The 72,089-nt window shown below is 34.9% G+C and overlaps 1 protein-coding gene across 1 annotated transcript; it reads left to right on the top strand.

Annotated features, from left to right (window-relative positions):
* Positions 1–11,804: 11,804 nt before the first annotated feature.
* Positions 11,805–57,890, top strand: dok2 (docking protein 2). Its single transcript, XM_001341478.9, has 6 exons — positions 11,805–11,882; positions 25,914–26,045; positions 27,253–27,420; positions 34,165–34,267; positions 53,637–53,812; positions 56,578–57,890. Exons 1-6 carry the CDS (start codon positions 11,823–11,825, stop codon positions 57,574–57,576), a joined length of 1,638 nt encoding a protein of 545 aa, XP_001341514.8. The 5' UTR covers positions 11,805–11,822; the 3' UTR covers positions 57,577–57,890.
* Positions 57,891–72,089: the final 14,199 nt, after the last annotated feature.

The raw sequence follows: 72,089 nt of genomic DNA, 5'->3' as shown, positions 1-72,089 counted from the left end.
ATGAGGTAAACTAAATAAAAATTGCAAGCTGAAAACTCCCAATTCTGAGAAAAGAGTAGTAATTGTTAGATTTATAAAATTTATGAGGAGAAACAACCAAATTGTGAGAAATAAACTCAATCAGTGTAAGAAAGATTTTGACTTAGCATCTGGATTTAACTGCCCTCTCTTGTCTCTATAGGCATTTTTAGTTTTAGACCAGCAGTGTCTTCTGTTACAGCTTAAGTGTTTTACCTCCTCATGCTGTGTGATTTTTTTCACAGTGGCAGTTCTCTGCAAGTCAGAAGAGTTGTTCAAGCAATGTAAGAGGCTTGATGGCTCTTGTTTCATTGGCGTCAGTTCTTTTACTTTCCCCGAATTCAGTGGAAAAACTGAAGAAATATTCAGGGGATCGTGTGAACCTCCAGAGCCAGAACTAAGGGCCTTCCCATCTCTGCCCAAGAATCCACTAATATCCTGTGTCATGAAAATACATTACTGGCACAGCAATGGAGGCCAAACACAGACTGAAGTTAAGGCCTGAAATTCAAGCACAAAACATTGAAAAATGCTGTAGAGTGTAGACAACCATAAAGATATTGAAGAATTTCTTTCCAGATTTACCGTGCTCAGCATTTATAAGTACACCCCTCACAAATCTATCTTTAAAATTCAGATTTTTTATAGGAAGCTAAACAATATTAAATTTGTGCATATACATTAGATTAGTCAGTACTGAAGCCAATTCTGGGACTAATCTGACAAAATATCTTACGACAATGGTCTAAAAACTAGCACACCCAAATTGATATATTATAGAAAAATATTAAATACAAAATTTAAAAAGTGAAAAATCAAGAGAAGCAAAACATTTAAAAGTTTTGTAGAATTTTTGTAGTTTGCAATCATTTTTTGTAAAATAGAATTTAATTGTATTATCTTTCAGTTTCTAAATATGTTTGGTGGCTAAAATATTATTTTAATAAATTTATCTGTTTAATAAACCTGTTTTGTTCAAATGCACTGAGAAATGGATAAAATATTCATTTTCAAAATGGGGAGTACTTAATTATGCTGAGCACTGGTATTACTGGTGGAAAAGCATGTTTTGTGAACAACAGACATATTAAAAGTATTACCGCTCATTTAAGCCTTTAACCAGTAAAATCTGACAATTGTGACTAAAAATAGATGGAACAAAAAAAATTTTGATTTAGAGATATTCAAAAAATACTTATTGCGTTGTTTGTAACCTGTCTGGCTGTAAATTCTGCAATAACAACCGCCTGGATGTACTTTATCACAACATTTCTAAAATTCAACGGCCGTTATTTCGAAGTTTTTTATTCTAGCACCCCAGCTGCCAGAAAAAAAAACAACAGATTTTTTTTTACAGTGTGTATCTCAGAATAATGAAAAATGGCTGTTTTTATACATATATAAACACACACACAAACACATTCTCAGTTTGCATCATAAAGGCTGCATCCAGATACTATTGTTAGGGTGGGGACAGGGCAATACAATATATGGTTTGAACAGTATAAAATGAATGGAAACCTATGTAATGTTGTCGCTTTTCACAAAAAATCAAACGTGTGTGTGTGTGTGTAAAATTCCCTTGCTCTGTTAAACATCATTTAAGAAATATTTAAAAAGAAGAAAAAAATAATTCTAATAATAATTTTGGCTTCAACTGTGTGAATATATATATATATATATATATATATATATATATATATATATATATATATATATATATATATATATATAATTTTTAACCATTTGAATTATAAATACAAACATACAGGTCTATGGACATATAATAGCTATAATTGTAAATATTTGTTTACATATGGCCATATTTCTATGAAAAAAGGGTTTAAATGGGTTAACTTTCTCAACCACAGGCACTCGAAGTTCCCTGCTGAATTCAGCACACGGCTGCACTAAACCATGATAGCCATTTGGAAATGCCTCTGTGCTCTCCAAAAGTGCGGCCTCTGATTTAAATAAAGGAAAGCAGTTCCAGACTCCTAAACAAGTCATTTCCATGCTTTTGTTTTCCTTCCAGTTTGGGGATAATGGGATCCATGTGCTGTGCAAAAGATCATCAATCTTCAGATAGGATTTATTGTAATCAATAAAGCATGAGTGGAAGACAACAGAAAGAGTTTATGTTCGTGACTGAGAAAGAATAACTGACAAGTGACAAACAGCAGAGATTTAATCTAAATATCAACAAGTCAGATAAACTGGAAACAAAACTTATTTTTTTAATGGAAAAATATTTTTTTAACAGAATTATTACCCCTCCTGTATATATTTTTTTTGTCTCCAATTTTAGTTAACCGGAAATATATTTTTCAGCACATTTCAACATACAGTGCATCCGAAATGTATTCATAGTGCTTCAGTTTTTTCACATTTTTTTTATGTTACAGCCTTATTCTAAAATAGATTAAATTAAATTATTCCTCAAAATTCTACACACAACTCATAGTGACAAAGTAAATTTTTTTTAATAGTTTCAGATTGATTAAAAAAAACTATTTACCTGAAAAATCACATGTACATAAGTATTCACAGCCTTTGCTCAATACTTTGTTGATGTACCTTTGGCAGTAATTACAGCCTGAAGTCTTTTTGAATATGATGGCACAAGCTTGGCACACCTGTCCTTGGGAATGTTTGCCCATTCCTTTTTGCAGTACCTCTCATGCTCTATCACGTTGGATGGAAAGCAACGGTTTACAACCTTTTTCAGATCTCTCCAGAGATGTTCAATAGGACTTAGGTCTGGGCTCTGGCTGGGCCACTCAAACACATTCACTGAGTTGTTGTGAAGCCATTCTATTGATATTTTGGTGGTGTGTTTTAGATCATTGTCCTGCTGGGGGATGAACTATCGCCCCAGTCTGAGGTCAAGAGCACTCTAAAACAGGTTTTCATTCAGGATGTCTCTGTACATTGCTGCATTCATCTTTCCCTCTATCCTGACTAGTCTTCCAGTTCCTGCTGCTAAAAGACATCGCCACAGCATGATGCTGCCACCACCATGCTTCACTGTAGGGATGGTATTAGCCTGGTGATGAGCGGTGCCTGGTTTTCTCCAAACGTAACACCTGACATTCACTCGAAGAGATCAATTTTAGTCTCATCAGACCAGAGAATTTTGTTTCTTATGCTCTGAGGCCGTACTCACACTAGGTACAGTTGCCTCGAACCGGGCCAAAGCACGCTTGTCCCCCCTCCCGTCTCACCCGACGGCCCGCGCTCACACCACAAACGGGCTTCGGCATGCTTACGTCATCGCTGCTGGGCTGTTCAGTGAGAATCGCTCTCTCACTCAGCAGCACAGTGGCGATTTCTCTAGTTATATCGATTCAGTCGTTTGATATGCCGTCAAATATTTCGGCTAACAGTCCTTAGGGATGCGGTAACACGCAGTCAGATATTTCGCCGAACAGATCCGCCACTTTTGGCGCTCATAAACAATCATAAAGCTCTTGTGCTGCAGGAATGAGGAGGTCTGCTCAAGGTGCGCAGCTGTCGTGAAGTGAGAAGTTTGCGTCTTTAACAAACAACGGCAGTTTGCGTTCACTGAACAGTAAGAATGATTAATAAATCCATATGAAACAGCCCCTTAAAAGTCACGTCTCGCTTTCAGTTTCGGGCTTTGGCGCGTTTTGCACTCACACACAAGTGTACCGCGCCAAAGCCCAAGTGAACCGCGCTCAGACACACCTCTTCCAACCGGGCCAGGGACGGCCAAGTGAACCGTGCTTGAGCCCGATTCAGCGCACTCACACTTCTCAAACGATCCAGGAAACGGGACTGGGCACGGTACGGATGGCATAGTGTGAGTAGGCCCTGAGAGTCCTTCAGATGCCTTTTGGCAAATTCCAGGTGGGGAGTGGCTTTCTTCTGGCTACTTTGGTGGATTGCTGCACAGAAGGTTGTTCTTCTGTAGACTTCTCCTCTCTCCACAGAAGAATGCTGGAGTTCAGACAGAGTGACCATCAGGTTATTGATCACCTCTCTGACTATGTCCCCTGATCACTCAGCTTAGATGGCCGGCCAGCTCTAAGAAGAGTCCTGGTGGTTCCAAACATCTTCCACTTACAGATAATGGAGGCCACTGTGCTCATTGGAACTTTCAGAGCAGCGGAAATTTTTCTGTAACCTTCCCTAGCCTTGTGCCTCGAGGTAATCATGTCTTGGAAGCCAACAGACAATTCCTTTGTCTTCATGCTCTGTTTGTGTTTTGACATGCACTGTCAACCCTGTGACCTTATATAGACATGTGTATGCCTTTTCTAATGTATCTGAGCTCAAATTGCTTTAGGGCAAAGTCTGAGTATGAATACTTTCCGGATGCACTGTATAATAGTTTAAATATTTCTAATAACTGATTTTTTCATCTTTGCATGTTGACAGTAATTATTTTACAAGATAAAATACACAAAATATATTTTTTTAAGATGCAAGTGCAATTAAAAGGCAAAACTAGGATTATAGGTCAGTTAGGCAAGTTAAGGTAATTAAGTAAAAATATTGAACTTAAATGTTTATTATTATTATTATTATTATTATTATTATTATTATTAGTAGTAGTAGTAGTAGTAGTAGTAGTATTTTATTCTAGCCAAAATAAAAATTTGTCTTTCTTTAGAAGGAAATAAATCATTGCTCTGTATAAAATCCTTTGGGAAATGTTAAAATAATTTACAGGAGGGCTAATAATTTTAATATTGATATTTAAAAGGTTAATATAGCGTAATATAATTATGTATATTTTTAAATATAAAATATTTTTTCTCACACATTTTTTCTCTGCTGAGAAAAATTATGGTAAAGGTCTAAATGGTTATTATAATAGGAATTATATTGGTTTCACAAATGAAGAAAAAAGTCTTATGTGCTTTAGAGCTTCAGTCACAAAATCACTTATGAAACACGCATGATGGGACATGATATTTACATGAAAAAATACATATGCTAAATAAATAAATATAAAGATCACTTTATTTTGATGATTCGTTTGTTGAATTTAAGTTACATTGCATCTGCATGTCAACTAATTCTCATTAGATTATAAGTAGACTGTTAGGTTTGGGGTTAGGGTTGCATGTAAGTTGAGATGTACTTGCAAAGTTTCTCATAGTCAGTTAAATGTCTGTTGAAGGAGCAGTACCAGCAGATATTAAGCAGACAGTCTGCTAATATTCAAATGGACCATCAAAATAAAGTGTTACCAAATAAAATAAATGATTTAATAATAATAATAATAATAATAATAATAATAATAATATATATATATATATATATATATATATATATATATATATATATATATATATATATATATATATATATTATAAATTATTTTTTATATCTGCTTTATAGTCAATTATTAATCTTTTTCTATATGTCCCTATCTAAGCATGTCAGCGGTTAGCTAGATTTTAACTTTTGATTAAAAAATGTGATGAGGTATACCTACTATCAATCAATCATATTCATCTGTATGCCAGAAAGCGATATTATCCAAAGTGTGTGAGGTCTTGTGACAGATCATGCGCAGTACCGCTTTGAGGCCCTAGAGGGCAGTGACAAAGTACTGCTTACAACCTTAAAGTCCGTTTATATATATATATATATATATATATATATATATATATATATATATATATATATATATATATATATATATATATATATTTTTTTTTTATTTTAGTATTAAGAAGTTTAAGCAAACCATTAATAGTCGTTATGATTAACTTTCAAGATAGTATAAATGCATGACTGACACTATTGACTGTATCTTATTTAGCAGAGCTGAGCCTTTTCCAAGCAATCTGACATTTATTTTTGCTTTTGAATGTCAAGTCAAGCATCTTAAGCTTACATTTGATAGAATAATTTTAAAAATAGATACTATTCAGTGAGCACATTTCATCTGTCTCTGTACAAAACACACACAGAAGAGCCTAGCTGCATATTGTATAAGTTTAGAAAATTAGTAATCACATATATATATCAAAGGGCTGAATAACACACAGCATTCTATGGCTGCACACTGTACAAATGCTGGGTTCCACACAAAGCCTTCATGTTGTCCCAACACAAATTGATTTAGTTAACTTAATTGTTTTTACAAATTTAAGTGGCTTTATATATTACTTTAAATAAGCAGCACAAATCTTTTTTGCGTGCACTAAAAAAATGATGTCTGCAAAATTATTGCAAACAGTTTATTTGTTGAATTTAAACAAACAAATGAAATTTAGTAATGTTCAACTTAACTTGTTTGTTTAAATTCAGCCCAAATAAATTGCTTACAACCACTTAACTTAAAAGAATGAGTAAATCTAAGGAATCATCTTTGATTTTTTTTTCAGTGTGTGGTAGCAAATGTAAATAAGAAAAGTACTTTTTTTTCAAGCTATTTTCTTCCCTAAATGTTTGGTACTAAATGTTTAATCTACATTTGGTAAACTAAACACAAACTGTTTGTTAGGTCTAGCGGTCAGATGCTTTTGTAGGTGTTTTTGGGGATTATGTGTTGCTAACTTATTTGTATGCTATCTGTTTAAGACCTGTTAACTATATTTAAACATAGGCTTCACTATTCCAGTGTTTTAAATCTTAAATCATTTTGAGAGTTAAAGTATTACTTTTTTTTAAATAAAGACACTTGTTGTTAAGTGGTTATTATTATTAAGAAGGCAGATTATTCATAGCATCAAAGCCATAAAACCAGTTGTGCTTAAAAAGTGAGGTTGATTATATACCGCTGTGAAATAAAAAATGAATGAATTCAGCTTTTTGGGCTACTTCCTAATATCTACATTGAGTACATATCTACATGGTTTCATTTTTCTGAAAAAGTAGACCTGTTTTGCAGTTATTCACCTTATGCAAGGTCTAAATAATGCATTTTAGTTACATTTTAAACTCTAAACTCTGCAGGATTAGCTTGTCGGATGGTGATCCTAACCGCACTTTTTGATGTACTAAAATATTTCCGACAATTTCTTCAAAGTGCTTACCATATCATTTTATTACAAAGTATTTATTGACTAATTTGCATTTAAACAGTAAATTATTACAGTTTTATACATGTTATAAGATTAGCATTTGAAAAAAAGACTTATTTTTAAATACAAATTTTTTATGATCCATTATTTTAAAAAATAGGAATAGGATATGGAAGTACTGACATTTTCCTTGAGACAACAAGCCTTATATTTATTTGGAGTCTGTTGATCTTTGATACGTAACCTAAATTTTATATAGCAACATTTTATCAACCATATATGAATGTAAATAAGATTGTATTCGGTGGCCTTTGACAGTTGAATTGTGTCTTTTTTGTTTCCATCCAGGTTCCTTTGAAATTTTTTAAATTTTTTTTCCTTTTTCTAATTATATTATACACACACACACACACAAACACACACACACACACACACACACACACACACACACACACACACACACACACACACACACACACACACACACACACACATATATATATATATATATATATATATATATATATATATATATATATATATATATATATATTAAGTCAGAATTATTACCCCCCTGAATTATTAGCCCCCCTGTTTATTATTTCCTCAATTTCTGTTTAACGGAGAGAATATTTTTGTAATACATTTCTAATCATTATAGTTTTAATAACTCATCTCTAATAACTGATAATTCCTTATAATTCCAAGGTATACAGTTGAATTATTAGCCCCGATTGGAATTTTTTTCCCAAATTATGTTTAACAGAGAAAGACATTTCCACAGTATGTCTGATAATATTTTTGTTCTGGAGAAAGTCTTATTTGTTTTATTTTAGCTAGAATAAAAGCAGTTTTAAATTTTTTAAAAGCCATTTTAAGGAAAAAAAATATTAGCCCCTTTAAGCTATATATTTTTTCGATAGTCTACAGAACAAATCAACATTATACAATAACTTGCCTAATTACCCAAACCTGCCTAGTTAATCTAATTAAATGTAAATCTAAATCTAAAGGCTAAGCCTTCAAATGTCAATTTAAGCTGTATAAGTGTCTTGAAAAATATCTAGTAAAATATTATTTACTGTCAGCATGGCAAAGATAAAATAAATCAGTTATTAAAAATGAGTTATTAAAACTATTTTTTTTAGAAATATTTTGAAAAAAATATCTGCTCTCCATTAATCAGAAATTGGAGAAAAATAGTAATAACTCTGACTTCAACTATATATATATATATATATATATATATATATATATATATATATATATATATATATATATATATATATATATGCATTAAATAATGAAATATAACTAATTTCCTTTATTTCTGATCAGACCATTCATTTTAGACTATTTTACAATTGTAATATGTGCATATGCTTTTTTTAAAATAACATTCGTCTAACAAATATTTTAGCACATCGAAAGTAATTAAATGACCTGTTTTTTGATTAAAAGCCTTTATGCAAAAGGATCAGAAATTGATCGTGCACGCGCAGGAAAATGCAGTTATGTGACACATGCAACACATGCATGGCTCCTATGCCGCGTTTTTAGGATAAATTGGCATATAGGTGCTGCTTTGAATAGAATAAAACTATTTAAAAACACATTAAAAACTTCACAAAGCGTATCTTATGGAAAAACACCAATTGCCGGGGTCTGCTTTCGGTTTTAAAAGAATCAAGCAGCTTTAAAAAAATATAATTTGTTGAAGAGAAATGACAGAAAAAAAGATTAAACATATCGGGACTGTTAAAAGAACATTTCTCTTTAATATATTCTTTCGACTCCGAAACATCAGCTAAGATTATGAATTACGGAGTGTCTCTATTGCCTGCTTCAGCAGTGCGTCGGGCTGGTTATGAACGAGGAGGCGGAGAGAATGCGCTGTTTAGTTTCGGCTTGATATATTTAAATAAAAACTAACACAGAACTGCTTTTTGCTCAAAAAGTTAAACTAAAACGCACAACTCTTGTTGGTTGCACCCACGGGATGCACAATAAACCTAACGCGCCATTATTTTAATTCTATATTCGTGAAGAATGAGCCATGAGATTGAGATTTTTGAAGGTGCTCTCCAGCGGCGAAGTTCCTGGCAGAGTAGCGAGTGAAAAAATGTGCATGCAGAAATTGGACAAGAGGAATAACATTTTAAATAATAAACGTTAAATGTTATTATAAATGTTAAATAAACATTTTAAACAAGCATCGTATTCTTTCTAATCCCCGCCCAGTTTTAATACAAGTTGTGTCCTTTAATATTTGTGGCAGGGAAGTTTATTAAGAATATATTTATAATTATATATTATTAAATAATTACATATATATATATATATATATATATATATATATATATATATATATATATATATATATATATATATATATATATATATATAGAGAGAGAGAGAGAGAGAGAGAGAGAGAGAGAGAGAGAGAGAGAGCCATTACAAGTAAAACAACAACAACAAAAAAACAACAATTTTACTTTAAAGAAAAACAGATGTTTTGATAAAAAAAAACTGAACAAAACTGAAACTAATTTATTAAAACTAAACTTGCGGGACTTTATTTATGTCCTGTGGCAAAATTATTTTTATTATACTTTATGTTATCTGCTTGAATGGGCTAGGTCACATTTATCAATGGTAAGTTTTAGTCTAAGTTTACATCAATAACAATGTGCATTGTCCTTTACCATAAAAAAAGGAAGAAAAAAAAACATTATTATACACCATAGTAGCCGCAAATCTTTTTAAATGCATTAAAAAGCAAGCACATATCTTAGCCTTACCTTGAGTTTGTTCACATTCTGCCTGTATTAACATACATGCTGTATTTTATTATAGTTCATTTTGATAAATTAGGTCTAACTGACAGCTGTTTCTTCTTTTTTCGCGGTTATGCAGCATTATATTTCATATTGAAATTAAAATACCAAACATACTGAGCCATTAATTAAAAAAACAAAACAACAGTTATAGCTTCTTTAAAGGAGAACATTGACGTTTTGAAAAAAAAAAAAAAAAACTGAACTGAAACTAAATTATTAAAAATAAACCTGCGAGACTTAACTTATGTTATGTCCTGCGGCAAAATTAGTTTTATTATACTTTCAGTGATCTCCTTAAGGTTGGTCAATTTATTTATTTATTTATTTATTTGCTTTTGATGAAGCAGCATTCAACTTAAGCTCTTTAGACCATGCCCCTGACCGTTTCTTAGTGTTTCGCCGCAATATCTTTTAAATAAATTATTTATTTAGGCCTATTTTCATTATTAATTAGTTTTCATTATTTGTTTATTATTATGTGCAATTGTTGAGACATAAAATAAGATATATATAAATAATAAAATAATAATATATAAATAATCTTATAAATATATAAATATAATCAACAACGAAAATTAAAACAAAAACAGAAATAAAAACATAAATGAAAATGTCTTGTCTTAGTCCTATCAAAATAGCAAACACTGAACATCTCTCTATATTTAGGCTAAAAGACTGCTTTATTTATTTATTTAAGACTCCTCATTTGTACTGAATGTTTGTGCTTTCATGTTAGTTGTCTTTTATTTCTTCAATTCTATTTTCCAAAACTAGTCCTCTTTGCACTTAAAAAGTTTACAATAAAGTGTGTTAACAAATTTTAAATGATTAATGAAGGAATTATAATGCTTTGACTTATTGTTTAATCTCATTTACAAGCACAGTAGCATATTTAAAGCTGCTGTAAAGGCTATTTCTGTCCGTTCGCATCCCGTCCCTTTGCGCCCCCTGGCTACTCATTCACAAGCTGCGGTCATATACTAAAAACAGAGCGGCAGTTATTTCAAACGGCGGCGGTATAAGGCGGGCGGTAATAGTCACTTTGAACTCTCACCTACTGTATATATATGTATATATATATATATATATATATATATATATATATATATATATATATATATATATATATATATATATATATATAAATGGGATAAACGAGCACATATAAAAGGTCAAATTGTGGACTTTGTCAGTTTGGGGTGGGTCTTTCGAACCACCTAAACCCCACCCTGGCTAGGGGCCTGACATTTTTGACCATTTATCATTTTCTAATCTTGCCCTTTTTTGGGCGCCATGTGAGAAAACAGAAACATGGTTAGAAAAAAAGTTTTTTTTTTTGTGTGTGTGTATGTGTGTGATTGAGTCTGTGATGGAAACTTGACACAGCGTAGAACAGGAAGTATGCAGATGACCACAGACCCTAAAAAAATAAGACCTCAGATCTTAAAATAGCTCCTGTGTGATAAATATAAATCAGTGATGATTACTTACATTACCTGTTTTTTGAACCTTTATAACCGATAAACAATTTAATGGTAAAATTCTCAAAAAACAACAAACAAAAATAAAAACAAGAAAATATCTGCAAAAGCAGTATTTTCAGAAATCCTCAGGCCTCATGCTATCAACAACAACAACAACAAAAAAATAATTAAATGTACTCATTTTCATATTTTAAGGCCTTCAAGATGTCTGTAAATGTAAAATGTGCTATTGTTTAGTATCATTTAGTTGCAAAATAACTTGAGGAAACTCATGATCTTGAGTAATCATTGTGGCTTTGGCGCGCACACACACACACACACACTTTTGCACAGCTCTGCAGAGAAGTGTAAACCCTTCTAGGCTCTACAGGAAGTAGATATGGCGGAACTTGGAGATGCTGTTTGCGTCACAAGCAAGTTTAGCACAAGATACAGTAGATGAAACCGTCTCTAGGATCAGAGACACGGTTGAAAAAATGGAGGAAGACATTCGAAAGAAGGGGATGCTGTATTTACAACAGCAGCGGTTCGGGAAGGTAAGGCGAACATGCTTTCTTTACTGGGGGCTTTGAGTTGAAGGATTGATATGAGACTATATGAAAGAACAACTGGTTTCTTTTGGAGAACAATATAAGTGTTTCTCTTTCTGTTCTCATAAATGCTGTAAACAAAAGCCTTAAATCAATTGGCATGAGTAGAGAAGCCACTAGGTTACATAAAGTACCACAAAACAATGAAAACCATGTTGGGTCTTTTTTTTTTATGTCAAAATTGCAAAACTTTCTGTTGCAGGATGCCACCGGACAGTTGGCCCTTATAATTTCCTGTGTAAAAATTGCAAGTTCTATGCGCGGTTGTTTGCAAAATTGCAGAATAGCTGTTCATAATTCAAACGGACAGAAACAAAAAACATAAATAACTGTTAATAAGTTAAATTTGTCAAATGTAAAGTTTCAAAGGCCATTTCAAGGATCACTAATGTACTCTTGATGTTCAAGCTTTTATATCAGCACTTAAAGTTGTTTTCAGTTGTTTTTCATTTTTAACCTCAGGGGAATGTATTGAATTGTTCTTATGTTCAGTATATTAAGACAATCGTACACCACTGATATATATATATATATATATATATATATATATATATATATATATATATATATATATATATATATATATATATATATATATACTAGATATTTTTCAAGACACTTATTTACAGCGGAAAGTTACATTTAAATGCTTAACTAGGTTAATTAGATTAACTAGGCAGGGTTAATTAATTAGGGTTATTAGGCAAGTTATAGTATAAAGGTGATTTGTTCTTTTGACTATCAAAAAAATATATAGCTTAAAGGGACTAATAATTTTGACCTTAAAATGGCTTTTAAAAAATTAAAAACTGGTTTTATTTTAGCCAAAATAAAACAAATAAGAATTGCTCTAAAAGAAAAAATATTATCTGACTCTGTTAAACATAATTTAAGAAATATTCAAAAAAAAAAAAAAAGAAAAGAAAAATTTTAGGGGGGGTAATAATTCTGACTTCAACTGTATTTAACTAAATAACAGCATAATATATTGTTACAATCAATAGTTACATTCAGTATATTAAAGTTAAGCGGTTTCCCATCTGGACTGGGAGCTGGGCTGTAGCTGGAAGGTATTCTGTGTGTAAAACATGCCAGAGTAGTTGGCGGTTCATTCCTGTCATTTACTCTGACGATCCCTGATAAATCAGGGATTAACTGAAGAAAAAAAGTTAAGCCCCCTCTAGCTGGTGTTAAAATTATGACAGTTTTGTGTTGCATGTATCATCATGTAATAATTTAATATAATTTTACAACCATTCATAGCTTTTTAATCAAGTGGCTAATTCATATTAACGTGTACAGCCTAATTTTTTACAGTTGTATTTAAGGGGTGTGGTTTGGAAATATGCCTCTTTTTAAAAAAATCCTACATTTTCATGTGAATATATTCATATGAATTTGAATGAATTAGCTACTTTTCATTTGTACTTTATTTTTATTGAGAACCTTTTTACATTTACAACAGAACACTTTACATTCACAAAAACAAAAATATAAAATTTTACCGTATTGCACATGAAATAATAAACAAATACTAAAATTATAATGAGTAAATAAACAACACAACATTGGGGGCTTACTTCAGTATATTCAACAGTCTTAAATAATCCATTAACCAATCCATTTCTTCAAATGTTTTAAAAATAAGTACTTTTTAAGTCTCAAAATAAATGTCAATTCTTCCATATTGCCTGTTTGCTTCACAATTTCTATCCAATCACTAATAGAGGGAGTGTCATGCTTACACCAGTATCTGGTAATACTCTTCTTGCTTATAATAATATTAATTCCTTACATTTATATAGCACTTTTCTGTACACAAATCGCTTTGCGCATTTTTGGGGGGGATTCTCCTCATCGACCACCAGTGTCCAGCATCCACCTAGATGATGTAATGGCAGCCTTATTGCACCAGACCGCACACAACACACAAGCTGATTGGGGGAGAGGAGACAGAGTGATGAAGCCACTTATGATATGGATATATAGGGGGTCATGATGGACAGAGGCCAGTAGGAAAATTTGGCCAGGTTGCCGGGGTTAAACCCCTACTCTTTTTCGAAGAACATCCTGGGATTTTTTTAACAACCACAGAGAGTCAGGACCAGGAAATTACACATGATATAAAACTGGTGTTACCAATCAAAATGGAGATTAATTTCATTGCAATTTGAGGACCCTTATCCATTATTATTTTAATTCCAAAGGACACAATTCATATTTACACATTTGGAAGAGACATTGAAGCACAATTTACAATCTATTCTTATAGCATACTATTTAATAGGGTATGATTTCCTTGGGATCCAGCCCGTAAGTTTTACGCTACAATGACACAATGCGAAATATGCCTACTTTTTAGTAAACACTCCTAATACCATAATTCATTCAATCATTAATTTTTCTTTGGCTTAGTTCCTTTATTCATCAGGGGTCACCACAGCGGAATGAACCGCCAACTTATCCAGCATATGTTTTACACAGCAGACGCCCTTCCAACTGCAACCCAGTAATGGGAAACATCCATATACACTTATTCACACATACACTATGGCCAATTTAGTTTACTCAATTCACTTATAGTGCATGTCTTTGGACTGTAGGGAAACCGTTTTTTTAAAATTTTTATTATCATTATTTTATATTTAATAATAGGCGGTTCATTTCACTGTGGTGACCCCTGATTAATAAAGGGACAAAGCCGAAAAGAAAATGAGTGAATGGATATATAATAATATATAATAATCATTATTAATTCAATTATTATTATTAATACACACCAACACAGGGAGAGCATGCAAACTCCACACAGAAATGGCCCAGCCAGGACTTAAACCTGCAACCTTCTTGCTGTGAGGTGACAGTGTTAACCACTGAGCCACCATATTGCGCATTACCTTAATTGGTCAAAAAATAACTAAATTAAAAAACATTGAAAATATCTTTACCTGTATAAATATAAGAAACAAGTGATCTGCTACAGCCACTTTCTGGCTTTTTTTTTTTTTAAATTATGCATTTTTTTAAATAAATAGTGCTTTGTTTCTCATTAAAATGCAGCCACTATTGCACACTAGAAGTGTTAAAGCTTGCATGGAAAGGAAGTTCCAATAATCTTTTCATTCTCATTGTGATATCTGAGTGAAACAGGGCTTGATTTCCTTGTGTAATTGCTTGGATTGTTGAAAGTTTAATGGAAATAGTCTTATTTGAATTTCAGTTTGGAAGTTTGTCTGCATTAGACACAACAAAGCAACTGTTGCAAAATCCATTTGTCTTGAATGTCAGCAATGCTTAAAGATCTTCAGAAATTAAACAGCATCTTTGTCTGGAATTTACCTTGTCATGCTGTGCTGCATCTACTGTGGACAAATCCACTGATTAGGGTGGGTTGTATGGTGTGTTTTAGTTGCGTTATGATCTTAACGTCATTGTGTTGTGAGATTAATGTTTGATTTTTGAAATGTCAATGTGTTGTGCACTACGTCACTGTAGGGTTGTATAGTTTTTAGCCACGTCATGATGATCACATCTGATTTAGACACAGGTACGAGATGCTGATGATCTAGTGTAATTTCACAGGGTTTGACATTTTAAACACTATTATTTTAAATACCAATATTCATTTAAATGTACAAATATGTGCCACAGAACAGATCACAGAAAAATCTTCACAAAGTATTTTTTATTAAACAGTGATAACATCAGCGTTTACTAGGAGTAGTTACATTCTAAAATCAAGAAATGTTGATACATGAGAATATTAAAATGGACAGTTCATCCACAACTGAAATCTTTCTCACCATTTATTCACAGTCAAGAGGTTAAAAACTTTTGTGAATTTCAAAATAAATAAATAAATAATAATACATATATACATATATAAATATATATATATATATATATATATATATATATATATATATATATATATATATATATATATATATATATATATATATATATATATAGAACGTATTTGTTAGTATAAGGGAACAAACTGTAATACTGGGTTATAAGGGGGTAACAACTAGATATGCATCACGCAAAAACCGCATACGTATGTTGAATTTAAGGTGCACTTTTCTATAAAGTGCAAAGTAATAAACCATAATGTTTAGGGAATAATTAAATATTGAATTTATGAAGCACTTTTTTGTAATTATTGCATACAAACAAAGAATGATTGCAAAGGGGTTGACAACCTTATGCAACCTGCAAACACCTGCATCAGTACTGTACATTAATTATAGACTAGATTCAACTTTATAGTCATTACACTTGTACAAGGACAAGGCAACGAAATGCAGTGTACCCTTAGTACCCTTATTTAGTGCCTGAGTTTTATAATATCGGGTGTTTAGGGAAATTACACCTTGTGAAATTGTTACCTTATTGTATGCTATACATATTTTTACACACACACACACACACACACACACACACACACACACACACACATATATATATATATATATATATATATATATATATATATATATATATGTATGCATATATATGTATGTATATATATATATACAGTTGAAGTCAGAATTATTAGCCCCCCTGAATTATTAGCACCCCTGTTTATTTTTTTCCCTAATTTCTGTTTAATGGAGGGAAGATTGTTTTGGCACATTTCTGAGCATAATACTTTTAATAAATCATTTCTAATAACTGATTTATTTTATCTTTGTCATGATGACAGTAAATAATATTTTACTTGATCTTTTTCAAGACACTTTTATACAGCTTAAAGTGACATTTAAAGGCTTAACTGGGTTAATAAAGTGAACTAGGCAGGTTAGGGTAATTAGGCAAGTTATTGTATAATGATTGTTTGTTCTGTAGACTATCGAAAAAAAAAAAAAAAAAAAAAAAACTTAGCTTAAAGGGGTAATAATTTTGTCCTAAAAATGTTTTAGTGCAGTAAAGATGCTAGCCTGTTTTAAGATGCATTAAACTCTGATGGTAGGCTTGTAAAAAAGTTTTAAAGTTGTAAACCAAATCTTTCCACTCTTTATGGCCCAATCCCAATTTTATTTTTTGTACCCCTACCCCTTCCCCCTGGCCCTTGAAACAGAGTGTGAAGGGGACGGGTTTAAAATTTACCACTGAGAAATGGGACACCCCTACAACACCTGCACACGTCATCATATGTCATCACAATCTCTTGCTTCATACTTTATTGACCATCACGACTGCTGTTATTCCAATTGCGTTATTTTTTGGTATTTTTCTTCAGGAAATCACTGAAGACATATATCATGTTGTCATAATAATATAATGTGGCAATAAGATCATAACTGTACTGTGCATTTATGACAAAAAATTCTCATTTGTGGATCTCCTTACTTCCAAGTGCAGCTATGCTGCCGTTGTGGCTGTTGTATTCTGGGAAATTTCCTTTTTGGTTTTGAATGTGGTCCTGAAAAATCTCAGTTAGAAAGGGGTATCTTCCTCTTAGCCTTATGCCTTCAAGCTAAAGAGAATTGGGACACCTCTACCCCTACATGTAAACGCGCAAAATGAGGAGTAAGGGTAAGGAGTAGGGCTAAGGGGTAGAATTGGGATTGGGCCTATATTCAGTGCCACAGAAAGCAGACAATATGACAGAGACAACACATACAATTAAATTCTGTTGACAAAACAACCTAGTGGTCCACTAGGTTGTCACAGCAATTATCTTGTGTCCATATATTGCAAGATAAAAACTTTGACATTAATTTTTTTGGAGAATAAAGATCTTACATGTTTTCTGGGAGCCTGAAATAAAAAAAGTGAATAAACGAATGAGTTCATCCATCCATCCATCCATCCATCCATCCATCCATCCATCCATCCATCCATCCATCCATCCATCCATCAATCAATTTGTTTTATTGTCATAGTACATTATAGAAAAAATATCTGATGAATCTTAGATCACAAAAACCTTGAATAAATAACAATAAACAGTTTCCAAAAATAATTAAAGTGCAGCTGAACCTTAATTTGCTGAGACTTTCAACATGTTGATGTACATTAAACAGAAACAGAATTTTGAGTAGGGGCCAGGGCTTTTTATTTTGTGCATCATTCCCTCATAGCAAACTCATGGTAAGAGGAGTGTGCTTAAGAATGTTGTGGCTGAAGTTATCAAACTGGTTTCCCAGTGTTGGGTTGCAGCTGGAAGGGCATCCGCTGCATAAAACATATGCTGGATAAGTTGGCGGTTCATTCCACTGTGGCGACCTCTGATTAATAAAGCTACTAAGCCGAAAAGAAAATGAATGAATGTTGTCAAACTGAAATCAACAGAAAAGGACAGTCACTCCAAATGTAGAAGATTTTGTTTTAACATTACCGAAACAAACCTTTTTCTTTCAGTGGATTAACTTACACAATTAGTTGTTTCCCTAAAGAATATCAATGTGCACTGGCAAAATGAATATTGCAAATTTTGATTTCACCCGGACTTTAACAAGAGTGTGTGAGTGCAAAAGATCTTGGAAAAAAGCTGTTTCTAAGTCTATGTCTGTGTACTTTATTGGTCCTGTATCTTCACCTTGAGGGCAGGGGGTCAAAAAGTCTATGGCTTAGGTGGGTGGGATCTTCAGCAATTCATTTCTTCTGAAGGCGTTATGCATACACCAAGACATAGTCTGGAATTGGCTCCCTGATAATCCACCCAGGTCAAGTCCTTCCTGTTCAGTGCAGTGCAGCTGGCACACCACAAAGTCACACAATAGCATGAGACACTTTCTATGGCAGTCTTATTAAAATTCACCAGAAGCCAAGGAGAGAATCTAGCCTGCTTCAGCTTCCTGAGGCAGGAAAGTCTTTGTTGAGCTTTCTTTACCAGGTTGGTGGTGTTTAGCGCCCAAGCGAGGTCTGCTGTGATGTGGATGCTAATGAATGAATGAATAAAAAAATGGTAACACTTCACAATAACAGTACATGAATAATAATCTGACAAAATGTACAAAGCATTACTTAATTTGGAGTTAGTGATGAGTTAAGGCTTGCACTAATCATGAACTATGGTTAACTACAATGTGAGTACATAATTGCTACCTTAATTACTTGCTAGTTCACATCCATAACTATTACTTTTAAACACAGGACTTCATGAGCAGATAAGAATGAATTGATAATAATGTGCCCCTTCAAGTAAAGTCATGACATTTTAACACATTATCAAGCCGTAAGCTAAAACTAAAATGTTAATTAATACATTTATTAAACAACACGATGCAGTTAATAATAGTTCTTGTTTAGCACATAACTCAACTTATCACTATTGCACTACCTATAAATCAGTACAAAAAAAAAAATGAGATTTGAAATTTATTTATTTAACAGGGACAATAGTCATTAATCAACAGTAGAACTGTAAATAAGCCAGTGTTAACAACAAGGGCTAATTTTCAACAGTTGCCCCCTGTCAGATTTGAAAAGACAACTTAAAAAAAAAAAACAAAAAACAAACATATAATAAGAATTTCTTAAAATGTTAGACAAAAGAATTACACGTGATACCAGACTTGATTTCCTTTTAGCCATTTCTTTAACTTGTATTTAAATGTTGAATAATTTGTTAACACCCCTTAAATCAATTGGAAGTGTGTTCCAGAAATGATTGCCTCTAATTGAGAAGACTAACCATGCAAAAGATATGCTTAAACTGCACAGCACAGTCTCCCCTGGTAATAGATCATGTTGCTTGATCATTATTATTCTTGTGTGTCACAAATAATGGAGGAGCATATCCATTTAAGATTTAAAAAATCACACAAGCATCAGCCAAATATTTATTCTTATCAAAGCTCAATAAATAGTGTTTTTGTATTATATTGCAATGATGATACCTAATAGACTTCTGATCAAATACTTTGTGTTCCTGTTTATAATGTGATTTAACTGATTTTAAAACTAATGTGTGACCAACTAGTAAGACAATATGTAATATGCGAAAAAATCATGGAGTGCTTAAAAAGTTTTGCTGCTTCATTAGTCAGTAATAAGGATCGTAGATGCCTGAAGTTGGCCAGATTAAATGTAACAACTTTAGTGACCTTCTTGTCATGCCTTTGGAATGTCAGTTGTGAATCTAAAATTAGAACTAAATATTTAAAATCAGACACAACCCTGAGCTTTTCTCCTTTAACAAATACATCAGGATGATGGGTAACTGTCAATGATGGTGAGAAAAATATACCAAGCGTTTTACTTATATTCAAATTAAGATACAAGTCACACAACCAATCAGAGACATGAACCAATGGCTCGGTTAAATAACTTGCTGCCAGTAATTTGCTTTGGTTTGTTGGAGGTCATTTATATGCAGACTAAACAGGATACGGCTCAAAATGGATCCTTGAGGAACTCCACAATTACTGATTCTATATACTGAATGACTAATATCAAGACGCACACATTAGCCCCTTTCACACATACAGACCTTTCCGGAAAATTACCGGCAATTTTCCGGAAAGGTTGAATGTGTGAACAGGTCCTTTTTGAAAATACCGGTAAATTCGTTCTGGCTATTTTCCGGAAAGACAAGTTGTAACATTACCGGCAATTTGCCGGAATGCTGCGCTGTGTGAATGTAGAAGGAAGATTCCCGTAATAAGCGCGTGCACGTCTAGAACGTGCTGACGTGAGACGTCTGCTTTAGCCAATCACAACAGTCAGATGCATTTACGTCCGCGCGGTTAATGAGAATAAAAGCCTTTGAATATTTTTCCAGACACATTTAGCTGCTAGAAGTTAGTCAGATCACGTTTATATGTTCTTCTTAATGCCAACTGTATAAATAATCATCGACGAGATGCTTATGACAAGCCGTTGTTTGTTTACCTTCAAGCTTTGCGTGTGCCTGTGAAACAGCCTGTGAGCGCCTGCACACGCACATATTATGAACATCTCGACATGCGAAAGTGATCCTGCGAAAGTTGTTCACAATATTGATCATCCACAGAGTTTGTAATTTAGTCAAATGTTTACAAATACAAGCGCAGCCGTTTAAAGCTCATTTGTGGTGAATGATGTCAGAATTTACCGGTATTTTGGAATGGATGTGTGAATGCTCTGTTCCGGAAAATTTCCGTAACGTCCTAGCCTGTGTGAACAGCGCTTTTTTGAATATACCGGTAAAGTCGTTCTGGAAATTTTCCGGATATTTACCGGTATCACTGTGTGAAAGGGGCTATTGTTTCTTATTTGTTAGATATGAAGTCATCCACATAACAGCCTTATGAAAAGTAAAAAACAGTGATCTTTGAGAGGAGTACCTCATGATTTACTGTGTCAAACTGCTCCTATTACTCCATCTTTGTCAAGTTTGGATCTCATATTCTCTGTAGGATAACAATTAGCAGATTCGGTGTAGTGATTAGTTCTAAATCCAAACCGCATTGGATGTTAAGGGGTAGTAGCTTCTCCATTTTATCTATCTATATATATATATATATATATATATATATATATATATATATATATATATATATATATATATATATATATATATATATATATATATATATATATGTATTTTTTTTTTTTTATGTGGATTTCTTTTTTTTTTTTTCGTTTGGTCTATACATTTCAATTAGCTGCTTTCCTTAGTGCTTCATTTAGCTGCCTTCCCCCAATCTGAACCACATGTTTGTCAGCAAATACTCTGTATCAATAGAGCGTTTAGAATTAGAAAGAAATTCATGAATCATATTAAGCTCTCTGCCAGTGTCAGGAACAACGTCTTAAACTGACTACGTGATCCATTTGAACACATTAATATCCTGATCTAAACCCATTTTGGCTTGATTTTGATTGATGCCGTTGATCATATTGTTGGTTTGTGCCATATGCAGAGGGGAATTAGCCCATTGGCATCACTGAGAGGACTTATGGGCTGCTGGAGTCCATTAAAGGAAGCTAATGTTAGCAATAGGATCAGAATCGTCTCTTCAGCAAACCGCAAGCAGTCTGTTGCATCTGTGATAGATTATCTGCTGTTTAAGGCCATGGATTTCGCTGAAATGGTAGGTAATGTCTAATGTCTGAACCACAGAGGTTTTTAAAACTCTTCGTGGTATTATGGCTGTTTCCTGATGGAGGAATCTCACAGTTTAAATACTAGTTGATGCGTTCATGATCCAACTCTCTGTGGGCACTTTGTGTCGATGTAAAAAGCTTTAACAAGTTCTCATTATTATAATCAGTGTTCTACGTGTGGTTCTAATCGAGATGAGTACATTTCACCATTGGACATTGGTGTATTTATTTGCATTTAGAATATAATTTCTGTTTAATGGAGAGAAGATTGTTTCAGCACATTTCTAAGCATAATAATTTAAAAAACTTATTTCTAATAACTGATTTATTTTACTTTTTGCCAAGAGGACAGTAAATAATATTTTACTTGATATTTTTCAAGACACTTCTATACAGCTTAAAGTGACATTTAAAGGCTTAACTAGGTTAATTAGGTTAAATAGGAAGGTTAGGGTAATTAGACAAGTTATTCTATAATGATGGTTTGTTTTGTAGATTACTGAAAAAAATATTTAGGGGCTAATAATTTTGTCCCAAAAATAGTTTTAAAAAAATTAAAACTGCTTTTATTCTAGTCAAAATAAAACAAATAAGACTTTCTACAGAAGAAAAAATATTATCAGACATACTGTAAAAATGTTCTTGCTCTGTTAAACATCATTTGGGAAATATTTAAAAGAGAAAAACAAAATCAAAAGGGGGCTAATAATTCTGACTTCACCTGTATATATATATATATATATATATATATATATATATATATATATATATATATATATATATATATATATATATATATATATATATACACACACACACACACACACACACACACACACACACACACACATGTATGTGTGTGTGTGTGTATATATATATATATATATATATATATATATATATATATATATATATATATATATATATATATATATATATATATTTTTTTTTTTTTTTTTTTTTTACTGGATTTATCCAATAAATGAAGGTTGTTGTTATTAAAGTGATATGGTCAATTACGTTTATATACAGAGAAATACACAAGAAATATTTTCCTTCACCTTCAAAAGCATTATTTCCATTGCACAGGAAAATAGCATTTCAATTATCATCATTCAATTATTCATGTCTACATCAATACAATGTAAGTCTGACAGTAAAACAAAAAACAAAAAAACAAACAAAACAAAAACAAACAAAAAAAAAAAACTTTAGAAAATACATTTCCATCTCATTTTTGTTTTATTACATACTCAAAATCCACAATATTATAGATAAACAACAAACCATTAAATAAAAGGTACAACTCATTTATTCCTCTTGGTGTAAGTGATTATAAATATGAATCCAGTGCGCTTCTTTTTGTATTAATCTTTTTTTCAGATTACCTCCTCAGCGTGACTCAAATACTTCCTCAATTATTATACATTCTAGTTGTTTAACTTCAAACTTCAGTACTGAATCAAATAAATGTCCCCACAAGGTCCATATTTACTGGTTTGTTAATGAAAATGTGTTCAACATTGTGTTCAATTCATATTTAGGTTAATAAAATTAGTAATTCAAATATATTTAAATGACAAATGTGCTTATGCTAGTAACACCATTAATTTTATCCCCCAATAATTTTAGGATTCATTTATATATACACATTGAACTAAACAACATATCTGCAAATTATATTAGTATACTTGTCTACAATTTTATGTGGAACACATTTGTTTTAATACATTTTTATATTTTTGCAATTGATATAAAGAATATATGAAGTTATAAATACAAACATATTCAATATTTATTTATATTTACATATGATTTATATGTGCACACCATGTTTTTAGATATTTATATTTCCCATGTAGTCATCATGAAAAAACACATTTTACATTTGTCTTTTATATGTAAAACCCATACTAAGACTGATACATATATGTAGGTAACATTTACATAACTTGCACATTAGTATAATTGTATTTTTTTTATACTGTTATTTACACAAGTTTAATATATGCACATATATCACATTTGCATACGGGAAGTATTTGGGGTATTTTGCCTTAAATCACTTCCCATTTTGTGGCCAAAAGAGCAGTTTTTTTATGCAGTGTTATGTTGGATCACTGACATTTTGAAAAGTCGGTCCCACTTTATATTAAGTGGCCTTAACTAATATGTACTTGTATGTACTTAACTGTATGTACTAATATGTACTTGTATGTACTTAACTGTATGTACTTAACTAATATGTACTTACACAGAATTAATAGTTTGTTACAATGTACTTATTGTGTAAATACATGTATTTATTGTGTACTTATGCCCTGTATGTAATTACATCTGTAATTAACTTCTGTAATTACATTTGTAAATACACTGCTGACCATTCCCTACACCTTAACCCACCCTTAAACCTACCCACACCCCCAAACCTGTCCCTAACCCAACCCCTATCCCAACTCAAGAGCACCACAAGTGTTCTCAAATACTTTATGAACACAGTAAGTACATTGTATTTATTTTTTGATGTAAGTACATAGTAGTTAAGGACACTTAATATAAAGTGGGACCGAAAAGTCTCTGGTTTAAGTGTTCTTTTTGTTAAGTTGTTGCCTATAGCTGTGAATTATGTTTGTGTAGACACCATATATTTTAAAAGGCCGGTCATATGCCATTGCATGATGCATGTAAGCAGTTTTCAATGCATGTTTGAGGACTTTTTTGGCAGGTAAAATAAATTTACCCAAGTTAAAATGTATTACAGAAAGAAGAATTAATTGGCTGAAGATAAAAACTTTGACTATTTTTTAACTGTTTTATACTGTGTATGATGTCGAGTGATCTGGTTTGCACTTGAATACATTATAATAATAATAATAAATAATGTTTTTTAAAAACTATGTGCAATGTTAATGTTAAATTCATTCAAGTAATGCAAATAATAATTGAATTAATACTAATTATTAAACATTATCAACTATAAAATAGCATAAAGATATGCTAATTATGAATGTCTGAAATATTAGTATGAAATTTATAAATGTATTTTATAATAATTTTTTTTTTAAATGATACATTTATATCTTAGTGACGTTTACTTCCCTCACAATTCATTTCTCTCAAAGTTTCTTTTTTTCTGTATGTGTCTATGTTTTTAAAATGTTAAGTTTAGTATTCTATTTCTTTTTTTTTTTACTTTTAATTTAAATAATTTTACATGACTATTTTGTGGACTAATTTTACTATGTTTTAATTTAGGTTACAACATATATTTTATTTTACAGTCCTTAATTTTAACACATGTAGCATTAGAAATTTTGTCACAACATTAATTTATTATTTAAATATTTAAATATTTACCAAACATTGTTTAACAGAGCAAGGAAATTTTCACAGTATGTCTGATAAATATATATTTTTTCTTCCGGAGAAAGTCTTTTTTGTTTTATTTTGGCTAGAACAAAAGCAGTTTTTAATTTTAAGGTCAAAATTATTACCCCTTTTAAGCTATATATTTTTTCGATAGTCTACAGAACAAACCATCGTTATACAATAACTTGCCCAATTACCCTAACCTGCCTAGTTAAACTAATTAACCTAGTTAAGACTTTAAATGTCACTTTAAGCTGTATAGAAGTGTCTTGAAAAATATCTAGTAAAATATTATTTACTGTCACCATGGCAACAATAAAATAAATCAGTCATAAGAAATGAGTTACTGAAACTATTATGCTTACTAATCTGTTTAAAATAAACATTCTCTCTTTTAAACAGAAATTGTGGAAAAAAAAAAACAGGGGGCTAATAACTCAGGGGGGCTTATTCTGACTTCAACTATATTTATGTAGCTTGGATAAGTTTAACAAAAGCTGTCTGATAGTAAACATTCTGAAATATAAAAAATATGTAAGTTGACTCTCAACCTTCTCTCTGTTTCAGAAATGGCGAAAGGTCTGGTCTGTGTTGTATCGAGAAAGCTCCTGCTCTATCTCTCGCCTTGAGTTTTTCGAGATTAAAGATGGAACCCCTAACACGCTGGAGAAAGCAAACCGCAAACATGAAAACAAAAAGGTAAAGGACAGCCTGTGGAGCTCAAATTTTCCAGAATAAAACACATAAGATGTGGCGTATTTGAGGAGAGTGATGTAATTCAAAATCTACCACGGTTTATGAATAATCAAACCAGTTATGGGTCATGCGTTACGTGTGGGAGAACAAAATTTTGTGGGAAGTACCATTAAACATGTGCCTATTTCTGCTATGATCCCTTCTACCAAAAAAAAAAAAAGGACTTTCACAATTGTAGTATTTTCAAAAATGAAAGCATGTGGATGATAATTAGTTCTTGATAATTATGAGTCATGTTTCAAATTTGCAAAAACAAATATTATTAAATGAAATGTACTATTATAGAAAGACAAAATGGCCAAAAAATATGTTATTAAATAAAATATAATATTATGGAAAGCCAAAATGACCTAAATGCAATATACCATGATGGCAAAATGGCCAAAATAAATAAGACTATATAGGAAAGCCAAAATGGTCAAAATAAAATATACTATTAAATGAAATATACTATTAAGAAAGCCAAAATGGCCAAAATAAAATATAATATTATGGAAGGCAAAAATGGCCCAAATTCAATATACTATTATTGATAGTAGTAGTAATAGCCAAATAATGTATTATAAAATGAAATGTAATATTATGGAAAGCCAAAATGGCGAAAAATATATAATATCATGGAAAGCCAAAATGGCCAAAAAAATATATTATTATGGAATGCCAAAACGACCAAAATAAAATATACTAATTTGGAAAGCAAAAATGGCCAAAATTTAATATAATATTATGGAAGGCCAAAATGGTCCAAATTCAATATAGTATTATGAAAATACAAAATGGACAAAAAATACAATATTATGGAAAGCCAAAATGAGCAAAAAGAAATATAATACCAGGAAAATGGGTGTCACAATGGCACAGTGGGTAGCACGATTGCCTTACAGCAAGAAGGTCTCTGGTTCAATCCCCGGCTAGGTCAGTTGGCATTTCTGTGTGGAGTTTGCATGTTCTCCCTGTTTTCGCATTGCTTTCCTCCGAAGCCGAAAAGAAAATGAATGAATGAATTAATATGGAAAGCCAAAATTCAATATACTATTTTAATATACTATTATAAAAAGGCTAAATGGTCAGTATGGAATATTCTAAAAGATAACAAGCTGTGTTGAACTTAAGTTTTATTTATTTATTTTATTTTATTTTTTTTTTACAGGTGATAAAAATGAGCGACTGTATTCGTGTTTCGGAGGCTGACGTGGAAGGCTGTCCACGGGATTGTGGGCCTTTTTTGGTGGAGACAACTGAAAAAACATTTGTGTTTGCTGTTGAGACAGCTGAACTGGATGACTGGATTCAAAAACTGTGTGAAATCGCCTTTCCGGTATATATTTATAATATAATATAATATATTATTCCGGTATATATATTAACCATGGAACATTGCACTGGAAAAATGCTTTTCTTACTTTTTCTTATTTCTAGTCAACATTTTTAAAAATGCTTAATTCAAGAAGTGTTTTCTAGACAAGCAAAAAATATTTATTTTATTTCTTTGGGTCTCGCTATTCACACTTTCAGATTCGTGAGTTTATATCTTACAATTTTTGTTCGTCTGACAAGTCTTACTTTGTTTCCTTTTTTTTCTGGCCCTGGAAAAAAATAATAAATAAATAATATTTATTATTATTATAATGTATTCAAGTGCAAACCAGATCACTCGACATTGTACACAGTATAAAACAGTTATAAAATAGTCAAAGTTTTTAGTTTTTGTCTTATTTTCATGGGATTGTAACCAGAGTTGTGCTTTAACTCCTGAAATCTTTCAGACATTTTGTGTTTACTTCTGCTGTCTGCCAAGAGAGATTGTCTTTGCTGAAAGCTTGTCAGCTCCTTGTGCTTAAATTTCTGCAGACATGAAATTTTAGACTGCAGCAGCTCGCCACTGTTTTTTGTCATCTAAGCAGATGTAAAAACCCGTCAAAGCTGATCAGAAACTTGCTCATATGATTCATCGGGGTTCTCATGCTAGCAGTTTAATGCTTGTGCAAAGAAAAGCTTCTGTTCACCGTGACCTTGCTCACTTGTGGCTTTAAAAAAGGGAAGTTGTTTGTATAGTTTATCACATTGTATGGTATTTTTGCATTGTGGGTGATATAGGAAGTTAATAGGTAGTTACCATGACTTCATGGATGCAAAAGGACAATTTTTTGCTCTTGCTCTGGCTGTGAGTCAGACTAAATGCTTTGTGGTCTTATATGAGCTTTTTTGGTGCAAAGTGTCAAATGTTAAGAGAGTTCCTCTTCCTATTAATTCTTATTTTATCACTTCAGCAGTTCCTACCAGGTCTGAGTTCACATCTTTTTTGATTGAGTTTTATCACCTGTAACACTTTTTATGGGTGTCTGAAGTACATGTGGGTGATGCTTGGGTGGTTACTAAAGTTACTAAAGTTTACTCTAAAGTGGCTGGAGTGAAGTTTTGGTTCCAACAGTGCATAAAACAAACTATTAATGGCTTTCAAACTCAGTTTTTAACATTTGAACTAAAGTGGATTTTGAACTGAAGTTTTTTTATTGAAAAGACAATGGGATTAAGTAAACAATTGAAACCATGTAAATCATTTAATACAGATAAATAAACGTTTTATTTAATAATTTAATTATATCATCTATTTCACAGGTGTCAAACTCGGTTCCAAAAGGGCCGCAGCTCTGCACAGTTTAGTTCCAACCCTAATTAAACACACCTGATCAAACTAATTGAGTCCTTCAGGCTTGTTTGAAACCTACAAGTAAGTGTGTTGGAGCAGGGTTGGAACAACTGTGCAGGGCTTCGGCCCTCCAGGAGTTGAGTTTGACACCCCTGATCTATTTCATTTATATAAGTGAGGATAGCAAAATAAAGTAAACTGTGACATAAAATAGCCAACAATGCTTCCAATACAGTGGGCTAAAATTGTTAAGGGCTAAATAAATTTAGTTTTGACAATAGATAGATAGATAGATAGATAGATAGATAGATAGATAGATAGATAGATAGATAGATAGATAGATAGATAGATAGATAGATAGATAGATAGATAGATAGATAGATAGATAGATAGATAGATAGATAGATAGATAGATAGATAGATAGATAGATATTGTTGACGAGTGTAGACAGAGAAGAGAGCCATGGGAAAGGAGCGATCTCGGTGCAAAATATTTAGCAATAGTTCCTTGGTTAACTCTAGATGGATAACTTACATTTGCATTTACTTTATGATAAAAAGTCTGCCTCTTTCTTTCTTGAATGAGTGTAAGTTTCAGCGTACTTCTACTGTAAGTTAGCATTTCACACATTTCCGATGTATGCTAGCATTTCAGAAGTGTTACTGTAGAGCGCCAAAAACATAATGAGAAGTATACTGTAAATGCAAGGCATGCGCCATGCAGTGAAATGAACATTCAATTCATGGGCAACATGAATTGTTGCAAGTTGGCAAGATGTGTTGCACTACATGTGGTAAATAGGGCTCACACCAGATAATGACTGGTTTTCTGTAGTCGCTTTTTTACTTTGACAGCTTTCGGCTTCATACTACATACTGCTTCATACTACATACTTTCTTCATAAAGGAACATGATTTATGCAAAAGTCCCATACGATGTAATAGACCACAACTTCCATGAGTCCACATTCAATCACAACGTCATAAAACTATGCATTTGTTTGTTGTAAATATGCGCCCTCTAGAGGCAAAAAAATATTGCATAATGTGCCTTTAAATGTTTGCGCTTGTTTGTTCAAATCATCATTCCTTAGTTTCAGCAATGCTAATAGTAATGCTTGTCAGATGCATTTCAGTATACAGTGGTCCCTCGTTATTCACGGGAGTTACATTCTAAAACTAGCAATAGGCAAATCCATGAAGTAGCTTTATTTTTTTACCATCATTATAGATGCTTTAAGACTGTAAAACCTCTCACTACACACTATTTACACTTGTCTCAGACAGGCATTAACATTTTTACACTTTTCGCTTTTGTTTAAACACTCTCGAAGTTCAAACCTTCGTAGAAAAATAAGTCTAATATTATAAAATGAAACCAAAGATCAAAACCATTTGATCTTCATTTATCTATTCAGCAATGGCCCCTACAGCTGTGTAACTTCCACCTTCCTTTAGCGTGTCCATACGTTTTTGTGCGATGGCTAGCATCTTTCTCTGTATTTTGAGTGCTACTGCCGGTGCTTTTGACGGTTCAGAACATTTCATCGACAATGTGGAGGGAAAAAAAAATTGCAAACAGAGTACATTCAGAGTCACACTGCTAGCGATCAAATATTAATGTAAATTTAGCAAGCTGAACGCATTCTGTACTGTACAGAAGACACGACAAAGGGGAGATTGATTGATAATGGTCTACAAACAGTCAGGACGCAGAACACAATGTGCTGTAGAAAAATAGCATGTCAAATTGCATGAAAAAAATCTTTAAAATTGTGAGGTCCTGAAAAGTGAACCGCGTTATAGCGAAGGACCACCATACTGAGATAGAACAACAGGCAAGTTAATGTTATGTATTAGATGTCAGGTTCCTTTAGCTTTTTGGCCTCTTCTAAAACAGATTGCTGTCTTTGAGGATTATCAACTGAAGAGCTGCTCCAGAAGCCAGCAGTGAAGCTGTGTCATGTGCTGAATGAGCAACACTGTGAGGAGTAGAACAGCTTGATGTAATGCATTAGGGGAAATGAATACGGCTTTATGCTGTGAAGCTTTCTGTTGTGTTACAAAATATGATCACTTTGGCACAGTTTTGGAGAGGGTTTCTTGGCTCAGAACGCTGCTTCCCAACAAAGGCCATTTGTCCAAACCTCACGTGGTGAAGTTAAACTGCTCTTCTCAGCTGGGGCAAGAACATGAAGACGTGCAACAAGTATTTTAATAGCCTTTGCTGCCACTGAAAAAATGACACTTGCAAAACAGAGGACTGAGGCAAAACAAGGGCGTACTTACACTATGTACAGTTGCCTTGAACCTGGCCACAGCACGGTTGTCCCCCCTCCCATCTCCCACGACGGCCCGCACTCACATTACATTCGGCCCTGGGCACGCTTATGTCATAGATTCTGCGCTGTTCAGTAAACGCTCTCGTTCAGGACAGTGGAGATTTCTTTAGTTATATCGTTTAGGGTTATTTGATATGCAGTGACACGCATTCAAATATTTCGCTGAACAGATCAGATCATATAGATCATAAAGTCCTCGTGCTGCAGGAATTAGGACGTTTGCTGAAGGTGTGCAGCTGTTGTGCAGTGAAGGGTTTGCATCTTTAATAAACTACGATAGTTTGCGCTCGCTGAACAGTAAGAATGATAAAGTAATCTATATGAAACAGTCCCTTAAAAGTCACATCTCGCTTTCAGTTTCGGGCTTAGGGACGTTTTGCGCTCACACTCAAGCGTACCGCGCCAAAGCACAAATAAACCGTGCTTTGGCACACCTCTTCCTACCAGGCCAGGGCCAGCAAAGTGAACCGTGCCTAAGCCCGATTCAGAGCATTCACACTTCTCAAACGATATACGGAAAACGGGCCTGTGCACGGTCTGGATAGCAAAGTGTGAGTAGCCCCTTACTTACTGAACTGGCTTATTGACACTGCTGTACACTTACATTTACTTATTCACCGTAACCTGAGAAGCATGTGATGTTACTTTGCAGTTTGTCTCACCACAGGCCATAACTTTAGCATTTGCTTGTTTTGGTTCTTTGTCAAAAAACTAGTTTATCATGTAACATAGAAAAGTCTTATTTGACACAGATGTTTGAATAATACTGAGACACTATCTTTTGTATGTAAGACTAGCAGGGCTTGACATTAACACCCGCCAATCTGTCAAATGCAGATAGATTTCAGCTGTGGTGGGTTAGACATCTACCCCCACTAGCCATTTTGGCTGATTGAAATAATTTCAAATTTCCAGGTCTTTAAGTATTTTAGTTTAAGACTAAAATAGTAACTAAAATTGTTAATGTGCGTGCAAATGTGATCTTAGAATCAAGAAGCAGGAGGACTGATGACAAGCAAAAGAAAGCAGATGAATACTGAATGAGAGAATGATCAGGTGTATGATGAGACAGGCTATCATAACTCACTGACAAGGGCTTTGGTGTTGCACGCACAGCGGACGTGAGCATGCGAGTGCTTAAAAGATACTGTGTCCCACTTTTTAGAGCAAAGCAACCCTGAAATAAAACTAGTGCGATTGTTTCTCTTTGAACTGGAAAAAATTGTGGCTCATGCATCCACAGTCCTGCTGCTTTCAAGTGCTTGAGTTTTTTTTTTTTGCTGCTTTCACTTTAACCATTCTTTGAACAGTTTATTACTGGGCCTATTATTAACCGATTATCCTTTCATTATCCGCACAGAATGTGTTTCATATGCTTTTTTTTTTTTTTGCTGACAGTTATTTTTGTTAAAATGGTTTAATTATCATTTTTTACAACAACATTGCTTTAATAGGAGATTAACTCCATATTTATATGTAGTTTACTGGTGATCTGGGACCTTTAGCCTGGACAAACTAAATACATGAAAATATATATTTTTAAATGTCAATTGTTTATATATATATATATATATATATATATATATATATATATATATATATATATATATATATATATTTTTTTTTTTTTTTTTTTGAATAAAGAGTGTTTACAGATATATTTAGCTTTTTTGACACTTTATTAAAATTTGTGGCAAGGAAATAATTATTTTGTGTGTGTTGTTGTGGCCAGAGAAAACCACAACCCATTTGTTAATGCTCCTTGAGCAAATTCACAACACATAAAAAGGTTAAATGAACGAGGAGACATGTGAACATAACACAAAATTTAAATCAAGTAAAATTACAAGTAAATTTAGGCTACCAAAGTCAAATTTATGCGAAATATATTTTCCCAACAACAAAATTGTGGCTAGTGAAAAAGGCAAGTGGCTAGTAACATTGGAAAACTACTAACCACAGTGGCTAGTGATCAAAAAAATTATGTCAAGCCCTGAAGACTAGCCAATAAAAAACCTTTGATATTTCCAAGCTTTATCAAAAGTTTCATAACAAAACAATTAGCTTTAATTATTTAAAAATAAATTATAATACAAATCTAATACCAGTTGACGCTCAACATTTGTAAGAAGTCAATTTTCCCACTTAAGTAAGTTATGTACTTGTTATGCTGGTCATAAAATGTCCTCCCAGAAAAATGTGCTAATGTCAAGTTATTTGGTAGTAAATACTTTAGTCTAGAATTGACACGTACCTTTGTAATCGTTCTAATGGAGTTAACTTGTTAATAACGGTTCAGCGGCGGAACCCAGCCTCACTTTGTCTCCTTAGCCAATAACCTACCCCCTTAAACTTATTTAAGGGAGACCATCCCTCTATAGCACTGTTTCTCTCATTCTCTTTGAACCCTTCCTCCCTTCCTCTATGTCCTCACTTCCCATTCACAATCCTATAACCCTCTTCACTCCTAAATGAAGAGGTTGAATCGGGGGGTCCAATCACTGCCTAAATATTATAGAGACAGTACCCCCTCTCTGAGTATCTGGGCATAGTAGGACTCTCGATCAACCTTCCCACCTGTTCACCAGACATCCTCTTACTTCCCTTCCCCTTCATCCAACTGTTCTTTCACCATCCTTTTCATCCCTACATCCCTACAGTAAAGTCCAGCTCAAAGTGTGGTGTGGTCAATGCTGGTGAAATTCTGACAGTTATAAGTAGACTGTTAGGTTGGGGTTAGGGTTAATGAAAGTTGACATGTACTTGCAAAGTTTCTTATAGTCAGTTAAATGTCTGTTGAAGGAGCAGTGTCAGCAGATATTAAGCAGACAGTCTACAAATATTCAAATGGAACTAATTTACATAATTGATCATTCTAATACTAGTTATAGTTGTAATGTGAGCAATTTAGGATTATGGTTTTTACACTGTTATTTTCTTGCAATTCCTACAAAACCTATCAAAATGTAAATCACTTAATGTCTTTCTTTTTTTGTGACTCTGTTAAGAACTGACTTGTTTGCTTGTGTTTTATGTCATTTCAGCTATCATGTATTTGTGTTTGTTATAGATGAACTGGCCAGAGAAAGGTACGATGAGAGGAAACAGTTTACATAGTGAACCTGATGATGCCACGATGGCAGACAACACATTGTACTGCAGCAGAGAAACAAGTAAGAGCCTACAGCAAACACATCTTGATCTCACGAAACAACAAAAACAAAAAAACAAGCATTGTATGTACTGTCAAGACTAATTCATAATAAACTGCACAACAGGATGTGTGCCCCTAAAACCACACCACCTAACCCTGCACTTCTTTGGGGGGGTGAATGATGTAGGAACGAGACTGTGCAAATTATGAATTCAAAAAGTTACAAATTGCCATGAGATAGCATTGTCAAAAACACAAGTTACTCAGCAGAATATTCCCAGAACTGCTACAGTCACAAAGCCAGAATGTCACTGACCTGTTAAGTCCCATTACTTACACTAAAGGCAAACAAAAGATTCATTAGTGTTTTTTTCTTCAGTCATATGTACAGACAATATCCAAAATACACATTTAAGTCCATTAAGTGTTACACTTCATTGATTTTGTCAGTTAAAAACAATGGTAATACAGGTTTTTAAAGGCAGTTTTCTTCAAATTTCTCGTGTACTGAGCTGTAAATAGTAAAATGTTTTATTCATATTTGCTTTCTTAAGGTTTTAACAGAGGGTTCATTCCTATTTTATGTCTTCATACATATTTTGAGAGATTATATGCAACATTTTGTTGTACACTTTTTTTTCTCGTGGCTATTTGCTGTTCGCCTTCTTAAACGGTTAGTTCATTAAAAAAATGAAAAGCTCTCTGACACCCTCATGTCATTCCATTACCTTTGGTCTTAGAGCACAAATTAAGATATTTTAGATTCAAGAGCTCTCTGACTGCCCATGGACAGCAAGGATCCTGAGACAAGTCCAGAACTAAAACATTGTCAAGCATTCAATGTGACTTTAGTGATTAAATAGTAATCATATAAAGCTCCAAGAGCACTTTTTGTCGCCAATAAACTGAAAACAGAGGACATCAGGCCATTAGGACATACATTTACTATGGAGTCATTCTCATGGGGTATTGTGGTTAACGCTTGATGGAGGGTATGTCTAAAGCTTTACACTGATGAGATCATCAGCCAATCGCATCCAGCTTGACCGCGACACAAAAAAGCACAGTAGTAGTAGTAGTGTATAAAGATATATACTCATCTGCCACTTTATTAGGTACACCTTACTAGTATTGGTTGGACCCTTTTGCTTTCAGAACTGCCTTATTACTTTGTGGCATAAATTCAACAAGGTACTGAAAAGATTCCTCAGAGATTTTGGTCAATATTGACATGAAAGCTTTATGCAGTTTCTGCAGATTTGTTGGCTGCACATCCATGATGCGAATCTCCCGTTCCACCACATCCCAAAAGTGCTCTATTGGATTGAGTTCTGGTGACTGTGGAGGCCATTTGAGTCCAGTGAACTCATTGTCATGTTCAAGAAATCAATCTTACATGATTCGCGCTTTATGACATGGTGTGTTACCCTGCTGGAAGTAGCCATCAGAGGATGGATACACTGTGGTCATAAAGGAACGGACATGGTCAGCAACAATACTCAGGTAGGCTGTGGCGTTGACATTATGCTCAATTGGTACTACTAGGCCCAAAATGAACCAAGAGAAAATCCTTAGCACAATTACACCACCACCCGCAGCCTGAACCGTTGATACAAGGCAGGATGGATCCATGCTTTTATGGTGTCGACTCCAAATTCTGAACCTACCATCTGAATGTCACAGCAAAAACTGTGACTCATCACACCAGGCAACATTTTTCCAATCTTCTATTTCCAATTGTGGTGAGCCTGTTTAAATTGTAGCCTCAGTTTTCTGTTCCTGTACATGTCTAAATGCATTGAGTTGCTGTCATATGATTGACTAACTAGAAATTTGCTTGAACATGCAGTTGGACAGGTGTACCTAATAAAGTGGCAGGTTAGTGTACAGTATAAAGATTGATCATAAAGCACAGTGTGATTACCAGCTGTCATTATAAAAGCTTTACACAAATGTGATTGGCCAACATCTGCACTGTTATTTGCATAAAATAATTGGATTAGCAGTGATACAATAATAATAATAATAATAATAATAATAATAATATTAATAATAATAATAATAATAATAATAATAATAATAATAATAATAATAATAATAATAAATATCCCCAATATTACCTGTAAACAGACACCCCAATTCTCCCGGCAGTTTCAGGAATCTCCCGCATATGCACAGAGACTCCCAAATGTCCGTAAAAAAAAATTATAATCTCCCGGAAATTGACCCCAACCCCCCATCCCCACTCTACCAAATGTTCTGATTTTTGTGCTAGAAATGTCTGCACATTATTGAATTAAACAACCATATACATATTTAAACATAACACATGTAATACAACAATGCAGTTCTTAATGCAATCAGTCAACTGAAGGGATAGTGATAAATATCTGTAAATTTCCACCATTAATATTCACCTTAAAAGGTAACCCAGCTCATCTGAGAAAGTGGAGGCAGAAAAAAATGCTGATTACTGTATGTACACTGCCATGATCGCTTGGTGTTTACACTGAAAAAATGATTCATTTTATGAACTTTTTTTATTTAAGGTAAGTGGTTGCAAACTAAATATATGGGCTGCATTTAAACAAACAAATAAAATTCAGTAATGTTCCACTTATTATTATTATTTTGTCTAAATTCAGCCCATATAAATTGCTTACAACCCCTTAATAACATCCAATGAACTACTCTTTTCAGTGTAGTTCATTTTGTGTTGAGAGTATTGCAAAGCAAAACAGTCAACTTCTTCATTCCTCTATTACGTAGTGGAAAGTCGTGGCTCGTTTTAGTTCACTTGTGGTGGAAAAAAACATCACACAAGTGTCCGCCTTGTTTGCAGATTGACCACCTAAGTGTGTAAATGCGCAATATCCTGCTGTTCTCAGAGATGCTTCAGTACCCTCTTTGACTTCCTTTCTATCAATTGTCTATTTTTAACTCTTCATTAATGATGGGTAAGTGTTGTTGTTTTATAATTGATGTGGTGCACTTGGTCTTTGTAAATTGGGAATTTAGAATCACATTTTATTTGATGGTGTCATAGTTGCAGTGTTATTGTCTGTTTAAATGTAGAGGAATATAATTATACAATATGCTTAATGTAGTAGATGAGTATAGTTGACAAGTTTATTTTTATATCACTTTTAACAATGCAGGTTATATCAAAGCAGCATAACATAGATTAAAAAGCCAAGAGATTGAAAAGCCAGAACAAGATTTCAACACTACTGGGGTTATTACATATATTTTGGATAGTTTACTGGTATTGTAAGTATACTGTATACTTACAACATGTACAAAGGACAGTAGAAAAGAAAGTGTTACGTGAAAAGTTTGTGTTGTGAAATTCTATCTATCTATCTATCTATCTATCTATCTATCTATCTATCTATCTATCTATCTATCTATCTATCTATCTATCTATCTATCTATCTATCTATCTATCTATCTATCTATCTATCTATCTATCTATATATATTCACGTTATTTTTTATTATTACTATTTTTATTTATTAATGTTTTTTTTTTTATAATATAACCTCTTTTCTCACAAAACCGGCAATGTTTGATCAAACATACATTAGAAATATACATTATAAATTTTTAAAATAAAAATAAATGTCTATTTTATATTTTATCATTTACATTTTAATGTTTAAATAGGACAAAACACCTCAGATTGCGTAAATTTGCTTGAGTGCACGATGAATCAATCAAACACTCTGTTCAAACACATTCTATCACACACACTATTTTCTATAGTCTTGCTTCGTGTTTCTTCTTTCATCTATTCAGTTGTATTGAGTAAATGGAAAAAGAGGCCAACAGACCATGAAACAAATGCAGAACCACATAACCAAAAACACTTCCTCAAAGATGAAAAATGCAGATAAAAGTCCTCAGTGGACACATTTCACTTTGTGTCTCTTAGCAAGATGACAGGAGGAGGAAGTATGAAAAAACACACATCGGTGATGCAGCACAGGTGCCAGACAATCTGACAACACAGGCCATTTAAAGGGCTAGTTAATCTAAATATGAATATCCTGTGTTAATTTACTCATCCTTCACTTGTTCCAAACCTGCTTGAGTTTCTGCTAACACTTTATTTTGATGTCTACTTGAGTATTAGTAGACATTAGAGTATTAGTGGTTAATATCTGTGATACCTTCAACAGACATTTATTTTGATTATAAGAAACTTTGCAAGTACATGTCACCTTACATTAACCCCAACCCCAACAGTCTACTTATAATCTAATAAGAATTAGTTGACATGTAGATACTTAGGGTGCTTTCACACCTAGACTTTTGTTTCGGAAGCTGTCTCGTTTGCCCAGTTAGAGCGATTCGTTTGGCATATGTGAATCCCCCAGTCGTGCTCAGATCTGCGCCAAAACAATCGCTCCGAAATCGTTTAAATGAGGTGGTCTCGGCTCAGTTGAAAAGAACTCTGGAGCGGATCGATTGTAGTGAGAAAGCGATATGATCCGAGCCTGGTTATATCACAGTGTTTTATGGGTGTATAATAGGCATACAGCTATATAAAGTAGGGCGGGAGGTCTTTCAACAGACATCCCAAGTCTCCTGGAAGTTTCGGGAGTCTCCTGCAAATGCACAGATTTTCCCCCGGAAATCGCGCGTCTTCCTCCTGGTCCTCAAATACACCGCGCACCCTTCTAGCCCCTCCCCACCGCATCCCTTCTCGCTCTTCAGACACATCCCATGCACCCTGTCAATCACCACCAAACCACCACCCCCCCTGACAGCTGAGCAGGACTCTGCAAAATAAACCGTGAAACTCTGACCAATGTGAGGAGAGTTTACTCACACGTGACTTGTTTTTAGCTCTTTTGGTCCGTTTAGAAACTTTGCCATGTGAAAGCTAACCGCACCAAGAAAAAAGAGCAACATTGTAACAATTTTAATCCCTGTTTAGGAATAACTGAATTGATTCACAGGTTTGAAAGCACCCTTAATTTCTTTCTTCCTCTGAATACCAAAGAAGATATTTTGAAAGGTATTGTAAAGCAGTAGCTATTAACTGTCACTGCATTTGTTTTCCACTAGAAAAAGTCAATGTCTGTTGGTCTGCAACATTCTTCTGAATATCTTGTTTTGAGTTAAAAAGAAGAGAAAAAAAAAGAATTAATGGAGATGAATTTTTCTTTTCTTTTTTTTTTTGGTGAACTACACCTTTAAATGCAACCTTGATTGATCGTTGGTGAAATTAATAATTAATTAATTGATTATTGTTTCAATAATTAGTAATTGATTAAATGATTTAATCATGTTAGACGTCTACTTCATTTACTGCATAACAGTTTGGCGTGCACCTTAATGTCAAAACAACATTAAAAAAAAATAATTTCAAAATGCAAATAAATTGTATGCCCTTTTGACCACTAAAAGTATTACAATATAAGAAAAAATTTAGTAATCAAAAAGCTTCTTTCCAAATTATAAATTTACAGTGGATTTTGCATCTCTACAATGCATATAAACTACATTAAAGAGCCCCTACTATGCATTATAAAAGGTCATATTTTGGTTTTGTGGGTCTCCAACAACAGTTCATGCAGGGTCAAAAAAGCTATTTCATTCTCTTATAATATGCATTTGTTTTACCTAATTATCCCAATGACTCCTATTTGATTTGTTCAGTGATTCATTTGTTCCCAAACCCCTCCTTAGCGTGAAGCTAATCTGCACTTCTTGGTCCGATGGCCCAGTCTATTGTCATTGGTCGACTGCTTTCAGTGTGAGACAGAAAAAAAAATGTTGTTAGACAGAGAGAATAATGTTTAACACCAGCATATTGCTCTATTTTAGTCACGACACACATTCAGTTTTAATCCACACAGTGGCAAAAGCTGAACTACTTTGAAGCTTGACTGCTGCACATGTGTGAACAGGAACAGGTACAGGAAACGCTGACGGTGGCCATAGCAATGACAAACAGTAGTGAATTGCGAGCTCACAAGCACATTTAAATCGGTAAACAAAGCTGCATAACGCCATTTCAACATTGTTTTAGACGCAATATATGAGTATAACGAGTTAACCAGATGCAGTACAAGCTGCGTAGAGCAGTGCAAGCTAGAAAAAACAAGGAGGCAACCATTTTTTTTCCCCATACATCGATAGTCTTTTCTGATCCTTCCTTTAACAAATGGCCAACAAATCCCCCGTTGTAAGCATGTAGATTGCTGAAGCACTTGTCAGGAAAATGATGGAAACACAGCACAAGGCTGGGGCTATAATGCTGAGGTATTTTTGCAAAAATAAACTTCAACCACTGACTCTGCACAGCCTCATCTTCGGGTAGGGAAAGTAACATTAACTTTCCCTCACACTTTAGAGCACAGCGTCTTCGCGACTTCAACCAGAAAATTCAACTGGGATCTGCTTCAGTGCTTGTCTTCCTCTTTTTTCTTTCTAAAGTGTTTGTGGGTGGGGCTGAGGGTTTAAATTTTCCTGGGTTTGCGTGCGCAACAGATGGGCGGGGCTTGAGTTCTATATCAATATCACGCCTATAGGGCTAAAGATTTGTCCACGATTCATTTCAACCACTATGAGTCGACTCTTTTATATATGAATCAGTAGTTTTAAACACAGTGCACTTTCAAATTTAAGCCTTAGCTGGATATTTCACTTCACTTAGAGCTGTATTACACTGCATGGAAGGTCATTTTCAAAAACCCATAATATGGGCTCTTTAATGTCAAAATGACATCAAATTGATACCTAATAACAAAATTTGTTGCCGTATCATGATGACAACAGATGTAATGTTTTCACACAGGGATGTTACCAAGCTGGGGCTAATTTTCAAGCATTGGATAATATAATTGCACCGGCTGTAGCCATGGTACAGCAGCAAAACTCCTTGATCATTAACACACAATGTAATTGCAGAAGAGTAAAGCTTTAAATCTGAAAATTATCTAAACACCTTTGTTGAATTCTTTTGAGGGGGATGCTAATGGTCTAATCTGATTCAATGATTTATGTTAAGCAAACAAAAGTTCTTTAGCCAAACCCAGAGAATGGATTCCAAAATTTATAAAGAATTGTAAAATGAGCCTATTTGCAAATAAATAAATAAATAAAAAAGGTGTCACGATGGTGAAGTGGGTAGCACAATCACCTCACAGCAAGAAGGTCGCTGGTTCGAGCTCGGCCGGGTCAGTGGGCATTTCTGTGTGGAGTTTGTATGTTCTCCCTGTGCTGGCAAGGGTTTCCGGGTGCTCCGGTTTTCCCCCACACTCCAAAGACATGCGGTATAGGTGAAAGGGGTAAGCTAAATTGGCCATAGTGTATGTGTGTGAATGAGAGTGTATGAGTGTTTCCCAGTGTTGGGGTGTAGCTGGAAAGGCATCCGCTGTCATATTAATAAAAAGTCTCATTTCCATGAGATGCTGGGGATATGTCAACACAACAGAACATCCGATGGTAAACTTGCATTCAGAAATAGCACATAAAATCTCATTACAGTAACTGCCTTAATCCACTATGCAAAAAGTTGGACCATATGTCTGAGCTACTGCTTTCTTTTCTCTGTGGAATGTGCTGAGCTTGTGTGAATTTCAGATTCCGACAATTGATCAAATCCATCTGTTTCAGTTTTAATATCAGAAGGCCTTGTTCTGTCGAGCGACAGCAGGGAAACAGGAAGCATGAGGAATTAAATGATCTGAAGGGAACTGTAAAACTACAGCTTTATTTACATTATATGCAAATATTCAAGGCAGGATTTTAACTACAACACAAAAAAACATCAATGAATCAATGAAAAATACCCACTGGTGGAATTAGTGATACCCAAGAAAAAAAAAAATGTTAAAACCACAACAAAAAGAAGCAGAACATGTAGTCACTGAAACCACATGGTGGGTAAATAAATCATTAGTGCTGGCTCACAGTCAAAGTTGGATTGGTGTATGAAATATATACTGCAGATTGTATATATCTCAGATATAATGGCAGCTGTGGACCACTTTGATATTTTGAATAAATTAAGCATACCATTATTTTTTCAATGCAATATTACAACATTTAGAATTTTCCTCCAATAAAAATATTATCATTACCATATCCAATACAGCAAACTCCTGTATACAGACCCTGCATCATAGTGTTGGTAATGTTGTATTGTTTGAAAGTATGGCCACAGAATAATTTAGTAGCACTTCATAATAACACCATATTAATAATTAGTTAAGCATTAGGAATTAGTTAATTTATTATCTGTTAAGCATTACCTCCACATTAACAGATGTTAGTAAGCAGTTGTAGATACAAATGCTCCATTCTTGACTTCTAAGCACATATATAATGTGCTTACTGACTGTATTTTCAATGATTGTCTTTTCGGCTCAGTCCCTTTATTAATCTGGGGTTGCCACAGCGGAATGAACGGCCAACTTATCCAGCACATGTTTTAAGCAGTGGATGCCCTTTTAGCTGCAACCCATCACTGGGAAACATCCAGACTCATTCACACACATACAGAATGGTAAATTTTGAAAGAAAGGCCTTTGGACTTGTGGGGGAAACAGGATCACCTGGAGGAAACCCACGCGAACACTGGGAGAACTTGCAAACTCCACACAGAAATGCCAACTGGGGCTCAAACCAGCGACCTTCTTTCTTTGTGGCGATCGTGCTACTCACTGCACCACCTTGATGCACCAAAGATTAAAATGTAAAAGATTATTATTGTCCATAATATTTTTTTTTTCATCTAGTTCCTTACAAGGTTTTCTCACTTTAAAGGGATATGAAACCACCCTGTCTTAGGAGGGTGTTTTCACACCTGTAGTTTAAAAAAAGTAAGGGAAGTGGGTGAGTGCAGCTTTGTTTAGGTGGGAGTGTCCAGCGGCAAAAGAAGGAAGGGTTTGCATGTAAAGGGGAGTTTCATTACATGCGGCAACCAAAACACAGACGCAGTGTAGACGGACAGCAATTTATAGAGCAGCGTTTACAGATCTGAGAGCTGTGTGGAAGTGGAGGATTTCTCCCCAGCAGATTATCCTCTGTCACGTTATCTGGTTGATGACAGTGCAAGTCCACTGCCTTATCATTTTAACCTTTCAACACAAACACACCCATGCATGCAAGGGAAAATGCTCATTACGAGGCGAATATTGAAGTCTCGCAGTGGTAGTTATTGTTCCCAATTGTATTTGTTGAAATAAACAAATAACTATTAAATACAATCGTAATCGTAATTGTCTCTGTTGTAATCTTAGCATGCTACATCTGTTGTGAAAACATCAGTCTGACACCACACTTCAGAGTTCAGAGGACAACCAGTTGTACAACCATTTAAAAAGACACCAAACAAATAATTTTTGGTCCATAAAATTATAGTAATATTACTGTAAACTACTTAGTAACTTCAGTCATTTCACTAAGTAATCTTCAAAAACTGAAAGAGTATTGTTGGCGATACAATCTAACTTTGCAATCTGAATAGTATAGTGATATTACTGTAAACTTAGTAACTAGATTCATTTTGACTAAGGTACTGTTTGTCTTCAAAAACTAAAAGAGTATTGATGACGATACTAACTATCTTTGCCATCTAGAGAGGCAGGACAATCAACACAAACTAGAACATCGTCTTTTTTTAAAAGAAGATGAGTGGCAAATCTGGATTTCACCATTTCCAGATTTGAAAAGGTCTTGGGTAAAAAATGTTTTTTACAAACATATATTTGTCGCCTGTTAGCAGACCACAGTTATCCAACTGCTTGGGTCTAGACGCGAGCTGAGCTCTCATCGTAGGAAAATGAAAACAAAACTTTTGTTTTGGCACATTTAAAAATGGAACCCTAACAGTCCCTGTCTCCAAACAATTCTTCTTACACTTTTTTAATTAAGGCTGGCAACACAGGATGGCGTCTCTCTGAACACTGTAACAAGTAAAAGTCCTTGAAGCTATATCATGCATATTAATGATGTTGCATATCATTCACAATAGAGTGCGCTGATTGGTTCAAACCAAGTTTTTCTCATGTATTAAAGCTGAAACACGGCCGGTACAGACATTCAGTCTCCACACTGGAATTTACACAATGATTTCATTGCCCTGCCATAGCCTCAAAATTTATTTTCATACCATAAGAACGAATTTACTCAAAACAATGCAAAAACAACCAATTTTCACTTGTTAGCTTAATATATGTGTCCCAATAGTGTTTTTAGCAACATGGAACATATTAGATTAGATTCAACTTTACTGTCATTACACATGTACAAGTACAATGCAACAAAATGCAGCTTATTGTAGTTGCACCAAGTGGCCAGATGCTGTATCTCCTCCTTGTAGGCCGTCTCATTATTGTTGCTGATTAGACCAATCACTGTAGTGTCATCTGCATATTTGATAATGGTGTTGGATCTGTTCATAGGCCTACAGTCGATGGTAAAAGGGAGTAGAAAAAGGGGCTCAGCACACAGCCCTGTGGTACACCAGTGTTGAGTGTGATCGTAGTGGAGCAGATGTGGCCTTATCTAACATTATAAGGTCTGTTGGTCAGAAAGTCCATAACCCAGGTGCAGAAAGTCGTGTCGATATCCAGGTCTCTAAGTTTGATCATTAACTTGGAGGATATGACAGTGTTGAATGCTGAGCTGAAGTCAACAGCATTCGTGCATAAGTGTTTTTATTGTCCACATGTGTGAGTACAGAGTGCAGTGCTACGGAGACTGCATCTTCTGTGCTCCTGTTGCCATGGTAGGCAAACTGATGTGGGTCCAGTGAGGATGGCAGAGAGTCTTTCAGATGTACCAGGACCAACCGCTCGAACACTTCTCGATGATGGGTGTGAGTGCTATAGGGCGGTAGTCATTCAGGCATGTTGGGCTGGAGTGTTTAAGCACTGGCACAATAGAGGTGGTTTTAAAGCATGTTGGCATAGCTGCTAGGTTAAGCGACAGGTTAAAAATGTCTGTAAATACCCCAGCGAGCTGTTCTGCACATGCTTTGAGGACACGCCCAGGAATATCGTCTGCTCCCGCAGCCTTATGCACATTGATTCGGCTCAGTGAGGTACAGACTTCTGAGGTGGTGAGTGTGATAGGTGAGCGGTCGGTTGAGGATGTGATCCTGGTGTAGGGTTCTTTATTGTCTCTTTCAAAGTGGGCATAAAAGTCATTTAGCTCGTTCAGGAACAGTTTATATACAGTTGAAGTGAGAATTATAAGCCCCCCTTTGATTTTTTTTTTTTCTTAAATATTTCGCAAATTATATTTAACCGAGCAAAGAAATTTTCACAGTAAGTCTGATAATATTTTTTTCTTCTGGAAAAAGTCTTATTTATTTTATTTTGGCTAGAATAAAAACAGTTTTAAATTTTTTAAACACCATTTTAATGACAAAACTATTAGCCTCTTTAAGCAATTTTTTTTTTTTTTGCGATAGTCTACAGAACAAACCATCATTATACAATAACTCGCTTTATACCCTAACCTGCCTAGTTAACCCAATTAACTAGTTAAGCATTTAAATGTCACTTTAAGCTGTATAGAAGTGTCTTGAAAAAAATATCTAGTAAGAATTATTTACTTTCATCAAGGCCAAGACAAATAAATCAGTTTTTAGAGATGAGTTATTAAAACTATTGTTTAGAAATGTGTTAAAAAAATCTTGTCTCCGATAAACAGAAATTGTGGAAAAAATAAACAGGGGGGCTAATTATTTAGGGGGGGTTAATAATTCTGACTTTAACTGTATATGACTATCAACATCTCAAAAATGTGTTTTGGTGTTTCGTGACCCTTTAACTTCAAGCACAAATAGATCTGTTTTCTTGCCTGTGAAGTGGTCAATTTTTCCCACTTACAAAATCTCGCCATGTAAATAGCGAATGCACCATAGTGTAACCACAACTTGCTCTTAAAAGGAATAGGAGATGAGACTCTGATTGGTGCAATGCACATTACATAACACACGCATATAACTCATTAAGAGAACGGCAACTTTTAGACTATGCGCTGGGCATGTCAATGGTTTTTCTCGTCCTTAAAATAGCAAAAGTGCATTTAGACATGCCCTAAATGCACCTGCGCTGTGAGCTTCAGATCATGTTCTTAGATTTTAAAATAGAGCACTAAATATCTCATTTTAGTTTTCGATCTAGTCCAAACCATTCAAACTACAAGCAGGAACACATTCTTGCACACTAGAGCCTGAAATGAATAGTCAGCATCAAACATGCATTTACACTTTTACAACATCCTGAACTCAAACACACCTGCAGGGAGTGAAAAAGACAAAGTATGAGAAGCTTGTTATGCAAATGAGGTCATGTGGAAAGTGGAAATGGGGGTTACAACCACAAAACAGTTGCCTTAAATTTGGTGCAATGCCAAATGCAGAGCAGTATAGAGCGAGAGTTTAAGAGAGAAAACCTCGCGCATGAATCTCACCACTTGATGCTCAGTGGCAACAGGATGCAAATGTGGAAATGAGTCTCTTTTTACATTTTTACACTACTCTGTATATGAAGTGCGGCTTTTTTTTTTTTTTTTGCTCTTTTGCAGGAAGTGTCATTTTTTCATTCGCTGAGAGGTGCGGAGTATGTGTTCTGACAGCTGCAAACAGAAGCTCATTGTCTGTGCAAAAACACACTTCCTCTCAGTGAAGTGTGTGTAAGGCTGGAATAGCCACATGCTTCAAGCGGAAAAATGATACCTCTAAACCACATGACACACTCTGTTTGTATTTATTGACAGACTTATGCAACTGAGTATTTGTGTTTGGAAAGATGGCATAAATAATAATCGTGTGATTATATTCATGTGCTGCTGAGCAGAGGGATGATATTTAGAATAGATGCGCCTTGGGCAACATGCCGTCACGATGCTTCCCGTTTCTTTCTGTTCTCTGTTGAAATGTCTCTCATCTACTGTATGCCATAAAGTTAATTGTATAAAAAGTATAAATTGTAAAAATAAAAAAAAATTCTTAATTACCTAAAAGCAGGACATAAATAATCTATGGAAATTTTATGGGTTTTTAGATTCATAATTAAATTGCAACTTCAGAAACATTTTGTTTGCACTTACTTTAATTGACCTTTTATTATAGTTGTACTTGATACCTTTGAAGCAATGAGCCATTAAATGCTGTATTGCTTGTATTGTTTATAATAAAGGTATTTTGTAATATAAGACTTAATCATAAACAATGTAGATATTATATTAAAAAAAATCCACAATTTTTGTTGAACAATGAAGCAAACATTTGCAGCACATTTTTATTTGACAATTTCATATATATATTATTGCTCAGCTTAAGAATCAGGTGTTAGCCAGCAGATAAAATAGCCAGCAGAAAAAGTGGTGCCACACCTTGTCAAAGGTCTTTGTAGAACCAGTAAGTAATAGTGATTTACTATATTTTTAATCTGATTTTAGTATTTTTTTTTAAGTATTAGTATTAGTTTACTTTAGCATTAGTTTATTTTAGCATTACTTGTACTATAATAGTATTGATTTAATATTATTTTTCTGCTGCTCTCAGATGATTTGCAGCACATCTTTATTAGTTTTATTTTAGCATTAATTATTAGTTTTAGTTTAGCATCTTCTGCTCTGTGAAGATTCAGAGTGCTTATTTTATCCTCACTTACATGGTGGCTCAGTGGTTAGCACCAGTGGCGGATTTAGGCATGGGCAATGTGTGCGATTGCCCTGAGGTACTTTTCCCGAAAACCATCGTTAGCCAACTAAGGTCGCGAGTTCTGTCGTTGGTTGATTTGGTGTTTTCCAAATCCATCGTTCCAATTAACATTCGCAAGTCCGTCGCAAACTTGTAAACCATTTCTCTTACATGTAATTTGCTTTTAATTTTATTTACTGTTCAGTTTGAGTGATCTTCATATTGACAATTGCATCCTCTTTGTAGGGCACTTTGGAATCATTTTTGGCATTTTGAACGCAGCCGTGGCTCATTAAAGAGCCCATATTATACATGAAATAGGGTCATATCTTGGTTGTAAGAGTCTCCAACAACAGTCTAATATGCATGCAAGGTCAAAAAACACTTTCATGGTCTTATAATCTGCATTTATTTTTACCTAAGTATCCCAGCGACTCCTGTATGAATCGTCCAGTGATTCATTTGTTCCCAAACCCCTCCTTAGCGCGGAGCTAATCTGCGCTGATTGGACCGATGACAGTCTGTCGCGATTGGTCGACTGCCTTCAGTCAGAGAGGGAAATGGCCAATAGCTAATCAGCAATTTAAAAAGTAATCACAGTTCATACACGCTCGATAGTGTAGGCGTGGATTTTAGCTGCCACACTATGGCGAGTGGATAGTGCCACGGATAACCGAACGAAGGAGACAGTCGTGTACTCGCCATACCACACACACACAAAAACACACACACACCTCCGGATGACAACGCTCCCGCTTCCGCCCGCACGCGCCAGGTTTTAGCCTGAGAACCCGCTCCGTTTTCTGCCCGCCGCGCCCGGTCCCGCTAGAGCGGAGAACACAACCAAAAATCACCCAGTATACAGTCCAGACAGCCAAGCTGTCTGTATAAACACATACACACAGCACAAAGCTCGTTCGTTCGTTCTCTCTCTCTCGCTCTCTCTCTCTCGCTCTCTCTCATACGCTCTCTCATACCAAGCAGACTCTCTCTTTCTAATTCACATAGCAATATCCGTGATATTGCTAGACAGCCCGCTCCCGTCCCAAATTAAACCCGTTACCGACCGCTCCCGCGATTTATTCGGAAATTTATTCCCACGGCTGTCCCCGCGCCAGATTTCTGCGGCGCGGGAATAAATTTCCGAATAAATCGCGGGAGCAGAACTCTAGCACGGAGCTCCATAAACAAACAGCACGCGTCGCGTTTTTAACGTGACTTTGCACGCGATAAGATAAAATATCCAGTTAACCTGATACAGTACACGCGGTTACAAGTAACAAATCACAACTAAATACATTTGCAAGCTAGAGTCAACGAGGCAACAACTTTAACCGCACGTACTTACACTTGAGAAATGGAAGAAACCCATCCTGACGTCCATCAGTTACTCTTTACTGATCCTTCCTTTAACAAACTCAGATGAAGTATTCTTTGTAGCATGTAGCTTCCAGAAGTTTCCAACTGCTTGGTTATAATGCTGAGGTTTCATCTTTGGGTAGAGACTCAATATATCCATCTGCAGTGTGACTTCAATCAACCGGCATGTTTGTGTGTGTGTGTGTGTGTGTGTGTTTGTGGGTGTGTTTGTGTGTCTGGGTTTCTGCGTCAGAGGGCGGGGCCTCAGGTTTGAAATCTCCCGGGTTTGCGCGTGCACGTGAATAACTTGGTTTCGTTCGTACGTCATGGCGAAACACCTAATGAATCGTGATCAAGGCGACTCGTTTGAAGCACTATGAGTCGACTCTTTTATAGATGAATCAACAGTTTTAAACACTGTATTCTTACAGATTTAAGCCTTAGCTGGATACTTCACTTCACTTAGAGCTGTGTTACACACTACATGGAGGGGAATTTTCAAAAACCCATAATATGGGCTCTTTAAGAAAGTTACAGGTGACCTATGGAAAGCGGAATCTGTCTCCAGAGCTTGTGAAAACAAAAATATATAGCATATATTAATGGTTTTAATTTATATTAGCCTTGGCTATTTTTTAAGAAATGTACAGTTGCAATCAAAATCATTAAACTCCCTTATATATATTTTTTTTCTTTTCTAAATATTTAAAAAATGATGTTTAACAGAGCACAAGAAACTTTCACAGTATGTCTGATAATATATATATATATATATATATATATATATATATATATATATATATATATATATATATATATATATATATATATATATACAGTTGAAGTCAGAATTATTAGCCCCCTGTATTATTAGCACCCCTGTTTATTTTTTTCCCCAATTTCTGTTTAATGGAGGGAAGATTGTTTCAGCACATTTCTAAGCATAATAGTTTTAAAAACCTATTTCTAATAACAGATTTATTTTGTCTTTGTCATGATGACAGTAAATAATATTTTACTTGAAATTTTTCAAGACACTTCTATACAGCTTAAAGTGACATTTAAAGGCTTAACTAGGGTAATAACGTGCACTAGGCAGGTTGGGGTAATTAGTCAAATTATTGTATGATGATGGTTTGTTTTGTAGACTATCCAAAAAAGAATTAGCTTAAAGGGGCTAATAATTGTGTCCCAAAAATGTTTTTAAAAAAATTAATAACTACTTTTATTCTAGCCGAAATAAAACAAATAAGACTTTCTCCAGAATAAAAAATATTATCAGACATACTGTAAAAATGTCATTGCTCTGTTAAACATCATTTGGGAAATATTTAAAAAAGAAAATCAAAATCAAAAGGGGGCTAATAATTCTGACTTCAACTGTATATATATATATATATATATATATTTTTTTTTTTTCTTCTGGAGAAAGTTTTATTTGTTTTATTTTGGTTTTATTTATTTTGTTTTTAACTTTTTAAAAACCATTTTACGGTCAAAATTATTAGCCCCTTTAAGCTATATTTTTTTTTTTGATAGTCAGAACAGAACAAACCATCATTACACAATAACTTGCCTAATTACCCTACGCTGCCTAGTTAACCTAATTAACCTAGTTAAGCCTTTAAATGTCACTTTAAGCTGTACAGAAGTGTCTTGAAAAATATCTAGTCAAATATTATTTACTGTCAAGATGGCAAAGATAAAATAAACCAATTATTCGAAATGAGTTATTAAATGTCTTATGTTTAGAAATGTGTTGGAAAAAAAAAATCTTATCTCTGTTCAACAGAAAATGGGGGGGGGAAATAAACAAAGGGCCTAATAATTTAGTGGGGTTAATAAATCTGACTTCAACTGTACATGTACCGCATTGGGCCTGCTAGAACATTTCTGCAGTGGTTTAAATGCGTCAAAGCTGTAAAAGTTGACATAAAAAAAAAAAAAAAAACAATAGACTACTTAAAAATTATACATACATATAACTTTTACGTAGTCTCTTGTTTTGTATTAATTTTATTATTATGTAGTAAAATGTTTTTTTTTTAATTTCTTGATAAAGATTCTAGTATAAATTAAAACCATAAATGTGATGATTTATATGAGATTAGCATACCTTAGCTTTTTTGTAAGTGGTTTTTAGTTTTAGAATAGAATATGGAATATTCTCAATAATATTTGTAAAGAAAACATAGGCCCTGTATGTGCCATTTACAAATATTTCAATTAAAATCTGTGTGTGCGTGTGTGTGTGTGTGTGTTTGTGTGTGTGTGTAAAACAATTTGCACAAAAACGTTCTGGGGATATTCTCTTTAAAGTTATTACTCCACTACCTTTAGAACATCATTAAGGAGGTTTTATGTTATAACAAATGTGGTTCAAACGATGGATCTGCAACAGAAACTACGGTTTAGGGAAATACTCATTACTATATTGCTCTTTTCCCAAATTATGTATGCATCGCACAATGATTGTTTAACCACGAGTTATGTGTTTTTTTGGGGAAACACACCCCAGGGCAGCATCTTGCTGGGGGAGGCACGGGTTGTCGGTGTAAAAAAATAAATAAATAAAATATGTGGCCCAGTAAAAATTAACAGTGCCCCAGTAAATTTGACAAACAATTTACTGTATGCAAGTGTATTAATTTAGAGTGGTAATCCCAAAATAATTATGTTTGGGGCCATTCACATTTGACATTTTTGGACATGCAAGTTTGTTATTGTCTATGTGCAGCTGAAACAACAGTTTTGGCAAAAAAAAAAAAAACATTCCCGTGCACCTTACACACACACTCCCGGTGTGAATCCCGGTTGCAAGTCAACAAAACTAAAGTTCATAAAATATGATGTTATTAAGTCGGGTCTAAGACAACAGATAATTCTAGAAAACTGTCACAATTAATATTCATGCCAATGACTTCTTAAATGATCTAAACGTACCACTCCAGTTGTGTCTTTAAATTGTTTTCCAATTACATTTAGGATTGATAGCTTGTATATTGGGTGGTTCGCCTAAGGTGCCATTTAAACTAGAAACGCAACTGGTTAGCACTGTCACCTCACAGCAAGTAGGTCGCTGGCTCGAGTCACGACTGGGTCACTAGGCATTTCTGTGAGGAATTTGCATGTTCTCTCCGTGTTGGCATGAGTTACCTCAGGGTGCTCCAGTTTCCCCCACAGTCCAAAGACATGCTCTATAAGTGAATAGGGTGAACTAAATTGGCTGTGGTTTATGAGTGTGAATGTGTGTGTGATTGGGGTTTTTCCAGTGATGGGTTGCAGCTAGAAGGGCATCCACTGTGTAAAACATATGCTGGAATAGTTGGCGGTTCTTTCCAGTGTGGTAACCCCTGATAAATAAAGGACTAAGCCATTTCTACAAGCCCTATTACTACAACATAACATTGTTTTATTTTATTTTATTTTATTTTATTTTAGAAAAGTTTTAGTTAAGGGTTTTGGTTTTAGTTAACTATAATGGCCATGATTCAGCGGCTAAAAATATATATTTCCAGTTATATATCGACTGCTTCTGAACTAAATTAGCATGAGCAAAAATCTCCTTTTGACAATTCACCTCAGGAAATTAATGGAGTTTCATCACCCATGTCTGCTCCCGTGTAGAAAAACATCTGCATGGCGAGGCCTCTAACAGTCAATCCCTTTGGAGAAGCAGCGGAAACAAGCACACCGCAGAGTTCATCATGTAGTTCAGCAGTAACGAACGGGGTGTTGACCTTTCTTAACCGAAAACAGCTAATAAGATGCCTGTTTCACAGCAGTGCATGTGCTAAATCTGTGCACTTGAAGAAAAAAAAACTATTATGCTGTACATATGTGAGAATGTAACCTTTGATACATACCATCTGCTTGAAAAAAGAGCTGAAAACAGATGGAAATCTATAATTATTCACAGAGAAAAGCCTTTAATATTTTATAAGAATGTTTTTGAATATACAAAATAATTTGAATTAAACAGGTATATTAATATTTAGGATAAAAAAAATATATGTATTTTAATTTTAAATGGATTTAAATGCAGGATTATTAACAAGAATGGTCAGACTAGCAATGGTCAACAGGGTCAAAACAGGTACAGGTGCAGGGAAATCCTGAGTCGTGATTATAAACAGGCGGATGGTCTAAACGCAGGCAGCAGACAGGAATAAACAGTAAAACAAACTAAACAAAGCTTTCACAAATATTTAACTCAAACTAGCCCTCTAAAAATGAGCTGACTTCATTGTTGGTTTTTAGGTGAAGTGTAGAGTATCTGAGTGAAAAGTGTCTGATATATGTTCTGTTTTCTGGGCACATCGTTCATGTGAAGCTTCTTCTCTGTTGTCTGCAGCAATGAAAGACTTTAAGGTGACAGTGAGGCGATCGGAGGCTTCTGAGAGATGCAGTCTGAAGGGAGTAGTACTTTTACGGACTGATACTGATAGCCTTCTTCTCAAAGACCCGAAGACAGGAGAGGTCCTGTACTCCTGGCCCTACCGTTTCCTCCGCAGGTTCGGACGAGACAAGGTATGCCTTTGAAAATACTTTGTAGTCAATCATTTAATGTTAGTTAGACGACAAGATGTGTCAATGTGTGATTCTTAAATAACTAGTTTACCCCAAATGATTATTTAAATTAAATTTTAATCCGATTAAGGCAATACTCTGATTAAGAGTATGTAAACAATAATTTTTGTATAAGTTAATCTGATTAAGGTCATAATCGAACAAAACAGAAATTGGATTAAGACATGAAGTATGCCAATTTTAGTCGCATTATTGAAGTGCAGAACAGATATGTACACACAGCAATCAAACTATTACCGTCATGTGTGCTGTATCAAGTCAAATTAAATAGTTGGTCCCACTTTATATTAAGTGGCCTTAACTAATATGCACTTACATAGGAACTAATAGTTTGTTACAATGTACTTATTGTGTAAATACATGTATTTACTGTGTACTTATGCTTACAATACAATACACTATTGACCATCCCTTACACCTTAACCTACCCTTAAACCTACCCATGCCACCAAACCTGTCCATAACCCAACCTCTATTCCAACCCAAAATCACCACAAGTGTTCTCAAATACATTATAAACACAGTAAGTAAATTGTATTTATTTATTTTTTTGATGTAAGTACATAGAAGTTAGGGACACTTAATATAAAGTGGGACCAAATAGTTTAATCTACTAAAACAACACTCTTCCACCAGTCCTTAATTCATACTCGAATACAATACCTTATTTTGTCATGGGGGCAAAAAGGAAATGTTCCTGAATAAAAGTGAAACAGTTAAATGCAGTTAGTGCAGTTAAAGCTGAAAAATTAAAAATGAAACACCCATAATTACATGAAACTCTTGAGGATACAGGGAGAGCGTGGTAATGCAATGACGTTAATTGATCTATGTGCTAAATCATGTAAAACGAGATCATGAAAGGAACATTCAAAAAGTAACGATGTAAACACCTTAATTATATTATTGTCCTAATCAGATTAAGGCAAATAATTTGATTACTGATGTAGAGGAAATCTAAGAGCGCCCTCATCATTCAAAGACATTCAAAGTCTAGAAAAGGAGCCAAAAACATTGTCAAACCAGTCCATGTGACTTTAGTGCTTCAGGTGTAATCATACAGTTTAGCTGAAAGTGTATTTTTGAAATAAGGCAAATGTAGAAGGAGAAAAATAAATTAAATGTGGAATATAGCTGCAATTTAAGGCTTTTATTCCTGACCCTGTTTTTATATAAAGTAAATGTTAAGTAAAGTCGATTCCATCAACTCTTACAGTATGAGTTGGGAGTCAAAGTCGACTTTGACAAACTTAGAATGGAAGACTAATGCTGTGCTCAGACCAGACGTGGAAGAAGGGTCAAGCGCAAGGGATTTACATGTTAAGTCAATGCAAAGATCGACATAGACATCCTGCGGAGTGAATGATGCAATTCGTGCAATTGATCGCTCGCAAATCGCTCGAGTTGGAATATCTGAACTTCAACGAACATCCGCGCTGCGTTAACCAATCAGGAGCTTTCGCTTGTAGGGGCGTGCTTATGACATAACGCCTGTTGTTATTGTCCTGGAGGGAAATCCTCCTGCCGACACAACAGCTGATCAAACTGGGTTCGGCTCAGTCGCAAGCACTGCTGAAAGCCTCGATCATCCAAGTTAAGTTTCTGGGGGAGTTTATGAACTCACAGACCTGGGTGCACCTCTGAAAGGATCTAGTGGACTCAAAGACTGCTCCAAACAAATAACGCTGTATTTCAGCCATAATAAAGAACATAAACACAGTTATTCCCTCAATTAAATCCATGTTAGCCATTTAGCAACGAAGCTAGAGTCATCGGGCAGACAAAAGCCCTTCACATGAGACAAATCCATGTCAATTGTGAAGTGAATTTGATGCGCGATTGAAATGGATTTAACACCCAAATAAAATAAGTAAACTCAAAACGTTCACATGCAAATAGCGTGATTTAACCGTGCAGGATGCGTCTGGTGTGAACACAGCATAAGGGTGTACTCAGACTAGGAACTGTGCCGGTGCACATTTCATCCCATTTCCCGGTTCGTTTGACAAGTTTGAGTGCTCTAAATTGTGCCCGGGCAGAGTTCAGTTGGCCAGCTCTTGCCGTTTGGAAGAGGTGGTCTAGATTGTGGTTGGCTTGGGGTCAGACGTAGTATGTTTGTAGTGTGATTGCAAAGCGCACCTGAATAGGAAAAACTGAAGACACGACTTCATTTTTAAGGGACTGTTTCCAGTGGATTTATTATTCATTCTTACATTTTAATTCCCACGAATTGTTATGGTTTATTAAAGATGCGAACACCTTGCTGTACCTCAGGTGCCACCATCAGTAAACCTCATAATACGTGCAGCACAATGACTTTCATGAACATTTCTGAGCATCAAAAGTGGTGGATATGTTCAGCAAAAGATTTGACTGTGTATCACTGCATTCCAAACGACTTAAAATAATACAAAACAATATAACTACAGCAATCTCCATTGTACTTAGCGCGTCTCTTTCTAACTGAACAGTCTTATCATCGATGATGTAAGTGTGCTCGGGCTTGGAGGGTAAAAAAAAACGTGTGAGTGCAGGCCGAGTGGGAAGGAGAAGGGGGAACAATCGCACCTAGGAATGGTTCAATGTAGTACACCCTAAGTTGGAACACACTCTTTTAAAAACATAACATCTTTCTGGTGAAAATGATCTTAAGCTAATGCTACTAATTCTGCAACTAATTACATCTGTAATTTTTCATAAAACAGGCAACATTCTCCTTTGAGGCCGGGCGAAGATGCGACTCCGGGGAAGGCAGCTTTGAGTTTGACACAAAGCAAGGCAACGCCATCTTCCAATCCGTAGAAGCTGCTATCAATCTACACAGAGTCAACATACCAGCAAAGCAGATGTCAAATTCAGATCGAGATCTCATGCCCTCTCCACCTCGAATGAGAGCCCCGGTGGAGAACATAGGTATCTATAGTATGGTGAGTGACACATCGATCAGAGATGGGGCCAAACCTCCACAAAACCCTCAACTCTCCAGACTGGACGCCCCAACAGAGAAGCTTCTCACCGGAGTCAAGAGTCTAAACTTGGACACCAGGCCACCGCCGCGAAAGAGTCAAGTCAAGAACTTCCGCAGCTGTCCCTTGGCCAACACCGAGGACGAGATGTATTCCCGGGCAATGGCCCCAGATCCGGAAAGAGGAAGTCCAAAGGAGAAGAGAGAACTGAAGGATAGACGTTCCACGTGCTCCAACCCAGAGGAATCGGACTATTCGCTGCCCTTCGATACCATTGCCAAGAATGTAATGGTAGATATTTTTGCCACAACAAACTTTCCACCAAACGCAGGGGAATCCAATTGTGAAAATAACAAGAAAGGCACTGCAGAGAACACTGAACCACTTTACGACATCATAGATGAGTCTGCTATTAGAAGCCGTTTCGCAAATAAACAAACGCATTCATACAAAAGAGTTGAGCACATCTATGATGAACCGGAGGGTTGTGGTGTTGCCCCAAATGCACCTCCATCACTCTATGATGAACCAGAGGAGGTTAAAGGTCATGCTTGGAAGATGCTGGGCACAGTAATGGATCCGAGTGGCCATGAGTACCCGTATAATGCTTCTGTTGATGACTACGCTGTTCCTAAACCTCCACGGAGGGCCTTGCTGGCAAAACAAATGGAGGGTGAGGAAGAGGACTGCTCACCATATGATAACATCATGGTAAAAGTAATGCAAAAGAATAACTAAAGACTGCTTCAGAATCTTTTATAAGAAAACCATAGTGATTTGGAATGCTGTGAGGACAATGAAGTGAAGTACAAGTGTGCAAATGAATGAGTATATTTAAACAATTAACATGCAGATAGTGCTTTACTCTTCTCCAAAAAGCTGTGATCTGCAACACCTATCATTTATGGAGAAAAGATTCATTGCAACATTGTCTATGTTGCAGATTCACTAAATACTTTTTGCCTGCTGTGTTGTAAGATAAAAAGCCTACATCTTATGCACAGCAAACTAGTTTAAACAATGTGATAAAATTAAATTAACAGTGCATTATATTAAATGTGTGAATACTTATTTGTTAAAATATCATGTGTGAAATAACCAGCCATTTATTTGAACAAACACAAACCTTTTTTTTTTTTTAAATAACACACTTTGTTTTATTTATTCAGATTTTACAGTTTTTCTCAATTGCTTTGGCTCATTTATTAAAACAGACTTAACATTCTCTAAATTGTGGGTGCAAATCTCAAAACTGTTTGATGGAATTTCAGAACTTTGCAAAATGTAGTTACTCCCCCAAAACATTTAATCCATGCTTCAAAACCTTGCTAACTTGTAACTAATTTGGCCAATGCCACCAAAACACAAAGTCTATTTGTTATTGTGTGAGACTCGCTCGTCAAAAGGATTCTTTTTTTTCTCACCATGACAGTCAACCATGAAAATTAAGGTTTAAAAAAATTTGATATTTGTTGAGAAGAGTCAAAAGTACATAGAAAAAAAATAAACAAATAAAGGAACATTTGTATTTATAGAGTAAATTTATTTGTGTACAAATGTATTACGTGCAAAGTGCAATATTGCTGGTCGAATTACTTATCCATGAAAAAAAAATATTCTTGGTAGACATTCTTTTACTCAGAAATTACACTTCTTCCAATTGCTCTTCCACAAGCATGTTACTGCAGTTCGGGATTGTGAATGTAGTGATTGTGCTGTGGGCAATCTATATACGGTTGAAGTCAGAATTATTAGTCCTCCCTTTAAATTTGTTTTTTTCTTTTGTAAATATTTCCCAAATTATGGTTTAGAGAGCAAGGACATTTTCACAGTATGTCTGATAATATTCTTTCTTCTGGAGAAAGTTTCATTTGTTTTATTTTGGCTGAAAAAAAAAAAAAAATTATTTAAAAAAAAAAATTTAAGGTCAAAGTTATTAGCCCCTTTAAGCTATTTTTTGATAGTCTACAGAACAAACCATCATTATACAATAATTTTCCTAATTACCCTAACCTGCCTAGTTAATCTAATTAATGTAGTTAAGCCTTTAAATGTCACTTTAAGCTGCATTCCAGTGTCTTAAAAAATATCTAGTTAATACTATATATTGCCATCATGGTAAAACTAAAATGAATCAGTTATTAAAAATGAGTTATTGAAACTAAGAAATGTGTTTAAAAAATTCTGATTAAATAGAAATAGGGAAAATAAATAAACAGGTGGGCTAATAATTCTGACTTCAACTGTGTACATTCTGGTACTATATTTAATAAGTAGATCGCAAATTGTATCGCAACTTGAGGTCATTTTCCAACTTAGCAGATATTGCAATGTCAGAATCAGATATTTATGGTGAAAAAATGCAGATACAAATGTGTGATAATTGAATAAACAGTTTTGAGTGTAATGGCTTACACGATAAAAAATAATTAAGAAGTTGTGAAGAATTTGACAGTTTAATTGAGAACTGACTCATCCATTTTGTCCATACTACAGAAAATTTTACTTACTGGTTGCACACATGTGCTAAAGCATTTGCAATATGCTTAAATCAATAATAAATGCCACTCTGAAGTGAACAATAAGCTAATTGTTCTGAGACCTAAATGTATTGTTTATAAAGTAAAAATTTCAATCGAGAATTGAGCCAAAGCAATTGAGGAAAAAATGTAAAAGAGTGCCTAAAAATCATCATCTAAATTCTGTAGTGGTAATGTAATGATACGCAGAGAAGACTGCACCTTATTCATGCTTTGCTATTTGCTTGTGAGATTATTGTTGTGTTGTATGAATGAGGTGAACAATTATTGATTCAATTGAATTTATTTGACCAAGCTCACTTTTGGCTTTTTAAAGAGCACCCGCAATCTGGTTTAACAATTTAAAAGAAAAAAAAGAATAAATAAATAAAAGAAATAAATGTGCAATAAATATGGTTATTTAAGCAGAAGCTTGGCTTTTATGTCAATTATCTGATATGTACTGGATGTTAGTCACAATATGTCCTGCTATTTTTTAGTTTGATTATGTGATTCTATTTAATTTCATTTCCTTTGGCTTAGTCCCTTTATTCATCAGAGGTCACTACAGCAGAATGAACCGCCAACTTTCCCAGCATATGTTTTACACAGCTGATGCCCTTACAATTGCAACCCAGTACTGGGAAACACCCATGCACTTTCCTATTCAAACATGTTTAGTTTATTCAATTCCCCTATAGTGCATGTCTTTAGACTGTGGGGGAAACTGGAGCACCCGGTGGAAATTCACACCAACACGGGGAGAACACACAAACTCCACACAGAAATGCCAATTGGACTGGGACTCGAACCTGCGACCTTCTTGTTGTGAGGTGACAGTGCTAACCACTGAGTGAACTGAAGTGAATACTATTAAGTATGGTTAGTCATAATGGAAACTTACCTAGAGTGAGAAGTGAGAACACACGTGAACTTATTTGTCAGTGTTACTTATTCAGCCAAGTACATTTTTGGTTTTTGAATGAGCATTTGCAATCCAATTTAACCAGACGTTGAATGCACTATTGAAGAAATGGCTAATGGATATTTTTGTTCATGCAAACATGTCATTATTATCTGATGTCGGCTTATTATAGATAACATTTTATAACAAAGAATGGCAAACTTGTTTGTGGAACTCCTTCAAACCAATCTTGAGCACTTGCATTCCTCACAATTTCTTCACAAGTGCATTTGCAGTGTTAACTCATTTGCATTGGTTCACTTAGTGTTCATGCTGTCTTTTTTTTTAAAAAGCCAAATCTAAAAATACATGGCTTTTACCATGAATATTTTGTTACAGAACTTTTGGAACATCAAAAACAAGTCTGTGCGCTCACAAGCTGAGAACTCACTGAGAGCTTATAAAATAGATATAAAAGGGGCCGCTATCAATCTATAAGAGTCAATATACCAACAAAGCAGATATCAAATTAAAACCCAGATCCCATGACCTCTTCACCAATGAGAGCCCCGGTGCAGAATATGTATCTATAGTATGGTGAGTGACACATCGATCAGAGATGGGCCCAAACTCCCACAAAACCCTCAACACTCCAGACTGGAAGCCCCAACAGAGAAGCTTCTTAACAGTGTCAAGAGTCTAAACTTGGACATCAGGCCTCCACCGCGTAAGAGCCAAGTCAAGAACTTCTGCAGCTGTCCCTTCAAATACATGGCTTTTAACATAAATATTTTGTAACAGAACTTACGGAACATCCAAAACAAGTCACAAGGTAGGAACTCACAGAGAGCTTATAAAATAGATATAAAAAGCAGTCAAAATCTTGCACCAGGAATTCCTTTTCAAGTTCTTCTACAAGAAGACACGTAAAAAGCCCCTCCCAGTGGTTGAAATAGCCCATGAATCCATCAGTCTTTATACATTCTCTGTTCTTGCGGGGAGCAGTCTGTACAGATGTGCATGTTTGTTATCGCAACTCATGCTATTTGGTGAAAACTGTGTGCCTGCAATAATTTTGACAGTAGGGATGACATTACAGGCCAGCACAAACGTCACATATTGTCTTTCCAGTGTTGTCCCCTAGCTTTTGCTGCAGGTTTTGCCTTCTTCCAGTGTTTGTGACTGTCTGGTTAGCACTGAAACAGCCATAAAGGAGATTGGTGTTGTGTCAGCCTTTGCTAAATCAAACTGGAAATAGCATGTTTTAAGCTTAATTAGTGCTTAAGCAACAACAATAATGAAACAGGTTTTGTTGCTGATTTGAAATATGTAATTTCAGGAGTTCACGCTTTGCTGATGATTGATAATAAATCGTGTTTGGCAGGATGTCTCCGGAGAGAGCCCCGAGCTGAGAGGATCCTCAACCCCAAGGCTCACTCCTAATGAAACGGGGAGTCTAAGCTCAGGAAAGTCTCGAGAGCTCTCCTGAATTTGTTTGTTCGCCCTTGATTATTAGGGGATGCCACGGCAGAAAGAACTGCCAACTATACCAGCATATTTTTAGGTGGTGAATGCTTAGGGATGTCCAGATCCCATCACAAGGTTTCAGACTTGATTGGAATCTGACAGCAACGCGTGCGGCATGACATCACTTTTTTGCAGAGATACTTTTGGTTAAATCCTGGCAAAGTAGAACACGAAAGCAGCTTGATGCGGAATGTACGAGTACGTCTGTGGTATGTAGGTATTATAAAGTTGATGACGATAACATTGCCATTGCCAACATTGTGAGATATGTAAACTTGGCATTGCAAGAGGCATAAAGAAAAAGGCTACGTTTAACACAACAAACCTGATAAGACACCTCAAAAACAAACGTAGAACCTCAATTTGGAATGCCTCCCACCACTTTTCCCTTTATAAGAAGATTTCTGACAAACTACTAGTCCTTTATGAGATGTACCCCATGTTTCGTTCACCACAGACATTTGAAGCTTGTCCCATGTCTCTACTAAGCCTTTATGGATTATAAAAGTATTGTTTTGTGTTTCGGTATTGGCAAATACTCAAAATCAAATTACTTTAGCTGCTTTTCCACTATCGTGCCAAACCGTTTTAAGAACACTTCGGTACGGTTACGGTTGTTTCTCCACTGAGCCTGGAACGGCGCGGCACGATTACAAACCGTTCTCGGCCCGGAATTCTCGGCACGGTTAGACAACCGTGCTGAACTGTGCTGACAGATTCTGTGTGTTGACGTCGCGACTCGGTTGCTAAGCTACCACAGCTGGCTCAGCAGAAGCGCGCTAGTCATCAGACATCCTCAATAAACTACTGTACATTTAATATAAAATAATGATCCAGGTCTAAACGATACAGTTTGAAAAGGGTTTTAAACCATAGAGCAGTATATATAGCCTATCTGGCAGAGAAGTGAATAACTCATCACATTCTTACGAAGATATTTTATTCATTAAAGTTATTATTTCATTGACTTGAATACAAACCTACTTCGCCTGCCTGAATGTGAGTTTATTGCACGCAGCGCTGTATTTCACAGCACAAAACTCGCTCGGATCCGGGAGAGACATGTCAGCGACTTGCGCTGCTGACTTTTTTTTCCTGCTGCGAATCGAATAAAGCGAATAAAGCGAATAAAGTCACGCTTCGCATCGTCGATGTCCAAATTTCACAACAACATCACCATATCCATGGAACACGAACTTGCAGACTCGAGGAAATAATTGCACTTTTTAATTCAAAGCCAGGACAGCTTGTTAATACCGGCGAGACCACCTGAAGGACGGCGTGTTCGTGTTGTAATGTCGGCCGTCCAAAAGATTTGCTTGAAAGCTTTACGGAGCGGCACTGTAACTGTCCAAGGTACTGTTGTATGATTTATATTATAGCATATGAACTAATAAACAAGTCAAAAGAATGAATGAATTAAATAAATATGGATTCTTAAATGTCAGTATTGCTTTTACTCAAAAAATACGTTTTGACAAATGTTTTATAAAAATAAAAGAGCAATTTTCATCATTTCAGCTATAGGCAATTACGTGATTCAGTTATACATAAGTTATATGACATTTATGAGGCATGTAACATGTTTCTGTGTTTTTGTTTTTTTGTGGTGATCTTTAATATAGCTACACAAATATTTTCTGAAAAGTCTAGCAATAATTCGCCTGCAGCTTGTTATTAATTATGAACACAAAAATAATTATAATAATAAAAATAAAATGATCAAAATAAAAAGATAATAGAGCATTATTTTGCTAAATATAATAGTGCTTTATATGCTTTAAATCCTGCTATATATTGTTTCATATTCGTTTTTTTTTTTCACTTGCTGCATTCGTTATTTAATGTTTGAACAGTAAAACAAATAACAGCCATCGCTTAATTGGTTTCATTTTACCATCAAAATGTAGAATATTTTATATCATTATCAACTTTTTATATAAAAACGCAGTGTAATTTAATTAATTGTTAAAAATGAAATAATTTATGTGCTGTATTTTTATTAGTGAAAGTGCCTGCTCACCTTTGACAAGGTCTGTCAAAAATTATATTTCTGCCACTATAATGCAAATGCACCATTATTGTTGCCTTATCATTGTTTATTTTTCTGTTATGTTCATAGATTTTAAATATTATTTATTTCCCCTCCAATTATTTTCAATCATCACGTTACATTTTGGTAATTTTCCCTCCAAATAAAATTTAGCCAGAGCTGCGCAACATATAAATAAATAAGGGTGCACATGTACCTATATTTAGCACCCCTATATGATAGAGCAGCATAACAGTGTTTAGTCACATGGTTGCTAATTTGCCTTTATGAAAAAAATAAATAAATAGTTTCGGCTCTTATTTATCTTTAATTGAACAAAGGGAGCCGTTTACATTGCGTTACCAAGGCAACTACTGATGCGTTTTGTGTAATGTTTTAAAGAGGTTTGTCGCAGCACGACAGTGGAAAATGAAACCGTATCCGTGCTGTCTGGCCCGGTTTGGCACGGAATAGAACAGTTCTGTTTAAAGAACGATTCAGCATGATAGTGGAAAAGCGGCTTTTGACTCAGGCTTGAGGGCAAAAAAAAAAAAAAAAAAAAAACATATTGGGACATTCCTATGAATGCCCAGTACTAAAACGCTCATATACATTGCCAATTTGGTTGATTCAATTCACTTATACATACATACAATATGTCTTTGGACTTTGGGGGAAACCGGAGTACCAGGGGAAAACCCACCTAAGCACGAGGAAAACATGTAAACTCCACACAGAAACGTCAACTAGCCCAGCCAGGACTCGAACCAGAAACCTTCTTGCTGTGAAGAAACAGTGCTAACCACCAAGTCACCGTGCCACCCTGCCCTTGATTAATCTAGGAGTGGATGGGGGGATTTTTCAAGACAAAGATGACTTATAGGCAGGGCTTGACATTAACACTCGCCAACCCGCCAAATGCGTGTAGATTTCAGCAGCGGCAGGTAACACAGCTGCTCCCACTAGCCACTTTTGCTAGTTGGAAATATTTTTCAAATTGTAACTTTCTTAAAAGCAGGGTTGGATAATAAAGATCGCCCAATAAGTGTGCAAATGTGATCTTAGAATCGAGAAGCAGCACGAAATAAACTAAATGAAAACAAAAATAACTGTGTTCGCACGAGAAAAAGAATGCACACTTGGATGATCACTCGCACACACAGGTGATGTGATGCGAGCGGCTGCTTACAAAGCGTGCATGCTCCCATTTTCTTCCGCGAAGCAATCGTGCCTGGAAACCCAACTGGTGCATTCCGTTCTCTTAAAAATAGACTGGACAAAAGGTGATGCTTGTGCACCTACAGTCCAGTTACTTTCAAGAGTTCCAGATTAAAAAATAACAAAAATAATAATAATAATTATTATTATATATATATGTGTGTGTGTGTGTGTGTGTGTGTATATATATATATATATATATATATATATATATATATATATATATATATATATATATATATATATATATATATATATATACTTTATATATATATATGTATATATATATATATATATATATATATATATATATATATATATATATATATATATATATATATATATTTTTTTTTTATTATTATTTTTATTTATTTATTTATTTTTTAACAGGCCTAATGTTAACACGATCCTTTCATTATCACACACGGTATGTTTTTCGCCAGCTTTCTTTTGATAATAGTTATTTTTGCTAATATTGTTTAATTGTTTTTTTTTTTTTTTTTTTTTTTTAACAAAAAGATTGCTTTAATAGGAGATTAACTCCCTGTTTACTTAACTGGTGATCTTGGACCTTAAGCCAGGACACAGTTTAAGCATTGTTTTAGATGGCAATAATTATAAAAAAGTTTTGTTGAATAAAAAGCATGTATACAGCTATATTTTGATTGTTTTGACACATTTAAAATTTGTGGCTAAGAAATGTATATATATTTTTTTTGGTGTGGTCAGAGATAAACTTGGTAAATACTTAATTTTGAGCCCTGAAGAGTTATGTGAAATAAAAACTAATTGCAGTGCTACACTACAACCCATTTGCTCATGCACATTGAGCAAGATCATAAACAACACAAAAAAGTTAAATGCATGTGGACATAACACAAAATCTAAATCAAGTGATTTTAGCATGTCAAAATCAAATTTATGCATATAAAATATACTCTCCTAACATTAAAATTGTGGCTAGTGATGTTGGAAATCTACTAGTGAAAGTGGCTGGTGATCAAAAAAGTTAATGTCAAGCCCTACTTATAGGTATTCAAATTTGTTTATTTATTTATGTTTGGATTTGTCTGATTGGTAAATCATTGATAATGCAGGACCAGCCGTGGTCAATCATAAGCACGTAATCCTCTTGAAATTACTTTATAAGTAAACTTCACTTAAATGCGATTTAAGCTAGAATATTTCAGGATTCCTCCATTCCTGAGGCATTGTAATTATGGCTGCTTTTTTATTTTATTTTTTTTAAGTTTTCCTTGGAGACTGATTGTGTGAATTGTGGCACAGAGCAAGGGTTAAGAAAAGTATACATTAATGCAAAAAGTATTGGATTTTGCTGGTGGTTTGAAGTGAGCTTTAAATGATTTACTAAAAAAGACAGATAGATGTAACAAAAGGATTATTAAGGATCTTAAACTTAGAAATCAAAATTCCCCTAATTGTTTGACATACAATACAAGAGGTTATTGTACTTTAAAAAACATCCTGTTAGTTTCACAACTTGAAACTCTCTGCACTATAAAAAATGCTGGATTGTCATAACCCAAAGTTGCATAAAATATTGACAAAAGCAACGTTGAAGAAAACACTTTCAGTTAAATTTAAATTTAACTTTTTATACAATACATGGTATTAAATCTGACAGCAATGTTGCACAGGTAGCATGTTTCTATGACGTGTTCACTATTATTTGATATGCGATTCATGAATTTTTAATCTAAATCACAGCAGCATCCATCTATGAAGCATATAGGCTGTCAAACATACATGCACGTGTTTACATCGGTGGGCTCACAGCTGACATTTCGAACACTTACATTTACTTCAGAGTCTACAAACAGTGTGTTCTGTTGAGGGGTGTCAAAACAAGACTAAAAATAGGCCATTAGTTTTATATCATATATACACTGCCTGATAAAAGACTTGTCATCAATCCCAGTTGTAAGAGCAACAAACATTAACTTGACTTCTAGTTGATCATTAAGAAAAGTGGCAGAAGGTAGATTTTTTTTTTTTGGATAAATCATCTGTTGGACTGCATCACAATCATCACAAATACTAAGAGCTATTAAAACCCACATGGACCCAAAATTTTATGAAAGTCAGTCAAGTTTGGTGAATGAAAAATCATGGTTTGGGGTTACATTCAGGCCCTATTTACACGAGTGCGTTTTAGTTCTAAAACGATGTTTTAGAATGAAAATAATCCGCGTCCACATTAGCGTTTCACCCAGCATTTCTGAACAGCTCTCCATCTACACCAAACCACTGAAAACGCACATCACATGACCACACACACACACTGGCATGTGCTGCAGCCAGTCTAGCCAGATAAGAGCTGTGCTCGTCGGAGTGTTCATCAAGCATCTACCGCTGGATCCAATCTCACTATATTTGCTAAACGTGATATTTAATTCATCTTGTTGTCTATATCTAACGACATATTCCAACCCGGGCTCATTGTGGAAACGTAGCCCAGTGGACGTTTCTGCGGGCCGCGATTTACGTCCCGGGAGGTACGTATTCGAAAGGTTTTTTGTTTTCGCAGATCCGCGAGAGGCCGCTGTGCGTGCTTTTTCGCGTCTTGGGCAGGCGCCTCTCGGGAGCGCGCGGCGTTCGCGCCCACGCTGTTCTCGCGCGAAAAGCCGCCGGATCGAAAAAAAAAACAAAAAACAAAAGCCCTCGTCTTCGATTTCGACCGCGTTTTCGGATACCGTCGCGTTCTCGCCCTTATTTTCCGGATTCCGTTTTTCGTCTTACTTGATTTCCGGAACCCGCCGTTCCCCGGACTCGATCCCGGTCGTCGTCCAACGCGGCCGGCTCCTCCTCCTCCTCCGGGGCCTCCGCTCCGCCGACGCAATGCTGTGAGCTAGGCGGACAAACTGATTGCGTCGGGAAAGCCCTCCACTCGGAGGCGAGCCGTCGGCCGACGAGTGCGAAGAGGAGGGGCGGAGCGGTGCCACACCGCCCCGCAGCGTTCGCTCGAAAAAAATCAAACGCGCCTTTACGTACCTCCGGCCACGTAAATCGCGGTTTCCAGAAACGTCCGCGGGGTTACGTTTTCAGAATGAGCTTGGGTTGACATATTCCCCGACTTTGGTCTTTTGAATCTATTAATTGTTCTTAGGTAACGTGTTTTGGCTAAGTTCAAAGATAAGTTAATAATTAATGTAACCACGTACATTCTGTATATTGATTAAGTGTTTGACTTTATTTTCTATATTGTATAAACTTATTGTACGCTATACATTTATAATGGTCAATACTGATTACTCAAATATGCAGCACGACAACTCAACATTTCTGCTGTCTGTTAAGTTGTTAATATCAAAATAAAAATAGCAGTTCCTTACTGTATGTTTTCATTTTATTGTTAAGATAGTGAAACAACGTAGCCAGAATAATATGAATAAGGTTATAAAGAACTTTGTTCCATTTGTCTGAAGTCTGAACTTACAAGGAGAGGATGCAGGACTGAACTGCGTGTAGGCTACTTAATATTGAGGAAAAGCCCCAATCAGAGAGACGAATGTCACAAAGCCACTTCTGGTACCAAATGATCAACTAGAAGCCAAGTTATTAAATGTTGTTCTAAATACTTGGATAGGCGACAAGACATTAGCCCCTTTCACACAGTGATACGGGTAAATATCTGGAAAATTTCCGGAACGACTTTAACGGTAAATTAAAAAAAAGCGCTGTTCACACAGGCGAGGACGTTACGGAATTTTTCCGGAAAAGAGCATTCACACATCCATTCCAAAATACCGGTAAATTCTGACATCAATAACCAGAAATGAGCTCTAAACAGCTGCGCTTGTTTTTGTAAACATTTGACTACATCACAAACTCTGTGGATGGATAAGTATTGTGAACAACTTCGATGAAAACATATAGAGAAACACTTTCGCATGTCGAGATGTACATGATATGTGTGTGTGCTGGTGCTCATGGACTGTTTCATGGGCACACGCAAAGCTTGAAGGTAAACAAACAACGGCTTATCATAAGCATCTTATCGATAATTAATTAAACGGCATTAAAATGAACATTTAAACGTTATCTGACTAATTTCTAGCTGCTAAATGTGTCTGGAAAAATATTCAAAGGCTTTTATTCTCACAAACCGTGTGGACGTGAATGCGTCTGACTGTTCTGATTGGCTAAAGCAGACGTCTCACGTCAGCACGTTTTAGACGTGCACACGCTCTTTCCGGCAATCTTCCTTTTGCGTTCACACAGCATTCCGGCAAATTACCAATAATGTTACAACTTCTCTTTCCGGAAAATAGCCAGCACGAATGTACCGGTATTTTCAAAAAGGGCCTGTTCACACATACACACCTTTCCGGAAAATTGCCGGTAATTTTCTCGGAATGGTGTGTATGAGTGAAAGGGGCTTTTGTCAGGTAGTATATATTATAGTTACAATTTTCAGCTTTCATCATAATATCCTATTTCAACAGAAAAAAAGAAACTCGTAAAGATCTGAAACCGCTTGAGGGTGAGTAAATCATGAGAAGATTTTAATTTTTGGTTGCACTAAGCAAACAAACAAACAACAGAAGCAGTTCATGACCCCTTTAATCGAAACAATCTGCCAAGTGTGAATGCACCTTTTAGTGAATTGCCTTAAAAGTGTTCTAATAGCAGACAAACGTTCCGGCTATGACCTTCATCCATCTACAAAGGCGTAGTTGATTTTATCCGGTTGTAAATCAAAGAGTAATTTAGCTTCCTTCAGTACTGCGCTAGCTCTTTTTTTACTTTCTCATTTCAACGAGTTTCCAATAGAAGCTCACACAGGTAATTAAAGTCCTGCAGATCTTTCCCAGAATGGATGACGCCCATCACTTAATCCTCAGCTCGCTAATGATGGACAAGGGAGTTTCGCCCGAGTGTCATGGTGTTATTCAGGCCAGACTTTGACTTTCTGTCTCACAGGCTTCCTATTTTGAGGAACACATGAATAATAATAACTTGTCTTGTGGAGAGAAACTGGGGCACCGTTAGGATGCTGCTGGGCTCCTGCCTGCCACGCTTCATGAGTCCCACACAGACTCCAGACTTTTAAAAGCCAAAAGAAAAAGAAAAAAAAAAACACTTTACAGCTTTTATCAATTCAGTTTCCGCTTCTTCCTTCAGAGCCTTCCAGAACAGCATTGCACGTGATGGGAATTGTTTTGACACATTTTACTGTATAATTATCACATTTTAAATGCGCACTGCATATATGGGTGTAATTAGACTGGATACAGTTCAGAGCAAACGTGAGGGCAATGGCAAGCTGTTTTTCTCCATCAGACCGCAGAGGACAGTGGATCTGGATGTGGCGGCAGCTGCGACTGGAGTAGATTAGCATAGCTGTGCAACTCATCAAACTAGCTCAGACTTCAGGCGACGCATGGTACACACTTATGCACTTATTCCAGCTTTGGAAGTCTGGCGTGAGATGAGCTCTTCTGCTGAAATGGTTGAAAAGATGAAAGCTTTTGCTGAGCACCGACTCTCTGGCCTAGTTCCTCTGTGTGTAAAATGGGCTGTTGATCAGCAGGGGTCACTGTCTGTCCTCAATAGGGAGCCTCTGCAGAAAACACTGCTCATGCGGCCTCATGGTGTGCGTTTGTTGGGAGAGTGTTGAAAGCTTCAGGCATGTAGATTATTTTATTTTATTTTTTTTTTTGTTTAATGGAAATATTTTCTCTATTGTTGTGCAGAAATTGACTCAGTGGTATGTTTCAAACTATTAATGGGGAAAAAATCAACTACAGAATGTGCTTGAATAAATAAGAGCTGCTGGATTACTTATGTCATGAATATTATGAGTTACAGTTATGATATATATATATGAGTTATGCTCCATGTACATGATTCCTTTGAAGTACACATGGCAGTAAGTTAACGTCAATGCAATTTGGAAGGTCTGCAAACACATTCGTTTTAGAAATACTGATAAAGCACTGCCTGATATTGTGAGATTCCAGCAATCCATTTGAAGTCTATAATACACAAATAAGCTTCATTTAAACTTAGATCTAGATATGCATATATTAATACTAATTAAATAATAATATTAATAATAATAATAATAATAACATGTAAATTAGGAAAAAATGTAATAGGTTGCTTGTAAAATTTTGTATACCATATCAGTGATTGCTAGCATGTCTTTTTAGTTATATGTGTTATAATAATTCATTTGCGTATTCAATGAATACTATATATTATAGATTAATATAAAACACATTATGTGTACATGAAAATCAATTAATTGAATGTGAGCGTACACATATATATTCAGAGGAATCACAATAGACAGAAACAAACGAACAGACAGATATACAGATAGACAAAAACATTTTAATCAAAAGTATAACGATAATTATACATAATTTATTATAAAAATAATGTTATTATTATTATTATTATTATTATTATTATTATTATTATTATTAATAGTACATAATACAACATCATTAATATTAATAATAATACTAATAATACTACTACTACTAATAATAGTATAAACATGCAATAATAGTTATAATAAAAATAACAGATAAATATTTAATAATAGTAATACACAGAAAAAAAACAATATAAATAATAATAATAATAACAATAATAAAAATAATAATAATCATCATCATCATATTCCGCTGTGGCCACCCCGGATTAATAAAGGGACTAAGCCGGAAAAAAATATGAATGAATGAATCATCATCATAAAAAGAGTCAGACAGACAGACAAGGAGCTAAACAGATAGACAGACAGACGGGCAGACAGGCAGACAGACTGACAGACAGACAGAGACAGACAGACAAATAGATAGAGAATCGATTGACGCCTCATACATGCACACCGTACCTATGTTTCAAGACATACAGCCATGTAAATCTAGGCCAATAAGATTGAATATTCTAATGATGGTGAAAGAAATAAGGGGATAACTCGCTTTATACCCTCTTAAATAAACCTAACCCTAACCCTAAACCTTAACAGTAAATAACCCTAAACCCTAACACTAAATAACCCCAAACCCTAACACCA

Source organism: Danio rerio, chromosome 8 (genome assembly GCF_049306965.1).
Source record: "Danio rerio strain Tuebingen ecotype United States chromosome 8, GRCz12tu, whole genome shotgun sequence".
NCBI classification, from domain to species: Eukaryota; Metazoa; Chordata; class Actinopteri; order Cypriniformes; family Danionidae; genus Danio; species Danio rerio.
The sequence above is the reverse complement of the archived record's forward strand: the minus strand, read 5'-3'. Positions and strand labels throughout refer to the sequence as shown.

What these genes read in the sequence shown, in the direction of transcription:
- dok2 (XM_001341478.9), top strand. Translation starts at nt 11,823, where the DNA reads ATGGAGGAAGACATTCGAAAGAAGGGGATGCTGTATTTACAACAGCAG. An exon ending in AACAGCAGCGGTTCGGGAAG is followed by an intron (nt 11,883 to 25,913) that starts GTAAGGCGAACA and finishes TCTCTGTTTCAG; the next exon opens with AAATGGCGAAAGGTCTGGTC. An exon ending in GTACTGCAGCAGAGAAACAA is followed by an intron (nt 34,268 to 53,636) that starts GTAAGAGCCTAC and finishes TGTTGTCTGCAG; the next exon opens with CAATGAAAGACTTTAAGGTG.